The 72,089-nt window shown below is 45.0% G+C and overlaps 1 protein-coding gene and 5 long non-coding RNA genes across 6 annotated transcripts; 5 read left to right on the forward strand and 1 right to left on the reverse strand.

The window, feature by feature from the left end:
• Nucleotides 1-14,405: 14,405 nt before the first annotated feature.
• Nucleotides 14,406-17,572, forward strand: LOC149361896 (uncharacterized). Its single transcript, XR_016288457.1, has 3 exons — nucleotides 14,406-14,565; nucleotides 15,958-16,006; nucleotides 17,356-17,572. It is a non-coding gene; the product is annotated as an uncharacterized LOC149361896 (long non-coding RNA).
• Nucleotides 17,573-20,021: 2,449 nt separating this feature from the next.
• LOC149361897 (uncharacterized) lies at nucleotides 20,022-20,699 on the forward strand. The gene is made up of 2 exons (XR_016288458.1): nucleotides 20,022-20,459; nucleotides 20,567-20,699. It is a non-coding gene; the product is annotated as an uncharacterized LOC149361897 (long non-coding RNA).
• A 552-nt stretch (nucleotides 20,700-21,251) lies between these two features.
• Nucleotides 21,252-22,332, forward strand: LOC149361898 (uncharacterized). The gene is made up of 2 exons (XR_016288459.1): nucleotides 21,252-21,276; nucleotides 21,495-22,332. It is a non-coding gene; the product is annotated as an uncharacterized LOC149361898 (long non-coding RNA).
• A 23,625-nt stretch (nucleotides 22,333-45,957) lies between these two features.
• On the forward strand, nucleotides 45,958-49,119 carry LOC149361899 (uncharacterized). The gene is made up of 3 exons (XR_016288460.1): nucleotides 45,958-46,113; nucleotides 47,498-47,546; nucleotides 48,903-49,119. It is a non-coding gene; the product is annotated as an uncharacterized LOC149361899 (long non-coding RNA).
• A 6,012-nt stretch (nucleotides 49,120-55,131) lies between these two features.
• Nucleotides 55,132-59,363, reverse strand: LOC149361900 (uncharacterized). The gene is made up of 3 exons (XR_016288461.1): nucleotides 59,220-59,363; nucleotides 56,486-56,534; nucleotides 55,132-55,351 (listed from the first exon to the last, which is right to left on the reverse strand). It is a non-coding gene; the product is annotated as an uncharacterized LOC149361900 (long non-coding RNA).
• A 5,997-nt stretch (nucleotides 59,364-65,360) lies between these two features.
• Nucleotides 65,361-65,933, forward strand: LOC149361901 (uncharacterized). The gene has a single exon (XM_089568176.1). The coding sequence runs from the start codon at nucleotides 65,361-65,363 to the stop codon at nucleotides 65,931-65,933; it is 573 nt and encodes a 190-aa protein (XP_089424302.1).
• Nucleotides 65,934-72,089: the final 6,156 nt, after the last annotated feature.

The following is a 72,089-nucleotide window of genomic DNA, read 5'->3' on the forward strand; positions in this document are numbered from 1 at the left end:
AATACTTTGAAGGAGATTGAAGGTCTGTGCTTAAAATGTGAACAAATAAGTTCAAACGAAAATAAGTCCGGTTTCTTTTGGGTACCCCCTCGTAATCAGTGCAATCTGTGGCTAATGAAACTAAATTTTAACAAATGGAAGGTCGTGCGTGTATCCCGTTCTGCCAATCTGTCTTCCGTATTCTATTCGAATGACATTCCAGTTCGAAGCGTCCATTCTAATAAATACCTAGGCATTCACATTACATCTAACCTATCTTGGAGGCTTCACATAGATTACATATCCAATAACGCTAACAAAAGTTTAGGTTATCTGCGACGTAATCTTTCTCGCGCACCTTCTTTGAAATCAGTTCTTCATAAAACATTAATACGTCCGAAGCTAGAATATTAAACAGCAGTCTTGGATCCTAGCGATGACTACTTAATTACTTTCACTTGAACGTGTTAAAAATAATCCGCGCGCTTCATTCTTTCTAACTATAACCGAGGAGCTAGTATAAGGAAAATGAAAGCTAACCTTAGTCTTCAGTCATTGGCTTCGCGACTAAAATTTGTCGGCTAACCTATTTCACATGTTATATTGACACATGCCTTCCTTAGAAGATGAGGAAGAACGCAACGGGGCATTGGAGAAAGACGAAGTGACTCTGCTCCGTCTCGTGCTGACCTGACTGGCTGCCGGTGTTCCTCGGCGCAGGAGACTTCTTTGTAACGTTACGTTACAAATCTGGTGGAGGCAGTGCCGGGTACGCTTCCAGCGCATAATCTACCTCTCACTACGGAGCTTACTCCGGTACACCAGCGCCTCGGCCGCCGCCTACGTGGAGAGCCCCCGGAATTTGGACCCCTTCCGGCCGCTACCAGGTCGACGCAGCCTCGGGCCCCTGTAACACCTGCGGCAATGACATCTGAGAGTAGGCTTCCCGCAAACATCCTCTGCCATCAGCCTCGAACACCACCGTCTTTTCATGGGGACGTGTTCGAGGACGCCGAGGACTGGCTTGAGGCCTTCGAGCGTGTGGCACGTTATAACGGGTGGACCGATGAGCGTAAGCTCCACAACGTCTACTTTGCTCTTGAAGAGTCGGCGCGGACATGGTTTGAAAACCATGAGGCTTCCTTTCCATCCTGGGAAGCCTTCTGTCGTGACTTGAAGACCACTTTTCCAAGCGCCGACCGCCGGGAGCGAGCAGAAGCTGCGCTGCACTCGCGGAACCAGCGCCAAAACGAGAGCGTGCGCATGTTTTACGAAGACATGACGCGTCTTTTCAAGCGCGCAGACCCACAGATGCCAGAAGACAAGAAGCTGCGCCACCTGATGCGAGGCGTGAAGCAAGAACTTTTCGCAGGACTAGTGCGCAGCCCACCGCGCACTGTTGCGGAGTTCCTCAGTGAGGCTACCACCATGGAGACGACGCTGCAACACCGGGCTCGTCAATACAATCGCGACGTGAACATCATTGGGTCCGACGCACTACCTATGCAGGGCGGAAGCGATATGGATGCACTACGCAACCTCGTCCGTGCTGTCGTGCGAGAAGAACTGCAAGCACTCCGGATGCCTTGCAACACGCCGCCCTTTCCATCACTAGCTGAAGTCGTCCGGGACGAGGTGCGTATGGCAGCTGAGCGAGTTCCTGACGTTTCCTACCAGCTCGACGCGAGACCCACCTACGCGTCCGTCCTACGTAGGGCTCCCACGCAAGACAACAGTATCAATACCGCAGCTCCAGCAATGGAGCCGCAGGGTCCTCCTCGCTACACCCCTGCGCCAACCTATCAGCGACCCCGTAAGAGTCAAGTATGGCGGGCCCGCGACCGTCGGCCCCACTGCTTCCATTGCGGTGAAGCAGGTCACCTCTACCGGGCGTGCCCGTACCGCCGCGTCGGCTTGCGCGGTTTCGCACCGGACGACCCCTGCCCTCAAAATGGCGAGCGGCCTACTGAAATCGAAAGCCACCTTGCTGCGCAACAGCATCCTGTTACGTCCGGCTACCAAGAACGTCGGTCTACGTCCCCAACAAGTTACCGTTCCTCAAGTCCGAGCTATCCCCGACGCCGACGCTCTCCCAGCCCTCGCCGGGAAAACTAATGTCAGCGGCCTTCGGAGGCAGGGTCGCTGATGTCGCGAAATGTGAAGATCCTCCGTCCTCGTCACGCCGGCTCGACGAGATTTCGCTGGGGTCAGGTAGCAACAGCATCCGACGGGCTACCTTCGACCGATACGACGACATTCCGCTTGGGACAGGTGGCGACAGCATCCGACACACTACCTCCGATTTGCGCGTAAAGATTGATGGAGCCGATGTAACGGCGTTACTAGACACCGGTGCAGATTACTCGGTAATGAGCCACGGCCTCGCCCGCGAATTGAAGAAAGTTTCGACGCACTGGTCCGGCCCGAAAATTCGCACGGCGGGAAGTCACTTGATTACCCCTGTAGGCAAGTGCACAGCGCGTGTCGGCATCCGGGGTTTTGTGTATGTCGGAGAATTCGTCGTACTTCGCGAGTGTTCCAAAGACTTAATCCTTGGCCTAGACTTCCTGCAGACTAACGGCGCTGTCATTGACCTGAAAGAAGCGCGTGTGACGTTCTCGACGAAACGGGCCGTGGAGCGCATTGAAATCGAGGATCCGGAACTCAACGTTCTGCGTATTGTCGACGATGATGTGAGGGTGCCAGCACGGTCTAGTGTGCTTGTTCTTGTGCGTCATGACTTGTTTCACGACTACGAGGGCATCGCGGATGGGCACCTCCCGCTACTTCTCGAGAAGGAGATAGCCGTTGCTCGAGGACTCGTTCAACTCCATAACGGTTGTGCTACTGTCCTCCTGACGAATTTTGCTAAGGAGATGCGGCACCTCGCCAAGGAAACGGCTGTTGCCTTCCTTCACGACGTTACTGCCTCGCCTCGTTTATGCACCGCCGGGGCCAACCCTCAAGAGGAGGCTACGTCTTGCAGTCTCCTTCAAACCGTTAAAATTAGCCCGGACTTGACGCCCGATCAAAGGAATCTTCTTTCGGCTCTTCTGACTGATTTCGCAGACTGCTTCGCCACTGGCTCCAAGGTCGGTCGTACTCCTGTCGCCAAGCACCGCATCATAACCGATGAGGCCACGTTACCGGTATGCCAACGCCCGTACCGGGTTTCTCCTAAGGAACGTGAAGCCATTCAAACGCAAGTGAATGAGATGCTTGCGGACGACGTAATCCAGCCTTCGACGAGCCCATGGGCGTCGCCTGTAGTCCTCGTCAAGAAGAAAGATGGCACCCTGAGATTCTGTGTCGATTACCGGAAACTAAACAACGTGACCAAAAAGGACGTCTATCCGCTCCCCAGGATTGATGATGCCCTCGACCGTCTACGCGATGCCAGGTACTTCTCCTCATTAGACCTCAAAAGCGGATACTGGCAAATCGAGGTGGATCAGAGAGACCGAGAGAAGACTGCATTTGTGACGCCCGACGGCCTATACGAGTTTAAGGTGCTTCCGTTTGGTCTTTGCTCTGCGCCGGCCACGTTCCAACGTATGATGGACACGGTTTTATCAGGTCTGAAGTGGCAGTCGTGCTTAGTGTACTTAGATGATGTCGTCGTTTTCTCGCCTACTTTCGAGCAACACCTGGACCGGTTGCGCATTGTGCTTCAAGCACTCAAAGGCGCACAACTAACGATCAAGCCGGAGAAATGCCATTTCGCTTTCAAAGAACTTCGCTTTCTCGGCCATGTTGTCAGTGCACAGGGCGTTCTCCCTGATCCCGACAAGACTACCGCAGTGTCAAGTTTTCCACGTCCCCGCGATAAAAAGGCACTTCGGCGATTTCTGGGCCTTTGCTCTTACTACCGACGCTTCGTCCAAGATTTCTCCAAGATAGCTGAACCATTGACAGCACTAACCAGAGAAGACATACCCTTCCTGTGGGGAGGCGATCAAGAACAAGCTTTCCAGGAGCTCCGAAGCCGCCTCCACAGGCCCCCCATACTCGCCCATTTCGATGAAAACGCAGCAACTGACGTCCACACTGATGCCAGCAACGTTGGCCTTGGGGCTGTACTTATCCAGTGGCAAGATGGCGTAGAACGAGTTATAGCTTACGCGAGTCGAACACTATCCCGATCGGAGGCGAACTATTCAACGACCGAGAAGGAATATCTTGCGGTCATCTGGGCCATAAGCAAGTTTCGACCATACCTGTATGGACGACCCTTCCGTATTGTCAGCGACCATCATTCGCTGTGCTGGCTGGCCAGCCTCAGAGACCCGTCTGGACGCTTGGCTCGATGGAGCCTTCGTCTTCAAGAGTATGATGTTACCGTTGTTTATAAGTCGGGACTTAAACACCAAGACGCAGATTGCTTATCACGCGCGCCCTTAGACTCCGCTGCAGTGGAAAACGCCGACGATTTTCCCTTCATTGGGGCCATTACTCAATCCCATATGGCTGACCTTCAACGCAAGGACCAGGAGCTGGCGCCGCTCATCGAGTATCTAGAAGGCCGCGGTGGTCGGGTACCGCCTGTTTTTCGTCGTGGCTTGCAGTCATACACTTTACGAAGTGGGGTTCTCTACAAGCGCAATTTTGAAAGAGCACAAGAGACATTTCTGCTCGTAGTACCTATGGACCTACGGCCTGACATCTTGAGCGCTTGTCACGACGAACCATCCGCCGGCCACTTGGGAGTTAGTCGCACGTTTGCCAGAATTCTGGCGAAGTATTATTGGCCGAAATTATTACCTTCAGTACGATCCTATGTTAAAACCTGCCGTGACTGTCAACGTCGAAAATCTCCCCCCATGAAACCAGCCGGATTTCTTCAACCTATTGCTCCACCGAAAACTCCTTTCCAACAAGTGGGAATGGATCTTCTTGGCCCTTTTCCAAAGTCAACTAATGGAAAGCGTTGGATTGTTTTCGCGACGGATTACCTGACCCGGTATTCTGAGACCGCGTCGCTCACAAATGGAACTGCCACCGAAGTCGCCGCATTCTTTGTTCACGACGTCGTATTGCGCCATGGCGCCCCGGCTATTATTATTACCGACCGTGGGGCAGCTTTTACGGCCCGCCTGACTAAGGCAGTGCTGAATCTTACACACACTAGCCATAGACGGGCCACGGCGTACCACCCGCAGACTAACGGCCTGGTGGAACGGCTAAACAGAACTCTGGCCGACATGCTGTCCATGTACGTGGATATAGAGCATAAGACCTGGGATCAAATTCTCCCATACGCCACGTTCGCATACAATACGGCACTTCAAGAGACGACGCGGATTACTCCCTTCGAGCTTGTCTTCGGCCGCCGAGTGACCACTCCCCTGGATACGATGTTGCCCGTATACCCCGACTGCGAAAGTGAACTTGATGTGGACGTCGCTAGTTTTGCTCAGCGTGCAGAAGAAGCGCGGCAGCTGGCACGGCAGCGCATATACCTACAACAGCAACTAGACGCTGATCGCTACAACCAGGGACGGCGCTTCGTTTCCTACGAGCCTGGAGACTATGTATGGATTTGGACACCCGTTCGCCATCGCGGACTGTCTGAAAAATTACTGCGCCGGTACTTCGGGCCATACCGTGTCCTCCGCCGCATCAGTGACGTTACTTACGAAGTAGAATCTGCCACCCGAGACCCCTCAAGCCGCAGACGACGCACGCTCACTGACGTTGTACACGTCGTCCGAATGAAACCCTACCACAGCCGCCCTGCTGACCGAGCTGGAGACTGATAGTGCCCCGTTTTGTGTTGTGCTCCTCCTGTACCAACCTAGCCCACTATCTGTCAGCCCGTAGCTCACCAGTATGCTCCTAGTCGGCCGCATCGAGGCGATGCTGCAAACAAGGGGGGCAATGACACATGCCTTCCTTAGAAGATGAGGAAGAACGCAACGGGCCATTGGAGAAAGACGAAGTGACTCTGCTCCGTCTCGTGCTGACCTGACTGGCTGCCGGTGTTCCTCGGCGCAGGAGACTTCTTTGTAACGTTACGTTACAATATTATCACTCCAGCCTACAATAATTTCTTTCATAGACCCTATTACTTATCACGCCGCATTGATCATCCCCACAAAGTTGCCATCCGCTTATGCAAAAGAGTTTCTTTCCTAAGCTCATTTGTTCCCCGTACTTGTAAAGAATGGAACGATCTTCCTGATAAAATTGTAACTAGCACTGACGTAACTAACTTTCTCAAAGCTTTGGCTGGTGTTGTATAAACTGTGACAATATTGTTCAGCATTAATGTATGTTTTGTCTTAGCTAACATTGCATACAAAGGATTGATCTTTTGTGTATCCGTTTCTTTTTCCTCCATTGTTTGGCCTATATTTTTTGCCCCGTCCCCTGTCCAATGCCTGCAAGACCCTGAGGGTAAAATAAATAAATAAATAAATAAATAAATAAATAAATAAATAAATAAATAAATAAACTTACGATAATTCTTATGCCTGCCCGTATTTAGGCTTCCTTGAGCGTCGAAATACGGTAACAGGATCGACGCTTGTACTAATAGAGTTTCATGCTGAAATTGAGTTTTTATTATTTCAAGTTATACAAACCATCAAAACAGTTATATGTTATTAATTAAGTTATAAGTTATGACAGTTTATACAGACATTTACACAAACTGCAACTGCACTTGGATAAACGTGTACAGGTACATAGTTAAGGGGAGTCCCCCCAGGTGGAGTAGATTTGTAATAAGGATGTGCATCCTTATTACATGGATGTATTATTGTATGGCTGAGCATGGGCATCCACCCATGCTCAGCCACACGGCGACAATTAAGGGAAAGCTGTTCAGCTTCCACACGAAATGTGTACTTGAACAAAAATTCTCACTTGGCCGGGGGAGGGTGGGGGGTAAGGCGAGAGCGAATCGATCGATAACTCGAAGTAGGAACAGATCTTCAAACAGTCGACGAGCACCATTCCCACTAAGAAAACGGCCTACCATATTGTCACCTAGAAGAGGTAAAGCGTTTAAGAGCTTTAGTGGACACACAAGCACTAGCAGGGCAGGCAGAGCTCAGGTAACTCGCCTACGTGCGTGCGGCAAAACGAGGATTACAGGCGCGCCCGAGTGAGCCTAGTCCGACCCCATTGGGGCGCTAGTAAGCGACCAACACTATGGCATTGCCTCTCCCCCCTTTAAAAGGTATCGACCGATAGCGCAGAGTGAGGAAAGGAGAGGCGTATTCACGGTGGGCTTGAACAGAGTCCCTGGCGGCCTTCTTGGCAAAAGAAATGCAGCCGAGCGTCATAACCACTAAGGCACCACACCGGGTTTTCTTTATTATGATCAGATTTTATAGGTATATGCAAAGGCCACATGGTGATCACTGATGCCTACAATAACATGCACAGCATTAACTCCATCCGGAGAGTAGTAAAAGAAAAGATGTAAAACGATTGTAGCCCTAGTTGGTTCCCGAACGTACTGTAATAAGCCGGAAGTATCTACAATGCTCTTCATTTTTGTGTTGATGCCACTACCTGCACTGGTTACACACATGCCATCACACCAATGAAAATCCGGCAAATTGAAATCACCCGCGAACACTCAGGCTTGTTGGGAACTTCTTAAATAATTTCTTAAAACAATTGCAACGTGCTCAGATCTGAACTGGGTTGGCGATAAAATGACCCGATAGCATATGAGCCTTTTTCGTCTAGCTTGAGTGTGCACCATATTCGTTGAACATAGTTGCAGTCGAATCCTAGTAGCGATGATCTTAAAAAAGAATGCAACAGCAGAACAACACCCCCGCCAAAGCGGGATCTGCCTTGGGATAAACAGTGAATTCTTTCGGGAACACTTTGCTATTACGAACTTATGCATGCAACCACGATTCTGTACTGAAGGTTATGTCTGTCTTTACGGACCCCAGAAGACTGGCAAGGCATCACCCTTATTTAGAATGCTTCTGCAATTGACCACTAGGAGAACTCAGTCTCGTCGGAGAGCCGAATTAAGGTTGCCTTGAAAGAGAACGAGGTGTCAATTTCATTGGATAATACAAATTCGTACGACAGCCTTGAGCACAGAATTTTGCTCCATAAACTAGCTGACCTCCAACCTTCTTCATACCTTTTAGAGTGGATAATAAAGTTCTCAAACTACAGGTATTTCTTTTGGACCGGTGATAATTACAATTCCAGCACATACATGTACGCCCAGTCGACAGATATGCCTCTAGGTTTGGTGCTCTTGCAGTTACTGTTTAATATAACCATGCGCAATATTCCTGTTCACCGGGATATCAAAGTCTATCTGTGCGCGGAGGACATAGCATTATTCGCTTCTGCTAAGGATGTTAAAACTGTGCTCGCCTGCACGCAATGAAAGTTTGGGTGGAGAGTCTAAGGTTCGTTTTTAATTTAAATAAGAGATCAACTACTTTTCCAACCGGCATCCCCTCTTTACATCTCCTTGCTTTTTCGCTCCACCTCAGTCCCACAGGTTGATTAGGTGAAATACCTCGTATTGTCTACGGTCCGCAGTTAGGCTGGCAACTGCAAATTAAAATCAACGTTCTTAGAGGTGAGCGCGCTCTTGGCAGGTTGGTGCGAACCAGTCACAAAAGATTCGACATGCGCCCTGACACTTTGCTCTTACTTTATAAATCTCATCGAAGTCTGCTACTCAAATTCGGTTGTATTCTCTTCTCTGGAGGGTCAAGATACATTCTACGACCTTTGTGCCTTAAAAAACAGTGGAAAATCAAGTGTTCCTCTTCGGGACACAGTATTGATTTAAAATTCTCGGTTTCAACTTAGAAACCGTTTCAAACGTTTAAACCGTTTCAACCGTTTTAAACTCGAAACACGTAGAAATGTAAATCACACGCGTAAACTTGCTGAACTACATACCCGAGATGCAAGCTACACAACAAGGTATGCGGAGGCATTGATAGTACCGACCCCACGATTAAATTCAGGTAGAGAACGCCTGCACATCACTCTTCCTTCCCTGCTAAATGCGTATGTATATAATAATTTTGACCTTTTCAGATCGTCAAACAGGTCTTTTCGTGCTCTGTATGCAAGCATGTAGGATTTTAGTTTTGTGTTGTTTTTCCTTTGCTGCCAGTACCTATGTTTACCCAATGTGAATATTGTGTCACTATAGTATAAAGTTGTTTCGTTTTCTCTTGTACCGGCTCATTACTGTATTCCTGCTATCACACTGCGCAACTGCCTTTTGCCTTAAAAGTCTTGCTGCCAAGCTGCTGCCAAGCAAGAGGGGGCTGCGACATAGTCAAGCTGTCTCTCACAACTTTTTCTGCGCCTCCGCTGTCCGTATCTTTACAAGGCAGAAATAAAGAATTTGAGCTTAAAACTAATCGAATGTATTATAGAGCTTTGGAACCTACTCCTGGATCAGCTAGCCATATATTAACGATGAACCAAACTCTGTTTTTTAGTATTCATTGGCCTAGGTATAAAGTCGTACAGATATTGAACGGCAGTTGCCTCCTGTCGAAAACTTGAGAAGCAATCAGCTATTCAGAACAGATTAACAATCTACGGACTGATGCTGTGGTGTTCTCTGACTACGCCACCCCAAGGAATGCTCAGACTTTGCCATCTGTTGTGTTAAAAGGGCTAGTACAGGAGTATCTGAATTCTCCTACTCGCACTGATGTTTTCAAAGATGCTTTTCTGTAAAATGAGGAGGCAGCTATTGGCACATATTCAAGGGCTCTTCATTTTAATTATTCTTTCGCGCCTCTTATCATACGTCCAGTTTTGTTGACGGATTTCGACGCGTTGAGTTGGCCTTAGAAAAGATCCCTTGCATTTTTTTAGCTTTTGGCCTTCCCTTGGAGTCTCCGCTCAGGGCAATGCGAAGTGTCCATAAGGCTCTTGCGCTGTAGAATACCACAATTAAATATTTATTTGTGTCGATCTTGGTTCTCTCTTTTGAACCATTGTGACTGATGTGGTGAAATTGAGTTACTTCATTGTTTCTCCTATCCTGTCGACGACTTGCTTCTCTGCAAAGAACTTATTCTGAGATCCCTTTCGCTCGTTTTGGGTTTCCTCTTTGTCTTCTAGTTTTCCACTGCTTGGGGTAAGCGCCACGGGATGTGTCCAAAAACAGTGAGCGATTCTCTTCATGACTACAACATAGCCTCGGAGACATTTCTTTGTTAGCTACAATGTTTTAAATTATTTAGAATTAAGTCTAGATTTCACTAATCATTATAACTTGATTACGTCAATGTGCTTTTTTATTCGTTCAATTTCCAACGCACCCTGGTCAAGTCCCCACTGTGAAACTGTGCCACTACACCAGATGCCAACAATAACAAATGAATATTGTAACTCGCCAGAACTTCACATCAATATTCATGGGGGCTAGCCGAGGCCAACTGAAATCGACTATGCTAGCCATTTAAAGGCAAATTTAAATTTTCCAAAACATATAGTCACCTACGGTGCTTAATCGACCCTAACAAAATTAAGAGGGGAGGCACAGTGAGAATTTAACTAGGGCCAATAGAGAGGAAAGAAGAATTTTGGATGTCGCTGCAGGACAAATATTCGGCTCTAACTGAGGGAGACGTTCTTAACGTCGTGAGAATTGATGGTGATGTCACAGCTATTATTACGGAGTGTGCAGCAGAAGTAGGCGATAGGATGGTTCGAGAGAATACCTGCAATTTATCTGAGGAGACGAGAAATATGATTAAGAAACACCACATCATGAAAACGTATAACCCTACGGACAGAATAGAACTGGCAGAGCTATCAAAGTTAATAAACAAGCGCATAGTAGACGACATAAGAAAGTTTAACATGGATAAAGTTACGCATGCTCTAAAGAAAGGAGGGAGCCAGAAAGCATTGGAGAGAAAACAAGGCACAGGTAAAAACCAGATGTGTGCACTGGGAGACAAAGAGAACAATGTCATTTGCAATAAGGGTAAGATAGTTAAAGTAGCCGAATTGTGCTATACGCCAGGGCCATGTTACCACCGGCCGACCTCTCCACCTTTCCCTCATTAAAATTCCTTTCTCTTTCTCTCTATACAGTAGCCCGTTATTGAGAGAGGCACTAGAGCATAGCAATGGGACATCTCGCCAGTAACGAAAGAGTAAGTAAAGGGCACCTTAGGAGCAATGGAAAAGGAGAAAGCAGGTGGTGAGGATCAAGGTAACCGCAGATCTCTTGAAGGATGGAGCGTAGATTGTGCTATAAAAATCAGATACCCTGTATACGTATTGCTTTATGACCGTACCAGAAGCTTGGCAGAACGCTAACATTATCTGAATTGGTAAAAAAGGAGACGTGAAAGAGTTGAAAAATTACAGACCGATCAGTTTACTGTCCGTTTCCTACAAGTCATGTAGGCACTGCGGAACCGGGGTGTAGGGAAGTCCCATGTGAAAATGGAAGATATCTATAACGACTGCACAGCTGCCATAGTCCTCCAGAAGTTCAGCAATCAAATTCTAATAAGAAAGGGTGCCAGGCCGGGAGGCATGATCTCGCCAATGTTATTCACCGACTATTTACAGGAGGTGGTCCTAAGCCTGGATTGGGAAAAGTTGGTGCTATGAGCTAATTGAGAATACCTAAGTAATCTGCGATGGACTGATGACATTGTCTTCGGTAGATGAACTGTAAAGCTTGAGCAATGAGTTAAGCGCGCCGAGCAAAAATGTTGGTCTAAAAAGTTAACACGCAGAAAACCAAAGTAATCGTCAACAGTCTCGAAAGGGAACTGGAGTTCACAACTGGTAGTCAGGGGCTGGAAGTCGTAAAGAAATACTCGCACTTAGGGCACGTAGTAGCTGGTGATCCCGATCATGAGAGGGAGGTAACTAGAAGAATAAGAATGGGGTGGAGCGCATATGAAAGGCACTCTCAGATCATGAATGGCCTTTTAAAAATATCCCCCAAGAGGAAAGTATATAACAGCTGTATCTTACCGGTACTCATTGACGGAGCAGTAACGTGGAGGCTAACTAAAAGGGTCCAGCTTAAGTTAAGCACAACGCAGCGAGCTACGGAACGAAAAATTATAGGTGTAACGTTAAGCGACCGCAAGTAGGGAGAATGAATGAGGGAATAAACTGAGATTAATAACATCCTCGTCGAAATCAAGAGGAAAAAATTCAGGGGGCACTTTGACTGTCTAAAGTGCGTAGAGGCGAAAGCGTTTTCCGCACCACTTTAAGTGCTTCTGTGGCACTGGTGGCGTCACATGTAATTGAGTACTAATTACTAAGTGATGACAAATCACTAATTAATGGTTAATTACTGATTAATGCCTGAATACTAATTAACTGCTAATTAAGCTTAAGCTTAAGCTTCGCCTTTAGGAGTGGAACGCGACAGCGTGTTGTAGCGCTGCCAGGGAGTCCACGGAACGCCACCACCCGTTCGGCGCGATGACTTGCCGTTTCAACGCAACGGTTTTTGAGGAAAGGAAATGGCGCAGTAAATCTATGTCATCTCGGTGGACACCTGAACCGCACCGTAGAGGAACGGAGGAAGTGGGAGTGAAAGAAGAAAGACGAAGATGGCCCGTAATGAAGAAAATGAAAATTGTATTTGAGGAAAGAAAATTACGCAGTAACTGTCTCACATATCTCGGTGGACACCCGTCAGAATTCAGAGGGGGAGGGGGGGGGTGCACTTTTTTTCTTAAAGTGTGGTCACTGATGTGTGGTTAAGATGTTAAGCTTCGCCTCTAAGAGTGGAACGCGAGAGCGTCTTGCAACGCTGCCAGGGAGTCCATAGAACGCCATCGCCCATTCGGTTCTACGCCTCGCTCGTCGGTAAATTGGTTTTTGAGGAAAAAAAAATGTATTTCTCTCTCATATCTCGGTAGACACCTAAACCTCGCCGGAAGGGAAGGGAGGAGGATGGCAGTGAGCGAAGACACCGTATTCACTAGACGTGCCTTTGTTCATTCCAAACCATCGAGCTGGCATGGCGGAGTGGATAGCATGCTCGTCTCGCACTCCGAAGACCGGGGTTCGATTCCTGAGCTCGACCAATTTCTTACTAGGTTTTATTTATTTATATGCCCTGACTACAGAAGTAAATTAGGCTAATTGGGTAATTAAGCAATTAACTAAGCTCAGCCCCACTTACTTGGAGCATCACTATATGGTCCCTTCAATCGGTTGCATGGTTACTAGCCAAAGTACAATTGGCCCCGTTTGATATTGGCGCACTGTGACGTCACGACCGTTTCGACCAACTGAAAAGCGTGACATTCTCTGTCGACAACTGCTGCTTACAACGATGAGGCATTAAAGGCTTTCGCCTTAATAAATGGGCTTGGGCAGAGCATGTAATGCGAAGACAAGACAACAGTGGACTGGTCCTTAAGTGTAAAGGAGTGGATTCCAAGAGAACGCAAGCGTAGCAGTGGCGTCGGAAAGCTAGTTGGGCGGATAATACTATTTGAGGGATACTGTGGCTGCAGCTGGCAAAGGACAAGGTGGATGGATAGACTTGGGAGAAGCCGTTGCCCTGCAGTGGCCGTAGTCAGGCTGATGATGATAATGATGAATAGTGCTTTATGCATTAAAAGGGCAGCACACTAGAACTTGAGAATGTCATACGCATTAGTCACACGATATTTAATTTAACCACGCTGGGGCTTCCAAGAAACCGCCACTCCATATTGGGCATCAAGGATATCCGCGATACATTACAATATGGACGAACAGTGGCACAGGCAGGCCTAGCAATACAACCGCCACTGCTGCAAGCTGCAAAACACAGTAAAAGCGTATCCAGATCTATACGGGCTATAACCTCACTGAAAAAATCAGAACTCAAATTTATGGAAACGTAGGCATCTGTCTGTTTTCTTTGTTGACAAGTCTTTCAGACGGCGTACATGTTTCGATTCCTTAAAGCTGTGTATCTTGTATTTGCGAACAGCTTGCAAACTGCAGGTCTTGTTTACGTCTTTAAGCGTCTGTTCTTGGTATATTTAGGCTTCTCACTTGGCGCGGAAATTTTCGTTCATATGTGCAGTTTTTATTCTTTTTCAACTCCCGAGCCTTTTTGCCTATGCACAATTAGTTGCTAAAGGATGTTGCTACTGCTTAAATAGACGTGCCCAAAATATGACTCTGCTCTCTTTTCCGAATGGGAATAACAGGAAGGCCCGCGCCGTATGCAGCGTGTGTAGTCAAGTGCGTCGAACTAATTGGCGTTTTTCTGCGCTGCAGCTGATAGTGGCACGGATTGTTAGCGCCAAGCAGAAACGCGTAATAGACGATGCTTGACCCGGAGGCAGGATTTCCGATCATGCAATATCACCTCAACATCTTTTCGCTTTGTTTCCCTCCGAAGCCGCCGCGCCCGGAGGTCGAAGCTCGCCGGATATTGTTAAAATGTTCTAGCACGTCGCTAGTTTCGTGTTTCCTCCGCTGCAGTTTCGTATATAAAGACGCCAGCTTTGCCAGCCTAGACACTGAGCCTCCTGTCTAGAAGCCTGTCTGAAAGCACTCCGCCACTTATAAAGCAAGCATGAGGACTCTGCTGCTTGTTTTGCTTCTGGGCGTGGCGGTGACTTTTGCTGAGTGAGTATACTACTCTGTACATCGCACTGTACGGTGACTTTGGCTTTTACGTATTCTGCTGCATTTTTGAGTAATTTGTGAGTGCGTGTCTGTGTGAAAAGTTTATTGTAGTCGCAGTTAAAAGCTCTCTTATCGACCAAGAGAGTGAAAAGGTGTTTCTGCCACTACGTGTAGAGCAATACTTGTGCACAAAATCTCTTTTCTCTCGAGTGCACTGCGAAATAGCAGCGGAGAATCTTAGAGCTAACGAAATAGATCGGCACTGTGTACTCAATCGCTTATATTGAATATGTTGCAACAAAATATGAAATGTGAATTTCCTCGTGAATGCTTTTGCCGAAAACGGATTTATTGTATGACTGCCTTAACCTTCGCATTAGATAAAATAATTCAGAGCACGTGTCACTGAGAAAAAACGTTAAAGTGGAAGAGAAGTTATTGTCAGGGGAACAGGTTTTTGGCTGTCCAGGTAAAGTTTTCTTCAAATACTTCAAATGGAAAGAAAATTTCACGGAAGTGTGTAGCACCCTACATGCACACTAGAAATCAAAATATTCTTTACCGGTCCAGTGATAGGGGCAATATGAAAGCATAAAGAACACCAAAACTAATCTTTCACTGAGCATTGGTATCGCTGCGAGCCAGACAAAAATTTTTTATGAATGGGGTGTATTTCCAAAAGATGAAACAGGGATGTGAACCTTTAGTGACAGGTGAGGCTTCCTTTTTCGTAGGGTAGCGGCGTAGTTATCAGTTACCTCTTTCAGCCATCAAAATCGCAAAAAGCCACAAGCTAGCAATATAAGGTAGTAGAGTTCAAACACGAAAAGACAATACGGGACCGTCGTAAATAACTTTCGACAGTGTACATAATGCAAGGTATCATTTTTCTGGAACCAAAGAAAAAATTACTTTCTTTGGAGACAGTAAAATGTTTGAGGGCCGGCCCTCAAACCATTCTTAAGAAGAGGGAAGATATTTATGCTATCAAGCGTGACTCATTTTGGAATATAGTACTTTCAGCATCTTATAACATACACTATTAAGAAAGTTACTTATTGTTCGGATAGACAACCTGAACATTTTAGCTGGTGGAAAACAGCGTTTTTAAATTTATTGGTGGGCACATGGGTGTAAGGGTCAGCTGGAATAGGCGAAAAAAGATATAGAGAAAATTCATTCACATCTCTTGAATAAAGACACAGAATACCGTCGAAGGATACTAAGCAGATGGCTTCTTCTAAACAGTAATGAATAGATGATATGCAGTTTTCTGTGAGGAAGCACAACGTTACACAAAATGTCTTTTAAAGCGGGCGCGGTACTCCGTGGAAGACAAGCCGCAGTTGTACGCATTCAATAGTGTAAATTCGAAAATCTCTTTATTTACAGCCAAATCTGGAGTGCGGACTACAACGAACACGCCCAATGCGTTGCCACTGTGAGTATTTTATCACTGGAGCAGAGGACTTCACGGAAGGTTTTTCGGTGATACTGTAATTATAAAATGAAATTGTTTGCATTTATAAATCTGTCCCTGTGACCAAAGTTGGCGTGGGGTTTACGTCAGGCTACATTTGTGAGATTGACTCTGCTGTAGCGGTTCCAGCATGGACGCAGTACGACGTAGGGCAGCTTAAATCGGGCTGCCGCCATGTCAGCCCAAATAAGCACTATGTTATCGCTACCCCGAGATTTAGAATATCATTTTTTGTCCAGCATTCAAATGTCTACTCAAATACCGAGCATACCACAACGAAAGAACTGTGCAGTTTTTGTGTATTGTCTTTAATATTCACCGCTGTTGTTCTCACCTTAGAGCAATAGGCCAGCAGATGCAGTACCAGCACAAATGAATCCCTTTTTATGCTAATTTTGAAAGCCTGTGAACATAATGATATTGAAAGCGCAGAGTTATTTTGCACGATAAGGAGAGCAGCATATCTCGATCGTCGCAATACGTTTCGCGATATGACTCCAGTATTGTATAAGGGCTTGTATATCATTGAGTGGGTGAGAATAAACAGTATTCCGCTAATAGCGCGTAAAGTATTCGTGGGCAGGGGCAAAACAAAGGTATCGACATCCAGTAAAATGAGAAGTTGGAAATCTTGCAAAAGTAGAAACACCGAAGTGACGTTCCCTCATTCACAAAACAATCATGAGCCCAAAATGGGAAGATGCCCTGTCATAATAACCATTCTCTTAACGTGGGATTCCCTGTATTTTTAACCTTACAATGCCAACCTGCCATTCCTTATTATGTGCGGCAACAAGTGCTGTCATGGGGGTAGCAATATTTTCGGTTAATATTATAAGCTAATCCAGAGTAATCGCCTGTAAAAGCCCCAAGGAAAAAACCTTCACATTCAAGGAGTGAAGACATTAACCCGTGAGATAGATTCCAGTCATGAAACTATGAAGTTTTTTGTGATATTTTATTTGTTTTGTTTCGAATGAATAAATACTTCAAGGAACAAAATTTAGCTTAAAAAATGCAGTCGAACGCGCTGTATTGGTTTCACTTGAAGAGTTTTTTCCTTTGCACCAAGTCACCGTCGTCAGAATGTGAACAATATAATATGCAAAATCAGCAGCGCGAAAATTCCACTGTTCTTCATAAATATGGTGCTCTTGCGATTGATAACATAGTTTAGTTTCAATAAACAAGCCTTGATATCAGTTTTCTGTTAGCGTCTGCGAATTTAAAAGGCGCTTAGGTTGCAACTTGCAAGCGCAGCGTCCCGATGCATTTCCGTACCTAATGACCTAGAGGAAATTGTCTTTCAGTGCCGACCCGATGAATGCCCAAGTGGGTGCAAAAGTGGCTGTGCCTGCTATCGAAGATTCGACCACCCGGACAACCATGGGTATTGTCTGGATCCAACCAAACCAGTACCGGACAGCTTCCGGCGATTGGGATTAAACAACTAATCGGCTTCGCTGCTGCCGGTGCAGTCATCCCTGACGAATAAAAGTGCTTCTATGGAGGTTGAAATCCCCATAACCTTCTTTGCTTCATCGCTCTAATGATTTGATGTTGGCGGGCACGACTGTTGTGCCGTTTTTCTTTAGCTAATGCAGCCGCTGGTATTGCGATACACATGCTTCTGTTTTCCACTTTAACCTTTTAATGGATGATGGGACACATAGGTCCCTCTTTACTCTTTACGCGCTGGCTTTGTTTTTACATTGAACGCGAAAGCAATATCCAATTCGGCGTTGAGTGGTGTGGCTCCCTCTATGAGGCTTTAAAGAAAACATTCAGTGCAGTTTTCAGCGCTTACCAACAGGTAGAGCCACAAAATGCTTTGGTTCAGTTTGTTTGTTTTCTTGCCCTATTGAAAAATCCGGTATCGCGGCAAACCGGATTTTACCGGAACATATCGGTTTCATACCGGTCCGGTATCACTCTCATACCGGCGAGACCCGTCCGGTTTGATGGCTATACCGGTTCATACCGGTCCGGTATCGATCCCAAACCGGACAGACCGCTCCGGTACGGAGCTCATACCGGACAGTCCATTCTCGGTTCGAAGCTCAAACTGGACAGACCAGTCCGGTACGGAGCTCAAACCGGACAGACTAGTCCGGTACGGAGCTCAAACCGGACATACCAGCCTGTATTCAGAGCGATATGTGCCGCGGTTTTGGTGCTTGGTCTGCAGATTGACTGTTGTACGCCAGCAGATATTTTTTAGGGGAAAGGTGGGGGCAGCGCGCGCATAAGTGCGATAATCAACACATACGCGGTTTTGTTGAAAGGGCTAGGAAAAGAAAAGGGCTAAGCGTGAGCTTCGCAGTGTCAAAACATGCAGTTTGTGCATGATTTGGTGATTTGAGGGCAACCGCCCTATTGGCTTCCCGTGCAGCACCCTGACAAAGTCAAGGCGGCTGTGTGCGGGCACACGGCTAGTATATATCCGCCAGCAGCCTTCGTAAGTCCTGCGCAGATTACTCTGGATTTCACAGTGCAGAACTTCACGACTGGCTGATAAACATGGCGAGCCTCCGGTGACTGCGCCAGAGGCTCCAAAAGGTTTGTTACTGTCGCGTTCATTGCAGCAGCTGTTCGCTAGCGGCAGTCTGTAGCGACGCATCGATGAAGAAAGAAAATTCTTGGTTTTCGTGCAGGAATTCTTTGCACTTCTTCTTCGTCAAGTGATTGCCCATTGATAACGCAACTTGTCCAAGTGCCATCCCGAGCGGCCCCACCCTTCACTTTATCAGGAAGGCATACTAATCACAAATCGCCCAGAACATTTCTATCGACGAACAAGATATCAACGGAGCCGGCAGCTTGCGGTGTTCCCTTAAGGGCGACGCTTCGTGCTAGCTAGAAGATACAGCGCTCGAGAGAACAAAATAAAAACAACAACCACCTGTAGAAACCTTACGCGAGTAACCCGTCTTTACGCAAATTTTTTAAAGCTTTTTTTTTTCTCTCATCACCGCCTTCTCTGCTTTTCCTGGGTCCGTCACAACAAAAAAACCTGCGCATTCCTTGTCTTTCTATCGGGCTTTGTTCCTTCCCCTTGGGCTCCTCTGTGTCTGTCAACCCACGACCGAACATTTTAAGCCGCCCTCCCGACCACGCTTCCCGCGACTTCCATGAAGTGGCGAGGAGGTTCCGATTCTACTTGTTCACTGTCCCCGGCCGCTTCGCGGTGACTTTTTGCAAAAGTGCCCCCCCCCCCCCCCCGCCTTTCCTGCGTTTGTTTGGAACAGGTTTTTACTTCTCTCCTGCGGCTGGGTTGAGTGTCAAGCGATGAAGGTAGCTGGGAAAACACTCTGGCACTCGCTCGTTTGCGTTGCATTTGTGTTATACAATTTTTTGCGACTTTCTTCGTTTTGCCTTGATCAATCCATGATCAAAGATGACATCGCCTTTCATGCGTACGTCCAGTGCAAATATGGTGGAACCCTATCATCCTTGTCTCAGTGATGAATGACTTCGCTCCGAAAGACGTGAGTGGTGAACATTTGACCGGTGGAGGCCGGTGGTGAACATTTGACCGGTGGAAGGCGGATTTTATGACGGCGACTTCGTGCTGCTAGGACGTAAGTACGCATTTTAAATCACTCTGTTCTTTAAGTACTGCCTCCGTCTCGGTTATATGCTCGGCGTCAACAGAAACGTTCTAACTGTTCAGTGTCTTTTTAACTAAAACTTTGTAGACTGCACAGCGTAGAGGGACGAAATAGCGCAAAATTTTCTTTCAGTTACATACCGAAATTGCTTGTCCTTCATGATAGCACGGCTAAAATTAGTTTTATAGTTTGTATTATTTCTTTACAGAGGCACATGGTGTATACGTGCGAGAGCAATCATTGATAAGCGTCCTGAGGGGGAGCGGCTCAAGACCTTGAACAAACATCACGCATCGCATCAATGCTGCGGTATGTGCCGTAAATAATGGAGGATGACCACGCAAGCATCGCAATCATCTGAGCAACCTGTTTACACACCAACAATGTTACGACGCAGATTTGCAATACATTATTGATTCAAATATGGAAGGCGGTAGGTGCATTCACGATACTGAGCATTGCCAATGCTCAGGGCCTGGCGTCTTGAGACGCCTGGCTTGTCTGTGGCTTGTCTGGGCCCACGGGGGCCCGCAATTCAGAGCCCCGTTTGTGCTACTGGGGTATGCATTTGTTATTGCATACAGGTCCACCTCGGGAATGGAATTTTTATTCCTTCGGCAACGTGCGCAGCAGTTATGGTGGCACCCAAAGATTCGCGTTTCTGTAAAGACGCAGCCTTTGGACGACTCCACAACTCCTGGAAAGGGGCGTTACAGGGCAAGCTTGCCATCGGAACCTGAAGTCAGAAGCCTCCACAGTGGGCAGAAAGCCAATGACCCCTGAAAAGCTACAAGCCATTGGCCGTAAGTTGCATGTCACAGTGCTCAATGCATTATGTTGTGTGTCAGTGCGCAATTAAATGATAAGCTGGGGGCATTATGTACTACCAATCATATTTTCTTTTCTGCAGGTGCTTTTGACTACTTCATTGGCCAGCACCCTGTAGAGACCCCAGCGCCGGTAGATCGTCGCAAAGAGTTAAATTATTACCTTAGTGAGCTGGTTCAAGACATGCGGAAAAAATAAACATCTTTTGGAGTTTTTGATGCATTATAATATTCACCAAGCTACCAATACTTTGGTAAAAGGTGGGAGCAAATAACACAATGGCACATCGACTGCAATGCGAGTTGCTGATAATCGCAGATTACCAGTTTCTGAGGCTCTGTATATTTCAGCATTTGGCATGTACACTTATGACCCCAGTTTTTGGGCAGATTTAGTCCAAGTGGGATATATTTGAAGCATTTTATTCTGCCTTTGTCCTGTGATACAGGGCCCTCCTGTATAATACGGGCCTAGCCTGTTTAATACAGGACTGTCCTGTATTCCGGTATGAATTTTAAACCGGAACCGCATACCGGGTTATTGTACAGGATTTGCGATACTGTAGTATCCTGCACAAAACAGGAGAGTCCTGTGTTATACAGGACTGTCCTGTTTTATACAGGACTGTCCTGTTTTATACAGGATATTCCAGTAATCCGGTATCGCAAATCCTGTACAATAACCCGGTATGCGGTTCCGGTTTAAAATTCATACCGGATTTTTCAGTAGGGTGGTCTAACTTTGTCTTTTTTGCGTGTTTAGGAAGCAGCCTGAATTGCATTGATATGCCTGGTAAGTGAATTTACCTTTTTCTTGCACTACAGCAACGTTCAGAGAAAAAGCAGAGTGTATAAGTTGATGTTTTCTGACAAAAATAACTTCGTATGAAGGAATCATGCGGCAGTTGCGCGTTTTGACGCCTATAGTGTTAGGGATAGCGAGCCTAGTGCGTGCGCAAACTTGACGCTGGAGCTGAACACTGCGATTTATTTGTTTTTTTGTGTGTGTAGGAGAACGAAAATACCTGAGCCCTGAGGAAGCGTTGGAGCTGTATTTTAGTTTACCGGACAAATCGAACGACAGCGCCGATGAGTACTGCGATAGTTCGGACGAGGAGGACTTAGTGCTTGGAAGCGATGAGAGCAGCGAAGAGGACGAGGTTTTGCCACCACTAGCTGTTCCCTCTACAAGCAAGCGTAAAGGAGTTGCGCGCAAGCCGTACTCAGGAAAAAGGAAAACACATAAAAAGACCAAGAAGCCTCCTGAAGTGTTAGATGACGATATTACAGCCAGCCATTGAGACATGTCAAAATTCATTGCGACAATGCCGACAAATCACAATGCGTTTGGATCCCAAAAGATCTTGGAAGGAAGCACTGCCCTTGAAGCATTCATGCTGTATTTCGATGACGACGTGATCAAACATATCCTGGATCAAACAAACTTGTATGCAGCACAAACCAGCCGCAAAGGATGGACGACACTCACGTGCTTGGAGTTTCGTGCTTACCTTGGTGTCCTGTTTTTGATGAGTGTGAATCGCATGCACCACCTGCAAATGTACTGGTGCTCAGACAGCTTATTTCATGTGAAAGAAATCGCACAAGTCATGACGTACAAACGGTTTCAAATGATAACAAACTGTCTCCATCTCAATGACAATGAAAAAATGCCGGATTACGGCTCAAAAGAATTTGACCGCTCTTACAAAGTTCGGCCATTGATAGACATGATGAACGAGAGATTTCAGGCTCACTACTCGCCATCCAGTCACCTCGCTGTCGATGAAAGCATGATTCTCTTCAAAGGCCGTTCAAGCATGAAACAGTACATGCGAATGAAACCAAAAATCAAGAGAGGTTACAAAGTATGGTCTCTAGCGGATTCGGAGACTGGCTATCTCCTCAAGTTCCAGCTGTATGAAGGTAAGAGTGCGCAGAAGCCAGAAGACAGAACATTGGGCGAACACGTTGTCCTGACTCTGGCCGATGGAACCGTCCCTGCTGGCTCGCAGTTATTTTTTGACAATTTCTTCAGCTCTGCCAAGCTGCTTCAAGAGCTGCGAGAGAAAGATATTCTTGCTTGTGGCACATTTCGTGTGAACAAGAGGGATCTACCCCCCGAAGTCAAAGTTGACAACAAGCTGGAGCGAGGCTCCTACATTTGGAGAAAGAAGGCTGATGTGGTAGCCTACCAATGGCGAGACTCTAAAAATATGCACATCATGTCTAATTATCATGACCCAGAAAGTGTTGTGGCAGTCCAGCGAACCCTTCAAAACGGGAAGAAAAAGGCAGTGGAATGTCCATGTGTTGTGAACGAATACAACACATGGATGGGTGGGGTGGATAAATTCGACCAGAAAAGGAATGCCTATCCAGCAGACCGCCGTTCAAAGCGCTGGTGGAGCCGTATTTTTTACTTCATCTTGGACGCAGCAGCTGTCAATGCTTTCATTCAAATTTGCTCCATGAGTCCTGTCACCTATTTGGAGTTCCACCTGATGCTTGGGCGTCAACTGATAGCCCAAAACACCTTTCGAAAATCAAGAAACACTCTGAAAGCGCACTACAACAAAAAAGGCAAGAAGAATGGACGCGCAATGAGTGGTGTTCCTGATGAGCTCCGATTTGCCGGAAATGGGCATCACCCCGTCCTCACTGGGAAACGACTGCGGTGCCGGTGGTGCTGTACAAAGCAGAAGGAAGTGCGCACCAAATACCTTTGCAAAATGTGCAACGTACCACTTTGCGTCACTTGCTTTGGCCCGTTTCACTGCCGCTGACAACTTGCCTGGGGTGGATGGTGAGACATACCCTGTCCCTTGTGATGAATACACCCTAGTGGTTGGTGGGACATACGCTGTCCCACTTTTTTCTCTTTTGTGAAGAGACAGTTTCCACTCATTTTTTTTGTTAATAATAAACCTGTCCCAGAAAGTTTCTGGTGATGAAAAAAAGTATCTAAGTAAGTTTTTCTCCTTGCATCTCCCAGAATAAACAGTATACCGCTAATAGCGCGTAAAGCTCCCAGAATAAACAGTATTTCGCTAATAGCGCGTAAAGTATTCGTGGGCAGGGGCAAAACAAAGGTATCGACATCCAGTAAAATGAGAAGTTAGAAATCTTGGCTAAGTAGAAACACCGAAGTGACGTTCCCTCATTCACAAAACAATCATGAGCCCAAAATGGGAAGATGCCCTGTAATAATAACAATTCTCTTAACGTGGGATTCCCTGTATTTTTAACCTTACAATGCCAACCTGCCATTCCTTATTATGTGCGGCAACAAGTGCTGTCATGGGGGTAGCAATATTTTCGGTTAATATTATAAGCTAATGCAGAGTAATCGCCTGTAAAAGCCCCAAGGAAAAAACCTTCACATTCAAGGAGTGACGACATTAACCCGTGAGAAAGATTCCAGTCATGAAACCATGAAGTTTTTTGTCATATTTTATTTGTTTTGTTTCGAATGAATAAATACTTCAAGGAACAAAATTTAGCTTAAAAAAATGCAGTCGAACGCGCTGTATTGGTTTCACTTGAGTTTTTTCCTTTGCACCAAGTCACCGTCGTCAGAATGTGAACAATATAATATGCAAAATCAGCAGCGCGAAAATTCCCCTGTTCTTCATAAATATGGTGCTCTTGCGACCGATAACATAGTTTAGTCTATGTTACAAGCCTTGATATCAGTTTTCTGTTAGCGTCTGCGAATTTAAAAGGCGCTTAGGTTGCAACTTGCAAGCGCAGTGTTCTGATGCCTTTCCGTACCTAATGACCTAGAGGAAATTGTCTTTCAGTGCCGACCCGATGAATGCCCAAATGGGTGCAAAAGTGGCTGTGCCTGCTATCGAATATTCGACCACCCGGACAACCATGGGTATTGTCTGGATCCAACCAAACCAGTACCGGACAGCTTCCGGCGATTGGGATTAAACAACTAATCGGCTTCGCTGCTGCCGGTGCAGTCGTCCCTGACGAATAAAAGTGCTTCTCTGCAAGTTGAAATCCGCATAACCTTCTTTGCTTCATCGCTCTAATGATTTGATATTGGCGGGCACGAATGTTGTGCCGTTTTTCTTTAGCTAATGCAGCCGCTGGTAATGCGATACACATGCTTTCGTTTTCCACTTTAAAACGGTCTTTTTGCATACTAAATCCGTCATGCGTTTATCTTCAAAAAGAGAGAGAGAGAGAGAGAAAAGGACTGAAAGGCAGGGAGGTTAACCAGGTAATGCCCAGTTGGCTACCCTACACTTGGGGAGGGGAACAAAGGGGAAAAAAGGAAAAAGAGCAGCAATGAAATGAGTCTTGTAAGTGTCCAGCGACCACCATGTCACAGGGACAGAGGGCGCGCACTGAAAACTTAAAGATTATAGGCGGGAATGCAACCCCGAGTCCCTTAGGAAATTCAGGAGCGCTTTCACCGCTTTCCGTTGTCTGGAAGGTTGTGTCCAAGGGCCCAGAACGTTAGACTCTGTTAAAGGACGCGAGTCCAAGCGGAGCAGAGAAGCAACTAGGCAACCGCGCTCTCGCTCAAAACGAGGGCAGTCACAGAGGAGGTGGCTGATCGTCTCGTCACAACCACACTGGCCACACGCAGGAGAGTCAGCCATTGAGATGAGATGGGAATAGGCGTTTGTGAACGCCACTCCCGGCCACAGGCGGCACAACAGCTTAGTATCACTGCGGGGGAGGCCGAAGGGTATATGATGTTGGAGCAAGAGGTTGAAGTGATGCGAGCGGGGTTTCCAACCTCCAGGGGCAGACCACGACGTTACAGTCAGGTTTCGGGCGAGCAGTTGAAGGTGCCTTGCTGCGTCAGCTCTTGTCAGTGGTATGCGGACAGTGTTGGTTGTCTCGTGAGCCGATCGAGCAGCATCGTCAGCTAAGGCGTTACCAACAATGCCGCTATGGCCTGGTACCCACTGGAAGATGATTTCATGGTCTTGTTCGATTGACCGGTGATGCAGATATCGTATCTCCGCTATAAGTTGCTCATGGTCGCTATGTCTCAAGGCAGATTGAAGACATTGTAGGGCAGCTTTTGAATCACATAAAACAGCCCATTTTTGAGGTGATTGTTGTGAGATATACTGTACCGCCGCAAGAAGTGCGGCCAACTCTGCTCCAGTAGAGGTAGAACGATGCGAAATTTGTTGGTGAATTTGAGTCTGTCGCGCAGGAACGACCACAGCGCAAGCAGACCTAGTAGAGGTTACTGATCCATCCGTATAGACGTGAGTACGGTCCCAATATTCGAAGTGGAGCATTGACAGTGTCAGTTGAAAAGCGCTGATGCACAAACAAGTGTTGCCGTCAGCGTGTAGCGCGGCCTTAACAGAATGCGGCACGCATTTGCACGAACCACTGAAGCACATATTTTAATGTGAAAATATTACTAATACCGATACATGAAGCACCCGCGACGTTGTGTTGGTGTGCGTGCTTGGACATGGTCAAAACAAATCTCACGGATTGCAAGTGCTGACGTCATCAAGCTGCCGCTGGACGCACACAGCAAAAAGAGCACCTCCATTTGAGACAATCATACCCAGATGTAATATAGTTACTGCGCATTTCCTTTTCAAATCAATCTGCGTTTAAAAACATACAGGAAGCCTAAGCTTCGCCTTCAAGAGGAGAACGTGACAGCCTGTTGCAGCGCTGCCAGGGAGTCCACGGAACGCCATCGCCCGCTCGGCGCGATGCCTTAGCCGTTAGACAAATCGCTCGAAGTCTCTATACGGCCTCTCAAAACAACCCATCCGCCGCCCAAAGAGATCACAAACAGGCGGCAGTGATGCTGCTCCGTAAATTGGCCGTTGGGCATATTCGTTGTGGTCTTCATTTTAGAGGAAAGGAAAGGTGCAGTGGCTGTCTCACACATAAGAAGACATCTCAACTACGCCGTGCGGGATGCGACGAACCTTGGAGTGAAAGAGAAAGGACAAAAAGAGAGGCCGTATTTAATGTCTGCGTCTCCGTTGGCATCCAAATCTTTGACAACACCACACAGGCGCGTACATCACCGGCGCTCCGGGGGTACATTTTTCATGACACCGCAATAGTTGACACTCGCACAAAACATTACGCACAAAGGTATGCTCGCCGCTGCCTGCCCCTCTGAAGCCCGAAGAGGTCACGAAGGGTTGCACGCGCGTTGCCTCCCGCAGGGGCAAAACCATAGTTTTATCACCGGGCTCCGCGTTCAAACGAGCTGTTTTCGAATGCTTCGTCTGTCGATCCTCCAAAATCAAATCCACAACCGCTGTGCGGTATCAGTGCGCGGTAAAGAACACCAGGTCACCTAAGTTACCGAAGCCCTCCACTATGGCGTCCCTCATGGCCTAAGTCGTTTGGTGCATAGAACTCCGTAAGTCCAAACTCTAATAGAACACGCTCATAACACCAAATATCTTACCTCAGCGCCAACTATTCGCAGTTACTTTCACCTGTACAACATAAATATCGCTGCTATGCCACAGCAGGTGGCACTCAAATGAAAGGCTGCAAGAGCAGAACCGGTTTTTATCGGGCCCCGTTTCAAGACTCTGTTACTCATATTTACTGATCTACGCATCAATATACAAAGACACTTCATGAAATCAAAGACCACGGCGCGTTCACTATGTCCACTTTTATTCAGTTCGAACCAACGAGCGTGTCGCAGACACTATATTCGGGTTCCGCCCGCACATGTCTGCACAGGATGTCCTACTCCAACTACACGGGGACATAATACGACCCACAGCCATGCAACAAAACGACAACGCCATTCTCGCCCTCGATATTAAGGGGGCGTTTGACAATGTTAAACATTGTACCATACTCTCTAGCTTGAACACCACTAACTGCGGGGCGAAGGTCTTCGCCTATGTGCGAGGCTTCTTCTCTGCGCGTCAGGCACTCTTCCGGATCGAGGACGAGGAATACGGCCCGTACTCTATGGATACATGAGGTACACCACAGGGGGCGGTTTTATCACCGCTCCTTTTCAACATCGCCATGACGCACCTACTCGGCCGACTGGCTAAGGTGGAGGGCATAAAGCACGCACTCTACGCACACGATATTACAATCTGGACCACCGAGGGGAGCCTTCGGGACATGGAGGACCGACTTCAGCAGGCCGCCTCCATAGTCGATGCATATGCTGCCGACTGTGGTCTCCAATGTGCTCCCGCCAAATCAGAGCTTCTACACGTCAGGACAAACCACAAGGACAACCCGTCCCTACACATACCTCTGTCTGGCGGTCCCATCAGAGAAGTGGCAGAGCTCCGGATCCTGGGTCTGTTCATCAATAACAATCTCAAGCGATAGCTGAACAGGTAGGGCGCATGATCCACCCTGTTTCCAACAAGCGGGGTGGTCTGCGGGGCAAGGACGCGCTACGGCTCGCCCATGCCTTCATGACCAGCCGAATCCTCTATGCCGTGCCGTACCTACGCACCAGCAAACAACAAGACAAGCGCATTGACGCCATCATCAGGAAGGCAACAAAGCCAGCACTGGACCTCCCGGTGGCTACCTCCAACGCCAAACTGAAGGCGTTGGGAGTGGTAAACTCCTATCAGGAGTTGCGGGAGACCCACTTCGTGAACCAATATACGCGGCTATCGCAGACGGTTCCTGGGCGCCGCCTGCTAAGCCGCTTAGACATCGGACACACATGCATACCAGAGGGGACAGAGAACATCCCGGTGCTGTGGCGCCACATGCTCTGGGTCGCTCCGCTCCCACGTAACATGGACATGGCTTCACATGAAGGCAGACGATCAGCGCGGGTTCGCACGCTTGAGGGGCAATATGGATATAAAGAGGGCGTCTACTACGTAGACATCACAGGGCCGTCGCCCGTGGGATTCTTTACGGCAGCAGTAGTCCACCGGGGAATGAATGTCGATGGGCTATCTTTTCGGGCCCCAAATTCAACACGAGCGGAGGAAGTCGCAATAGCTCTAGCTGCCGCCGATCCAAAATCGAGAACGGTTATCACGGACTCTCGCCGAGCCTGTGAACATTATCTTGGAGGCGAAATGTCACCCCTTGCCTCCGAAATTCTAAGACGCACTCCCGCCGATCCAACTCACACAAAAGTGATCTGGGCTCCTGGCCACCAGGTCTACGAGGCAATGGGGCCGCTGATGCGGCTGCCCGAGCGCTCACACACCGGGCTCTTCATCTTAGCTCTCCTGGCTCAGAAGCTCATAAACCGCTTCTGCGGTTCCGCCGAAATCCTAATTCATTATTGCGACAGCCACCGTCTCTACCCGGCACCTGCCAAGGGGCTGAGTAAGGCGTAGGAGCGAACTCTGCGGCGCCTGCAGACAGGCACTCTTCTCTGTCCTGCCATAGCCAAACACTTCGATCCGAACACAGATGGGCGCTGCCCACACTGTAGAGAGATCTGCAATATCTTTCACATGGTGTGGGCATGTACTCAGAATCTTCACCTTCCCCCACCCCCACCCGAGAGGCATGGGAGACTGCCCTCCTCAACTGCTCCACACTGGAGTCCCAAAGGGCTCTAGTAAAGCGGGTGCGAGACGGGGCCTCGTCGTGCGGTGTCCCGAACTAAGGATACCGACCATGCAGCAGAGTTTTCTGACCCTCAAACTCTCCTTGAGAATTAAAGTTTTTCACCACCACCACCTCGCAGTCTGAATGATCTGTGTTCAATTCCCCGCACCTCCACAAGATTTTTCATTTGGAGGTTGTCGTGTTAAAGCGCCAATGCCGACAGCGGCCTTTCTGCGACACGAGCTTTTTAAAGCTATCGCGTTAAAGTTGTGACGCAACTGTTCGTCGTACATGTACGTGGACGCGGCTAAACAAGGCCCTGGCAGGTACACGGTCTGGCCGATTATTGTGCGAACACAGTCTGTGCGAAAATTATCAGCGTGGCGGCAATGCTTGCCCCCTGCTTTAAAGACGCACAGGAGCCAGCCATAGCACTAGCCATTAGGGGTCACCGCACTGAGACGGCCATTGCTGACTCAAAATACGCGATAACCGGCTATCAGAGGGGAGAAGTGGTTAAACTCACCGCGTCTCTACTCAGAAATTACACACCCCCATCCGCCATAAACCTTGTATGGGTGCGGGCCCACTCCGGCTGCTGATGAAACGAGAAGGCCGACAAATATGCCAGAAGGCTAACCAACCGGGCCCTGTGCACAAATGAACCGCCGGAGCAGCAGTTCGAATATATATATATATATATATATATATATATATATATATATATATATATATATATATATATATATATATATATATATATATACTGATAGAAAGAGAGAAAACAGACGACTTTAGCTATGCCCCCACCCATAGCTTACCAGGGAACAAGCCACTGCTCTTAGAAGAGCGCAGACAAAATGTCCTATGAGCCCGTATCGCTTGGCCATAATTACAAAATGTGAATTGAATTCTATTTGCCAAATTTGTGGCAAGAACTTTAATGGAGGTGATGACTATATTCTCTGGGCATGCTAGGGAAATGGTCCTCCCAGAAAGCTTCTTCTATATCCCTCAGCTGACAGCTTAGAATAGATTAGACGCAATGAAAACAAAGAAATACAAGCGAAGACTAAGGTTGCGTCCTCGACGTCGCCACTTCATGCAGGCCACCTGGGGCGACAGTAGTCCAATGATGAGATAAAATTTGTTCCTCCTCCTGCTCTGCGGTTGGTGGCATACGATATCTCTTGGCGTATAGCATACGTCTCTTATTCAGATTAGAGAATAGCTCGCGACAGGTATTCGAACCTAGTATTTCATTCAGACCTTTCGGGATTCAGCTTTTGTGGAATCAGCGTTCGGGTGCGCGTCTTTGTTTCATTTCTAGTGCACAACCTGCATCGAGGTCGAGCGCTCAAGCTGACACAAAGCTTTCGCCTTCACAGCACGTCAGCAATCTTGAGTGCCCTCTGAAATTTTTTTATCAGTTGGGAATCAGACTCCTCCTGAGGAACGCTATAAAGTATGCATAGCAGCTTTAGCGCCGTTGTTCGTTTGTCTGTAGTCAGAGCTGTGATTAATACAAACCTGAAGTTGTGCATCGACCACCGATTACAATCGACTTTATTGCAGGTGGAATTATCCTTGCTTATTCTGCCGGCAATCGCTCCACCGTAGGGTCACTTATGTGTTAATAATCTCTCAAAACCGGTCAGATCTGCCCCTCTATGCTCACAGTCGCGTATAATAAATATAGGCCACTCCCGCAGACGCCATCTATGCACATTCACTCGCAGCATAACATTATCTACTCCAGAAGTCCCTATCTATACACATATTCAGTCACAGTAGAACATAGTTTATTGCAGAGCCCCATCCATGCAAAAATTCACTCACAGAATAACATAGATTACGCCAGAAGGCACCATCTACGCACAGATTAAATCACAGAAGAGCATATAGCGTCCCGGCTGTCACCATTCTGAGTGAAGATCAGTGGCCTGCAGGAACGTTAAAAGAAGGCGTGAAGCCTCTCTTCTGCATGTCTGGTTTCCACTCGGGTACAGAATGTCCTGAACTGTACTGTGAAGGGCTCCTGTCCTGTTGAAGGAAGCGAACATCACTTACCTTTCCGCGTTGTAGTCCTTGCAGTACATAATAAATTTATTTATTTATTTATTTATTTATTTATTTCATATACCCTCAGGGCCATTGGCATTAGAGAGGGGAGTGGTTACCAGGAAAAAACTTAACAATACAATAAACGAAACGGGTTCGATCCCGGCCGCGGCGGCTGGAATTTCTTTGGAGGAGAAATTCTAGAGGCCCGTGTACTGTGCGATGTCAGTGCACGTTAAAGAACCCCAGGTGGTCGAAATTTCCGGAGCCCTTCACTACGGCGTCTCTCATAGCCTCAGTCGCTTTGGGACGTTAAACCCCATAAATCAACCATAAATCAATCAACCAAACGAAATGGGGCTATTATCAAAAAAGTTACAGATGTGTCTAATCATACAATGTTAGCTAAGGCGTTCTTGAAAAGCTGTTAATCTTTGATGGTTGCTGTTGGCACGGGAAGGTGATTCCACTCTGCTGCTGTTCGAGGTAAAAACCACTGAAAGAAAGCGTTAGTTCTGCAAAATGAGACACCGACTTTGTAGGCATGATCTAATCTTGATGATAGGTGATGCGGGGGAGAGATTAATTCACTGCGCAGGTGTGGATGATGAAAGATCTTATGGACTAGGTAGATACGAAACATTTTGCGACGTGAAGCTAAGGATGGCAGATTAAGGCTTGATTTCATTGAAGATATGCTAGCGGTCTTATTATAGTTGGAGAGAATGAAGAGGGCTGCGTTATGTTGGACCATTTCTAGTGAATGAATGAGGTTTTCATGATGAGGGTCCCAGATTGATGCGGCATATCCTAGTTTTGGACGGATTAATGTCTTGTACAATAGCAGTTTGAGGGATGAAGGAGCTCTGGCGAAGGTGCGGCGGATGTAACCCAGCATACGATTGGCGTTGTTAACTATGTATGTGATACGTAGAGACCAAGTGAGAGTGGAAGTAATGTGCACACCAAGGCACTTGTATGAGCGTACTGATTCTAAGGGAATACAGGGTCTGTTCTGAAAGTAGTAGGACTGGTTTTTTCCTGGGCGAACGGGCGGACGAGAGGCTGTCTGCGCGTGCAGGATCGTTGAAGGGGGATATTGGGAATGCTGGGGAAAATCGGCAGTAGGCTCTCGGCCGTTGAAGAGAGGAGGTCGCTTGTACTGTGAACCCCTGTCGAAACGTCTCGTCACGCAGAATCGTCGAGCGTTTACTGGATCAGCGATACGCGATCAAACTTTGAGTAAATCTTGGTAAAACGGGCAAAGAGACTAACAACATGATTAAGGAGGCCTACGATGACGCTTCCATGGGTAGATCAGCTGTTTCTTGAGTGGCACAATCTTTTCCGAGAAGGTAAGGAAAGAGTGGAGGAAGACGACCGCTCCAGAAGCCCTTCGACCAGCAAGACCAATGAAAGCGTGTAGCGAGTGAAACATTTACTTAACAGTGATCGTAGAATGAGTATCAGAATGATTGCTGATGACTTGAGCATTCCTCAAACCGAAGTTTTTGAGATCGTGACAGAAAGCTTATCCATGAGGAAAGTGTGCGCGACGTTGGTGCCGGGAGTGTTGTCAGAGGAGGAAAAGGCCAACCAGTAGGATCTTCTTCATCATGTGAATGAGGACCCCAATTTTTTGCCCAGCACAAGGTGGCAACGCTGCCTCAGCACCCCTACAGCCTCGACCTGGCCCCGCCAGACTTTTTTCTATTCCCGAGAATAAAATCGACGCTCGAGGGGAAACATCACGGATCGGTAGAGGTGGTTTAACAGGCCGTGGGAGCTAAACAGCATTCCGGTCCAGGCGTTCCTGGAGGCGTACGGAAACTGTAGAACTCATTGGCAGCAGCGTGTAGGTGCGGAAGGGTGCTACCTTGAAAAATTGTAATCGTTTGTACTATTCTCTTGAACAACTTTTGTTTAAAAAAATGAGTCCTACTACTTCAGAACAGACCATGTATGATTCAGGAAATAAATGGGGATACTTCTGTCAGTCCTGGATACGCGAAGAGATTTACACTTATTGATGTTAAGTTCCATTAGCCATGTTTTACACTACGAAGAAACAGCGTTTAGGTCTGATTGAAGGGTAGTTATGTCATCGCTGCATGTTATTTGCCGGAAGATTACACAGCCGCCAGAAAATAAATGAATATGTGAGGAAACAGAAGGAGGCAAGTCGTTAATGTAAGTTAGAAAAAGAAGAGGACCAAGGACGGAGCCTTGCGGGATGCCGGACTGAGCGGGATTTGGCTGAGTGTTCTGATTATTGTCTGAAACGTACTGCGAACGGTTAGTGAGAAAATATTGAATCCAAGCAAGAAGTTAGAGGTCTATGTTCATTAGCTGCAATTTGTAACGTAACAGTTTATGACACGCTTTGTCGAAAGCCTTAGAATAGTCAAGAAAAAAACAATCTGCCATTGAACGATTATCAAGAATAAGGTTTAGCTTGTGTGTGAAAGAAGCGAGTTGAGTTCCGCAAGACTACGTTTTACGAAAGCCATGCTATGAGCTCGAGAAAAATGAGTTAGATTCAAGAAAGTTTCCAATACATGAATATAGGATATGTTCTAATATTTTGCACGGGATACTAGCTAGAGTATAGGTCGTTAATTAAGAGGACAATGCTTGTCGCCTGATTTATAGAATGGAATCACCTTACTGACTTGAATTGCTGAAAATTTTTGCTAATACAATGGATGAATAAGCAACGGCGCTGTGCCAAAATTTCACGGTAATTAGGCCACGACCGGAAGCAGAGGAGAGACGCAAAGATGTAATCACAGTTTCGACGCAACACGGTTCAGTTGTAAGCGGAAAGATATCATGGTAGTCGTAACAAGGTGCAGTGGGTAGCGGGACATTGCGGGTTACAGAAAAGTTTTGGGCGAATGTTTCATTAAGAACGGACGCGATCTTATTATGAGGTATAACGTTCCCAGAGTTATCAACGAAGGTTATAGTGTCATCATCTTTTTGGTTTATAACGCGCCAGAATTTCTTTGTATAATGTGTTAAAATTGACGGCAGTGTGTGGCACAGACAGTTATTCCTTTAGCGCTGATAGGTATTCGCTGGAAACTAACTTATAGGCACTCCAACGAGCTTCGTTCGAAGAAAGCTTGGCTGACCTGTACAACCGCTTCTTTTTGTTTGATAGTCGTCTTATGTGACCGTTATACCAAGGAGCGTCCGGTTTGTTAATTATTGTGCGAATAGGAATGCACTTGTCTATCAGGTACGCAACTTTTTCTGGACATTGCCGAGTTAGCTTTTACTGTACGTCGGTCAAAGTCCTGAAGAAAAATGTCAAGAAATGACATTATAATTGGTTATCAATCGCGTCAAAGTCTGCAATATTGTAATTACGAATAGTTACTGGTCTTTTGACATGCATAGGTTGTGCGAGGTATAACCCAAAAGAAAGTAAGCATCACTCACGTTCCTCACGTTCCTGGAACGTGAGTGATGCTGGAAAAAGTTTGGGATGTGAAGTGAGAACAAGGTCAAGTGTATTAGCAACAGAGTTCGTTGTTCTTGTCGGTTCAGTGACCAGCTATTCCAGAGAAAAAACCGAGCCCATATCTAAAATTTCTTTAGCTAGCGTGGAAGGTGGATGCATTGTAGGGGCACTGGTAGAGCAGGCTATGTTTGGCATATTAAAATCTCCGAGCAGAAGTAAAGGGCAGCTTAGGCAACGAGAAGAAACGATGTTAGTTACATCATGTAATTTGTTAACGAAGTTATTTATATAGGTAGGGGGCCGGTAACAGACCCCAATAATAACTTCCTTATGATTCAAAGTGACACGTGCCCAAACAATTTCTAAAAGAGTGTTAACGTGAATGCACTGCGAATTGAAACGTTTTGTGATAGCGAGCAGAACGCCTCCTCCTTGTCGTTCAATGCGATCACAGCGATAGATAGAAAAATTGTTTGCGATCAGAAAGAGTTCGTGGTCTCGAATTTCAGAACGCAACCAGGTGTCTGTTAGTACTAAAATATCAGCGCTGCAGGTGTCGATGGCGGAATTAAGACAGTCACGTTTGCTTACAATACAGCGGATGTTAGCAAAAAGAACGGATATCTCTGAAGAACGCCCACATCCCCTCGCGCGTCCCTACGAACTGCCGTGTGGCGAGCTGACAGGGTTCTCGTCGACTGAAGGCGGTTGCTGCGCTTGCTCTTTAGCTGAATTAGTGGGATGGTTATCACTTGAAGGCAGCTGCTGCGCATGCTCTTTAACAGAGTTAGATTCAGGATCATACAGGTAATATTTCTTATTAATTAGTAGTTTGTTGTGTCGCAGCTGAAATGGAGTGCCGCCGGATTCCTTTTTGGCATACGCGGTTACTTTCTTCCAAGCATGACGTGTGACAGGTGAATAATCTTCATTTACTGTGACGTCGTTCTCCTTTAGGTCTTTGCGGGCGGAAAGGACGATTTCTTTGAATTCGAAATTTGAAAATTTAAGAATGATTGGGCGCTGTTTCTCTGGTGAGTACTGACCTAGACGATGAGCGCGTTCGAAAGCTCAGTCTAGAAGAGTATCAAACACGTCATCCAAAACTGCTTTTACCTTTTTTCCTGACTCTGCCTACGATTCCCGACAATCATCTATTCCATAAAAAAATAAGATTGCAATCTCTTGATTGATCCTCAAGTTCGGTCAGCCGTGATTGCAGTGAGGCGGAATCGATAGATAAAGATTTTACTGAGGTTTGTACAGTGGCCAAATCATCATCAATTTGGTCTTCATCATCAATTGTTCTATATCCCCGCACACCCACATTTAGAACATAGCGGAGACAATGCCATGCTCGTCTTATGCATTCAGGCAGGATTACGAGCAGAGACCGTTCGAATTCGATGTAGTAGAGACCCAAGTATACTGCCCTGAGGGACGCCGGACACATATCTTTCTGTTATGAGGTTGCATTATTTAAAAGCACAAACTGACGCCTTTTGTCTAGGTAGGACTTAATTAATTGCAAAGGTAGACCTCCAATGCCGCAGGTTTCAAGCTTCTCGAGTAGAATTCGGTGGTTAACATGGTCGAAGGCCTGACTGAAATCCACAAATATACCTACAGTAAGTAATTTGTCTTCGAAACTTCGGAGGATATATTCTTTTTGGTCTAAAAGGGCGAGTTCTGTGGATTTGTGTTTTTGAAAACCGCACTGTGATTTGTCCTGTGATGTTTTTAACAAGCATAACCTTCAATCTTCCAAAAGTAGAAGCGCTTAACTGACAACAGGAAAATGTTAGCCATTTTAATTTCAAGTGGTAAACTATTCCATAGTTTCGCCCCACAATATTCAATTAGGCGCTGACCATAGACGTTTCGGGTTACAGAGTAATTAAAATTAACTTTGCTTGCATTTCTAGTACTCCTATTAGGCAACACAAAAATATTAATTAAAAGCGGGTAATTATTTAGTGTAATGTTATTTACTACCATTGCGATTCTCATTTGATACAACAAACGAAACTGCGAAATCGGTAACCAGTTGAACAAAGGAGCACTATACTGATACCTGTTCCAGTATGTTATTATTCACAGTGCTCTTTTTTTGCAATGAGATGACTTGGTGAATGTAAGATCTGTATGTACTAGACCATGACTCGCAGCAGTACGTCAAATGAAAATGAAAAAGAGAAAAATAGATGATCTTCAGCATAGATATGTCCAGCAACCCCCGTGCTCGATATAAAATGTATCAAGCTGAAGTAAGCTCGGAGCACAGGGTATCAATATGTTTGTGCCAATTAAGGTTCTTATCTAAGGATACGCCGAGGTATTTAATGGTGTCAACGTTCCTAATTAACCCGTTATCCAGGCAAATATGTAATCGTATATCTGTGATATGTTTGTGCCTTGACCAAAACAGGATGTACTTTGTTTTCACGGCATTTAATGTCAATTTATTAGCCCTAAACCATGCAGAGAGGTTGCTTAGCACGCGTGTCTAAGCCTCAATTTCAGTTAAAGTTTTGCCTGTAAAAACTATTGCAGTGTCATCAGCGTACATCACCGTTTTTGCATTCTGCAAACAGAGAGGAAAATGGTTTACATAAATAGAGAATAGCACAGGGCCTAGGAATGACCCCTGGGGCACTCCAGCACACACAGGTAGTAGAGATGATTTTAAGTGTTTTAGGTGGACAAATTGTTTTCTGTTAGTAAGGTAGCTTGTAAAGAAATCAAGAGTGGAATCCCTAAAATCATAGTGCCCTAGCTTCTGAATTAAAATGTTATGATTAAAAGTATCCAATGCTTTCTTTAAGTCTAGGAATAAGGCTACGGATATTTCATTCTTATGCAAAGATGAACATAACTCTTGAGACAATGCAATTACTGCTGTAGATGTAAACCTGTCATTCCTGAAGCCATTTTGACCGTGAGATATGATTCCAGTTCTTTCTAAGTAGTCATTCAGTTGCTTGGCGATAAGTTTTTCGAACACAGTGTTAATGATAATCAAAACCGAGATTGGACGGTAACTGCGTGGATCATTACTATCCCCTTGTTTGTCAACTGGTATAACTCTAGCGAAGTAAAATATTTGGATAAATACCTTCGTAAATTGCGTGATTCATTATTGCTGCCAGGAGTGGTGCAAGGTGGTGAATGTTTTCTTTTAACGCTCTCACAGTAATCCCGTCATGTCCTGTTGCCATGCTTGCAGCGAGAGTTTTCACGATTGCTGTGATTTCACAATCGGCAATGGCTTGCAGTAAGAAGGTGCCATGAACACGTGGGTCACTTGCAGAGCACGGTAGATTAGGGATATTAGCTCAGAGCTAATGTTTGTAAAGTAATTATTAAACATATCAACTGTGTTTTCATCATTGTGTTAGGAACTGCGTGCTGTTTTAATAATCTACCGATTACGTTATTGACCACGTCCCACATTTTCCGTCTGTTTCCTTGTGCTTTCTGTTTTAGCATAGAGTTGTATTATTTTTTTCTAAACTGTACTAATGCTACTGCATGGTTTCTGGAGGATCTGAACTTTTGTGAGTAATAAATGTTTTCTTTCTGACGTTTCCACTTATGATACCATTTATCTTTCTCTTTTATAGCCTCAAGTACGTTCTGATTCATCCACGTACACAAAGGTTGCTCGTACCTACGGGTAGTGCATGATGTGCATTTTGGTATAGCAGACTCAAGAGCCTGAACAAAATTTTCAAATTGAATTTTCAATTTTCATTTGCATGATACACGTTGTTGAAATCTAAATTTTTTATTTTATCCTGCAAGAGTTGATAATTAATTCGCGCAATTGGTGCAGAACTCATTCCAGTGGTAGTGCTCATATTCATGCGCAGCAGACAGAAAATTGCCGAGTGATCTGTTATAGTGGTATTGTGCACCCCCGCTAAGACATTGTCATGACGATTGCATATTAAGGGATCAATTACAATTGCTGAAGTAGCGGTGATTCTTGTCGGATCAGAAATGAAATTCTCTAAGTTATATGTTTCAGAAAAAATGCGGTCACTGTATAGGCTAGAAGATGCATCGATATTTATGTCACCCGTGATTAAAACACAGCCCATTGGTTTATTCGCTACATCGCTCGGTATACTCTCCATGGAATCTAAAACCTGGGTCATATTAGAGTTTGAGGGTCTATATATGACACCAACTGATATTCCACAAGAGAATGTGATGAAGAGTGAATCAACATTTATGTTCCTGATCCCACAATCAGGTATAATGTTAAACAGTAGGCTAGATTTAACTAACAGTACCACCCCTCCACCACGTCGGTCATCTTCTCTAAGGCTCGATACAAAGTTCTATTCAGGAATAGAAAGTTCATCACCCCTTCTCAGCCAGGTTTGTAATAGAGCTATGACATAAAATTTAAACTCATGTTCAGATACAAATGCTAGAAATAAGTCACGGTTTTTTTTAACAATACGGACGTTAGAATGAAGTAAGGAAAAGCTAGCGCCATTTGTAAATTCATTGTTTACTTGTTCAACCGTGGAAGCCATGGAAGTTAGGTGAAGTTATAAAATAAAATTGGTAAACCGCGTTCAGACAACTACAGCTAAGTCCTCTTCGCAATCTACGTGAAAAACATAGGAGTTTTCACTTTTCCGCCTTGTGACAGCCAGGCAAACTTCCAGCCATTTTCTTTTTTCTGTTGTATTGCTTTCCCAAGGAGAATCGTACTCTGGGCATAGGTGCTCATTCAGGAAGAGTGTATTCCCCTCCTGGAATCCCAAGACTCAAGTAGAGAGCCTTTGTCTTCTTGCCTTCTGTACCAGCTAGTCGCGAACCGTTCCAGAGAAAAACTTCACGACCATGTTTGATTGGTATTTCTTTTTGGTAGGAACGCGATGAACGACATCGATTTCCTGAGCTTTAAGGTCAGCGTTTAAGGGATTCGCTATCTGAAGCATCATGACAGGTAGTGATTCCTCAGCGGACTGCGGCACAGCTTTGATTTCAATGTTGTTCTGCGAGAATACTGTTTGAATTCGACTACCTCCCGCTTCGTCTCACTTAGTTCTTTACGCAGTCGCAAAGCCTCATTCCGTTGCTCTGCCTACTCATTCTTGACAGCTGTCAGATCCTGCACAACATTCTGTACGTCTACACGCAAGCCTTCAAAAACTGAGCTCATATGTGTCATAGAATCCTTAAGTTCTTGTAGTTCACTGAGCGCTACTTTGTTATCAGCGGCAATAGCTCTGATGTCGGCTCTAATGAAAGTAGTTGCAGACTCAAGTTTCTGCACAAGGTCGACAAGAGTCTTCGCAAGCTCTTTTACTGTGCCAGGGGGCTTCTCGTTCAGCCCCTCACTAGGCGATAAGAGGGGATTCAATTCTTCATTCATGGTAAACTACACTGTATTGAATACTACCCAGTTACAATTTATACTCGTTCACACTATACCACCGCAAACAAAGTTAAATGAAAGTCTAGTAGTGGAAGGCCTTACGAACGACGCCAAACTTCGGCTGAGTTCGATCGTTCCATGGTTATAGGCAGCATGCCATATCTTAATGATAGGTGCAACACAACAGCTCCAGAGCAACAATATGCGAGACAAAAAGAAACTTTTCTCGGAGCAACGGCAACGTGAGCAACCTACCTCGGTGTCATAAATGTTAAAAAACAGCACCAACCTGTAAAATCCAGAGCAGGATTATTTGGTGTCCGTATCCCGTTGCCGTTGCTGCCAAAATGTGCCGCACTCAAAGTGCATCCGCCCACATGGTGTAGACAATAGATAACCGTTGATGTAGTTGTAGCCCGTGCAGACAGATGGCGATGAATACGAAAGAAGGGGGCCGCCGGTCAGCGCTCGACAGTTGCGTGGTCTAGGAAAACGCGTCTTCGCTCCAGGTTTGTCCAGGAAGTACACGTTGAAATGCGAGTGATGCCGCTTGAAGTCCAGGACACGCTGCCGCCTCAGAAATGAACTAGCTGACCTCCAAACTTTTTCATGCTTCTTAGTGTGGATAATAAAGTTCTCAAACGACAGGTGTTTTTTTTTTGGACTGTTTATGATTACAATTCCGACACATACATGTATGCACAGTTGACAGATATGCCTCCAGGTTCAGTGCTCTTGCCGTTACGGTTTAATATAACCATGCTAAATATTCCTGTTCTCCGGGATATCAAAGTCTCTGCGTACGCAGACGACAGAGCATTATTCGCTTCTGCTAAGGATGTCCATACTCTTCGTGTTTTGCACGCAGTGAAAGTCTGGCTGGAGAGACTAAGGTTGGTTTTTAATTTAATTAAGAGATCAACTAGTTTTCCAACCGGCATCCCCTCTTTAGATCTCCTTGCTTTCTCCCTCCACCTCAATCCCACAGGTTGATTAAGTGAAATACCTCGTATTGTCTACGATCCGCAGTTAGGCTCGCAACTACAAATTAAAATCAATGTGCTTAGAGGGGAGCGCGCTCTTCGCAGGTTGGTGCGAACCAGTCACAAAAGATTTCACATGCGCCATGACACTGTGCGCTTACTTTATAAATCTCATCGAAGGCTGCTACTCGAATTTGGTTGTATTTTCTTTTTTCAATGCCGGAGGTATATTTTTCGACCTTTGTGTCTATTCGAAAGACCCTCCAGGCAAAAATACAGTAGCAAATCCTGTGCCCCTTTTGGGGACGCTGTACTTAATTTAAAATTCTCGGTTTCAACCTAGACACTAATGTAATGTATCTTAGAGCTTTTGAACCTACTCCTGGAACAGCTACCCCTATATTAACGGCGAACCTAAATCTGTTTTTCAGTATTCATTGGCCTAGGTATAAGCTCGTGGAGATTTTGTTCGCAAATTGCCTCCTCTCGAATACTTCAGACCGAATCAGCTATTCAGAACAGGTTAACAATCTACGGACTGATGTTGCGGTGTTCTCTGACTACCCCACCCCAAGGAATGCACAGACTTTGCCTTCGATTGTGTTTGAAAGGCTAGTACAGGAGTATATTGATAATTCTCCCACCCACACTGCATTTTTCACAGATGCTTTTCTAGAAGATGGGTCAGCTATTGACACATATTCAACGGCTTTTGATTTTAATTATTCATTCGGGCCTCTTATCATACGCCCATATTTGTTGCCGGATTTCGACGTATTGAGTTGGCCTTAGAAAAGTTCCCTTGCACATTTTTAGCTTTTGGCCTTCCCTTGGAGCCTGCGCATCTGCAGCTCACAGCAATGCTAAGTGTCCATGAGGCTCTTGCGCTCTAGAATACCAAAATTACATATTTATTTGGGGCGATCATGGTTTTCTCTTTTAAACCTTTATGACAGATGATGTAAAACTGAGCAGCTTCATCCTTTCTCCTCTCCTCTCGACGAATTGCTTCTCTGCTAAGAACCTATTTTGAGATGCGTCTCGCTAGATTGGGGCTTCCTCTTTCTCTTCTATTTATCCACTGCTTGGGGTAAGCGCCAAGGGATGTGTCCAAAACCAGTGAGCGATTCTCTTCATGACTACAACATAGCCTCGGAGACATTTCTTTGTTAGCTACAATGTTTTAAATTATTTAGAATTAAGTCTAGATTTCACTAATCATTATAACTTGATTACGTCAATGTGCTTTTTTATTCGTTCAATTTCCAACGCACCCTGGTCAAGTCCCCACTGTAAAACTGTGCCACTACACCAGATGCCAACAATAACAAATGAATATTCTAACTCGCCAAAACTTCGCATCAATATTCATGGGGGCTAGCCGAGGCCAACTGGCATCGACTATGGTAGCCATTTAAAGGCAAATTTAATTTTTCCAAAACCTATAGTCACCTACGGTGCTTAATCGACCCTAACAAAATCAAGAGGGGAGGCACAGTGAGAATGTAACTGGGGCCAATAGAGAGGAAAGCAGAAGAATTTTGGATGTCGCTGCAGGACAAATATTGGGCTCTAACTGAGGGAGACGTTCTAAATGTCGTGAGAATTGATGGTGATGTCACAGCTATTATTACGGAGTGTGCAGGAGAAGCAGGCGATAGGATGGTTCGAGAGAATACCGGCAAGCTATCTGAGGACACGAAAAATATGATTCAGAAACGCCACAGCATGAAAGCGCATAACCCTACGGAGAGAAGAGAACTGGCAGAGCTATCAAAGTTAATAAACAAGCGTAAAGTAGCCGACATAAGGAAGTATAACATGGAAAAAATTACGCAAGCTCCAAACAACTGAGGCAGCCTAAAAGCATTCCAGAGGAAACAAGGCATAGGTAAAAACCAGATGTGTGCGCTGGGAGACAAAGAGAGCAATGTGATTAGCAATAAGGATAAGATAGTTAAAGTAGCCGAATTGTTCTACACAGATATATACAGTAGCCCGTTAATGAGAGAAGCACTAGAGCACAGCAATGTGAAGTCCCACAAGTAATGAAAGAGTAAGTAAAGGGCACCTTAGGAGCAATGAAAAAGGGGAAAGCAGGTGGTGAGGATCAAGGTAACGGCAGATCTCTTCAAGGATGAAGCGAAGCTTGTGCTATAAAAACCAGCCACCCCGTATGCGTATTGCCTTATGACCGTACCAGAAGCTTGAAAGGACGCTAACATTATCTGAATTGATAAGAATGGAGACGTGAAAGACTTCAATAATTATAGACCGATCAGCTTACTGACCGCTTCCGACAAGGTATCTACAAAGCTAATCGCTAATAGAATCAGGACAATCTTAGACTTCAATCAACCAAATGATCATGCAAGCTTTCGTAAAAGCTGCTTCACAATAGACCATATCCGTACTGTCAGTCAGGTGACAGAGAAATGCGCAAAATATGACCAACCTCTACTGTAAGCTTCGTGGATTACAAGAAAGAATTTTACTGAGGAGGAACCTCAGCAGTCATATAGTATCTGCGGAATCGGGGTGTAAAGGAGTCCCATGTGAGAATAGAAGATATCTATCAGGACTGCTAAGCTCCCATAGTCCTCCAGAAGTTTAGCAAAAAAATTCCAATAAGGAAGGGTGCCAGGTAGGGAGACACAATCTCGCCAATGCTATTCACCGCTTCTTTACAGGAGGCGTTCCTTGGTCTGGATTGGGACAGTTGGTGCTATGAGTTAATCGAGAATAGCTAAGTAATCAAGTAAGAATAGCTGATTTAATCGAGAATAGCAGGTAGTGACCGCAGATCCGGATCATGAGAGGGAAATAACTAGAAGAATAAGAATGGGGTGGAGCGCATATGGCAGGTTCTCTCAGATCATGAATGGTAGCTTACCAATATCCCTGAAGAGAAAAGTATACAACAGCTGTATCCTACCGGTACTCACCTATGGGGCAGAAACGTGGAGGCTAACAAAGAGGGTTCAGCTTAAGTTAAGAACAACGCAGCGAGCTATGGAAAGGAAAATGATAGGTGTAACGTTAAGAGATCGAAAGCGGGCGGAGTGGGTGAGGGAACAAACGCGGGTTAACGACATCTTAGTTGAAATCAAGAGGAAGAAATGGGCTTGGGCAGGGCATGTAATGCGAAGGCAAGATAACCGCTGGTCCTTAAGGGTAACGGAGTGGATCCCAAGAGAAAGCAAACGTAGCAGGGGACGGCAGAAAGTTAGGTGGGCGGATGAGATTAAGAAGTTTGCGGGGATACAGTGGCGACAACTGACAAAGGACAGGGTTAATTGGAGAGACGTGGGAGAGGCCATTGCCCTGCAGTGGGTGTAGTCAGGCTGATGATGATGATGATGAGCTAAGTAATCTGCGATTCGCTGATGACATTTTCTACGGGAGATGAACTGCAAATCATGAGCAATGAGTTAGACAGACAGAGCAAAACTGTGGTTCTAAAGAGTAACGCACGCAAAAGCAAAGTAATCTTCAAAAGTCTCGCAAGGGAACTGCAGTTCACAACTGGTAGCCAGGTGCTGGAAGTCGTAAAGGAATGCTTGTACTTAGGGCAGGTAGTGACTGCTCATCCCGATCATGAGAGGGAAATAACTAGAAGAATAACAATGGGGTAGAGCGCATATGGCAGGTTCTCTGAGATCATGAATGGCATTTTACCTCTATCGCTCAAATGAAGAGTATATAACACCTGTACCTTACCGGTACCCAATTACGGGGCAGAAACGTGGAGGCTAACAAAGAGGGTTCAGCTTAAGTTAAACACAGCGCAGCGAGCTACGGAACGAAATATGACAGGTGTAACGTTAAGCGACCGCAAGCGGGCAGAATGTATGAGGGAACAAATTGAGATTAATAACATCCTAGTCGAAATCAAGAGGAAGAAATGGGCTTGGGCAGAGCATGCAATGCGAAGGCAAGACAACCGCTGGTCTTTAAGGGTAAAGGAGTGGATTCCAAGAGAAGGCAAGCGTAGGAGGAGGCGCCAGAAAGCTAGGTGGGCGGATAAGATTAAATTTTGTGGGTATACTATGGGTGCAGCTGGCAAAGGACAGGGTTTATGTAGCGACATGGGAGAAGCCTTTGCCCTGCAGTGGGCGTAGTCAGGTTGATAATGATAATGATGAATAGTGCTTCATGGCTTAAAGGGCCGCGGACTGGAACTTGAGAATTTCCCACGCATTATCCACATGCTATTTAACTTAGCCACGCTGGGACTTCCAAGAAACCGCTGCACCGTATCGGACTTCAAGCATGCCCTCAAAACGTTACAATATGGACGAACAGTGGCACAGGCTGGTCTAGCAATACAACGCCCACTGTTGGAAGCTGCAAAACAGAGTACAAGCGCATCCAGAACTATTCGGGCTAAAACCCCCGTGAACAAATCTCAACTCATAAAAACAGGGAAACGGAGGCATCTGTCTCATGCCTCCGTGACAAGTGTTTCAGGCGGGCTACATGTTTGGATTACTCAAAGCTGTGTACGTTGTATTTGGAAAGAGCTTGCAAACTGCAGGTCTTGCTTACGTCTTTTAAGCGTCTGTTCTTTGTATTCTTAGCGTTCTCACCTGGCGCAGAAATTTCCATTGTTTAGTGCAGTTTTTATTCTTTTTCAACTCTCGGGCCTTTTTGCCTATCTAGCAAAAGTAACACCCATGTACAATTAGTTGCTAAAGGATGTTGTTACTGCTTGAACACATGTGCACAAAAAATGACTCTGCTCTCTTTTCCAAATGGGAATAACAGGACGACCCGCGCCGTATGCAGCGTGCATAGTCAAGTGCGTGGAACTAATTGACGTTTTTCTCCGCTGCAGCTGATAGTGGCATGGATTGTTAGCGCCCATCAGAAACGAGTAACAGACGATGCTTGATCCGGAGAAAGGATTTCCGATCATGCAATATCACCTCGCCATCTTTTCGCTTTGTTTCTATCCGAAGCTACCCCGCCCGGAGGTCGAAGCTCGCCGGATGTTGTTAAAATGTTCTAGTACTTGGCTAGTTTCGTGTTTCTTTCGCTGCGGTTTCGTATATAAAGACGTCAGCTTGCCAACCTAGACACTGAGCCTGTTGTCTAGAAGTCTGTCTGAAAGCACACCGTCACTTATAAAGCAAACATGAGGACTCTGCTGCTTGTTTTGCTTCTGGGCGTGGCGGTGACTTTTGCTGAGTGAGTTATCTGCTCTGTACATCTCACTGTACGGTTACTTTTGGCTTTTACGTATTCTGCTGCATTTTTGTGTAATTTTTGAGTGCGTCTCTGCGTGGAAAGTTTATTGTAGTCGGAGTTTAAGTTCTCTTATCGGCCAAGAGAGTGAAAAGGTAGGGCTACTTGAGCGCAAAATATCTTTTCTCTCGTGTGCACTGCGAAACAGCAGTGGAGTATCTTAGAGCTCACGGAATAGTTCTGCACTGTGTACTCAATCGCTCACATTCATTATGTTGTAAGAAAATAAGAAATGCGAAATTCCTCGTGAACGCTTCTGCCACAAACAAATTTATATGACTCAAATAACCTTCGCATTAGAAAAAATAATCCAGAACACGTGTCACTGAGAAAAAACATCAACAAGTGGAAGAGAATTTATTTTTAAGGGAACAGCTTTTTCGCCGTCCAGGTAACGTTTTCTTCAAAACAAAATTTCACTGAAGTGTGTAGCAGGCTACATATACGCTAGAAATGAAAATATTCTGTACCGGTGCAGTGATAGGGGCAATATGAATGCATAAAGAACATCAAACTAAACTTCCACTGAGCATTGGTATCGTTGCGAGCCACATAAAAATTTTCTGTCAACTGGGTACATTTCCAAAAGATAGAACAGAAAGGTGAGCCTTCAGAGACAGCAAAGGCTTGTTTTTTCCTAGGGTAGCGACGCAGTTATCCGTTAGCACTTTCAGACATCCGCTAAATCGCAAAAAAACACAAGCTAACAATTCAAGCTACAACCTAGCAATTCAAAACAATACGGCACCGTTTTAAATAACTTTCGGCAGTGTAACGTAGTGCAAGGTATGATTTTTCTGGAACCAAAGGAAAAAATACTTCCTTGGGAAACAGTAAAATGATTGAGGGCCTCCATCAAACAATGCTTAAGAAGAGGGAAGACATTTATGCTATGAACAGTGACTCATTTTGGAATATAGAAGTTTCAGCATCTGGGAACATATACTAGTGAGAAAATTAGTTACTATTCGGATAGACGACCTGAAAATTCTAGCTAGCGGAAATCAGCGTTTTTAAATTTATTGATGGGCTCTTGGGTGTAAGGATGGGTTGGAATAGGCGAAAAAAACACATAGAGAGAATTCGTTCACATCTCTTTAATAAAGACACAGAATACCATCGAATGAAACTTTGGGAGATGGCTTCTTCTAAACACCAATGAATAGGTGATATGCAGTTTTCTGTCAGAAGAGAAAAGTCAGCTTTATCTATGAGCAAGCACAACGTTACACTCAAATATCTTCTAAAGCGGCACGGTAATCTGTGGAAGACAAGCCGTAGTTCTACGCATTCAAAAGTGTAAATTCGAAAATCTCTTTATTTACAGCCAAATCTGGAGCGCGGACTACAACGAACACGCCCAGTGCGTTGACACAGTGAGTATTTGATCATCGGAGCAGATGACTTCACGGGAGGTTTTTCGGTTATACAGTAATTATAAAAAGAAATTGTTTATGTTCATAAATCTGTGCGTGTGACCAAAGTAGGCGCGGGGTTAATGTCAGGCTACATTTGTGAGATTGATTCTGCTTTAGTGGTTCCAGTACGACGTAGGGCAGCTTCAATGGGGCTGGAGCCATGTCAACCCAAATAAGCACTATGTTATCGCGAGCCCGAAATTTCGAATAACATTTTTGTCCAGCATTCAAACGTCTACTCAAATACCGAACATACCATAACGAAACAACTGTGCAGTTTTTGTCTCTTGTCTTTAATATTCACCGCTGTTGTTCTCACCTTAGAGCAATAGCCAAGCAGACGCACTACGAGCACAATTGAATCCCTTTTTATGCTAATGTTGAAAGCATGTGCACATAATATTTTGAAAGCGCCGAGTTATTTTGCAAGACAAGGAGAGAAGCATATCTCGATCGTTTCAATACATTTCGCGATATCACTCCTGTAGTGTATAACGGCTTGTATATCATTGAGTGGGTGAGAATAACCAGTATTCCGCTAATAGCGCGTAAATGTATTCGTGTGCAGGAGCAAAACAAAGGAATCGACATCCAGTAAAATGAGAAGTTAGAAGTTATGACAAAGTAGAAACACCGAAGCGACGTTCCCTCATTCACGAAACAATGATCAGCACAAAATGGGAAAATGCCCTGTCATAATAACAATTATCTTAACGTGTGATTCCCCCTGTTTTTAACCTTATGCTGCCAACTTACCGTTCCTTATTATGTGCGGCAGCAAGTGCTGTCATGGAAGTCACAATATTTTCGGTTCATATTATCAGCTAGTGCAGAGTAATCGCCTGTAAAAGCCCGCAAGGAAAAAAACCTTCACATTCAGGAAGGGAAGACATTATTCCGTGAAGAACATTCCAGTCAAGAAACCGTGAAGTTTTTTCTGATATTTAGTTTTTTTCGTTTCGAATAAATAAACACTTTAGGGAACAAAATTTTGCTTAAACAAATGCATCAGTCCTAAAATGCAGTCGAACACGCTGCATTGGTTTCGCTTTGAGATTTTTTTCCTTTGCGCCAACGCACCACCGTCAGGATGTGAACAATATATTATGGAAAATCAGCAGCGCCAAAATTCTACTGTTCTTCATAAATATGGTGCTGTTGCGACCGGTAACATGCATTAGTTTCAATAGACAAGCCTTGATATCAGTTTTCTGCTAGCGTCTGCGAATTTCAAAGGCGCTTAGGTTGCAACTTGCAAGCGCGGCGTCCCGGCGCATTTGCATACCTGATAACCTATAGGAAATTGTATTTCAGTGCCGACCCGATGAATGCCCAAGTGGGTGCAAAAGTGGCTGTGCCTGCTATCGAAGATTCGACCACCCGAACAACAATGGGTATTGCCTGGATCCAACCAAACCTGTACCGGAGAGCTTCCGGACATTGGGATTAAACAACTAATCGGCTTCACTGCGGCCGGTGTAGTCATTCCTGACGAATAAAAGTGCTTCTCGGGAAGTTGAAACCCCCATAACCTTCGTTGTTTCAGTGATCGCATGATTTGATGTTGGGGGGCACGAATGTTGTGTCTTTTTTCTTTAGCTAATGCAGCCGCATGTATCGCGATACAAATGCTTCAGCTTTCGACTTCTAAACGGCGTTTTTTCATACTAAATCCGTCATGCGTTAATTTTCGAACAGCACTGATGCACAAACGAGTGTTGTCGTCAACGTGTAGTGGGACGTTAATAGAATACGGCACGCATTTGCACGATCCACAGAGGCATATATTTTAATGCGAAAATATTGCTCGTACCAATACATGGAACGCCCGCGACGTGTGTTGGTGTGCGTGCTTGCACATGGTCGAAAAAAAAAACAAACCTCAGGGATCGCAAGAGGTGATGTCTTCAAGCGGCCTTTAGAAACACACAGCGAGACCAGTACCGCCATTTCAGACAATCATACCGAGATGTCATATAGTTACTGCGCATTTTCTTTGCAAACCAAATTGGGTTAAAAAAAATTACAGGAAGCCTAAGCTTCGCATTCACAGGGGAATGTGACAGCCGGTTGCAGCACTGCCAGGGAGTCAACGGAACGCCATCGCCCACCCGGCGCGATGCCCTAGCCGTTGGACAAATCGCTCGAAGTCTCTACACGGCCGGGCACTTCCCGGCACTTCCCGGGCTGGGAGAGCACGAGAGGTCGCTGGGGACGTCTGCCGCTTCTTCTAATCTCGCTCTGCACTGCCGTGACTGCAGTAAGGAAAATGACAGCGTGTGTACCCCTGACTTGGGGCATGCTGACGCTGTCTTCAGGCACAGGAATCAGAAGTGCCGGGAAATAGTAGAGGCGTATCTGATCGCCACATCGCGCATTCCATGCGTTGCAAAACCTTCGGTGGCGTTACACCAGGTAGAACTGGAATATCTTGATAGTACTGCTGCAGTGCAGTGAGGCTAATGCACACGTGTGGTTTGGTTTGCTGTTTATGTTGTTTTGGTTTTTCATGCTTTGTGCGCCTGCGCGTGCTGGGTTGAAGCCTTTATAACCACGAGTTTTTCCTAATAAAAATTTCAGTTGATAGTCAGCGCTTATTTGTTTGCGTGTTTCTTCCTCTGTCTTAGTTTTTCGCGCTGTACATAATGTTGAACGTTCACCAACTCTCCCAGTTTTCGGTTCTGCTAAAATAATCTTAGTAGTGCGGAGCGATATGATCACAAGAGAAGAAAACGCCGTTCGGAAAAAACGCCGGAACAGAAAGAAGAACGGCCTGCTAAAAGAAGATTGCAGTATACAACCAAGAAGAAAGCAGAGCATTGCTGTGATTCGAGACGGTGACAGCGTGGCTCAGCGACGTCAAGAACAAGAGATAAGAGTTGGCGAGTTCGAGCCTGCTAGGCGTGAATTCGAGAAACGAAACTACCGGCAGAACCAAGCGCAGCCAGGTGTTACTGCTTTCGAAATCAGCCAGGCTTAACCAAGTAAGCCTTCAGCCAATTTTTTCTCAATTCCGGAATCTTCCTCTTGAATCTTCCTTGAAATGAGCTGTGTTTGGTGCGAGAGGCTTTTAGAGTCTAGTCTCTAATTTTGCCGAAGTAGGACTTCCCATTGGGGCGCAGTTGTGACGTGAAGGAATGTAAATTTTCCTACCATCGGTGACCGCAAAAAGCCTTCTCAGTATTTTCTACATCAGAGAGCTGAGCCATGTTGGCACTCTTCTGTTTAACCATGTTAGAGTTAACATCTATAGCCATAGATGGTAAATGGTCTCACAGAGTCTAGTGCCGTTCAAGTGATCATACGTCTATGTAAGTCTTTCTGCGTGCGGTTTTCTACAGAATTAATCGCGCGTTAACAGCAACGAGAGCGGCCCAAATATCAATTATGTGGCAAAGATTTCTGGAATTATAATGTGCCTTCAGGCATGGTGATACTTAACACGGATGAGGCACACCATGTGTATTATTCCTTCTGGAAGCTGGAATTCCTAGAAAGCTTCACGAGAGCTATATGACCGCATTTAACAATGAAAGTGGTAATTACATTATGCAAAATGAAAAATAGAAAAATTGCACATTTTTAACTTACATTTACTCACAAAATAATCATCAAAATACGGTGCCAACGCATTCCGACACTGCTTTCCAGTCTCATTGTAGCTTTGACTGAAAGCAAAACAACCTGCATAAAGTGAGATTATTTGATAGAAGTTAATTGGCCCTTCGGGCCTTCAAGCTTCTTCCTGATTCTTCGAATGACGTTCATGATAGTGACATATTCCGAGCATCCTTTCAGTTCAGACAATTAACGCTGATTGATCATAGAATAAACGGATATAGGTGTATTGAAAAGTGTGTCGCTCCTATTGTTCTGATTACTCAATAACCAAGGAGATGCGCATGCCAAAAATTCGCAATGACAGCTCCGCTGTCATTGCGAATATTTCCCCATCTGGGTGCCGAAACTTCAAACATCTTTACCACAGGTCGGCATATCTGTCGCTGTTTCAAACGTTGCTTACGCATGCCAACTTGGCCAAGGTGGCACCTCTGCATTTATCACCGATCTGAATACTCTGATCAAACCCTGAAATATCCCTCTCCCGCATTGTCCGTAACGATAATCAGGGCTGAGGTTACACCTCAAAGCAAATAAGTGAGGGCTAGACTCCGGCATATTTGAACCTGCCACCTGCCACTGGCAGCTGCAGCGAAGATTTACGTCATGTGAGGCACATCCTGAATGCTTCTGTTATCCTTTAAAAAATCTTTGAAAATACTTTCTCAGAAGAGTGCATAAACTCGATCAACCCCTTCATTCTCTTACCATGAAAACCTGAGCCATGTGGCGCACTTCCACACTCAGCAGAGAGCCCACAATCACGAGCGAAAGTTGGCGAGTCCTTTCCAGCTGCTTTTCGATGCTTGCGCTCACCTACGCTTCACGCTAATGCGGAATTGTTTTTAGATATGGCTATCAGCAGATTCTTGTAGGCGTCACGTAGCTAGCATGGCAGCGGCCAGTCAGCAGCATCACTCTGGCAGGTAACGACGCTCCCTTCTCATGGAATGAACGCGAGTAACGACGCTCCCTTCTCATGGAATGAACGCGAGCGTCGACTATGGCGCAGACGGTGGAACGCCAACCTTTGAACGTGCAAAGGTTGATAACATTAGAAGCAAAGGCGCGACCACACTGAAATTCTAATTTTTACTAAACGTAACTCCACTTCTACAAAACGGATGAAAGAAAATTGTAACTGGAGAATATTCGTGAATAGGCATTCTTTAACACCTCGGGAATACCACACCTTTCCAGTGCACGTTAAAGAACCCCAGGTGGTCTAAATTTCCGGAGCCCTTCACTACAGCGTCCCTCATAGCCTGAGTTGCTTTGGGACGTTAAACCCACTAAACCAAACCAAATACCACACCTTTCAGATCCCCTTTAAAAAACCTACCCCCCCCCCCTCCCGCCCCGAAAAAAAAAAGTGGAATCGCAACTACTGCATGGCTCCGAGGATCGACAAATCGAAGATAATAATTTTATCTTATGCTCGCGCACTTTTTTTACACAATTTCTTTGTATTTTTCAGAGGGATGGACATGCATTGCCGATGAGTCTTACCCCAAAAGAAAATATCTCGCCTCAAAGTTTCAAATTACACCAATAAAATTATAGAGCTTGTTTCTGGAAAGAGTATGAAATCCGAGAGCGAGTTTCTGAAAGCATGGCATCGGGTATCATGCTCATGGACTTTAATGTGACAATTTTAAGACTATCGGATAAATCCACGCTGCACCTCAAATACGCCCTCTTCCGGAGCGCGTATTTGTTGCGCCGTGGTATATTTCGCTGTCTTGCAAACACAACGAGATCCTTCCGTACACACGTATTTATGCACTTCTTTCCTTGCGCATGCGTTCAGGGACAATGCGTGGAAGGCGACAAATTCTATAAACGTCAACTTCTAGCGAAGCAGTACACACAAGCAATGCTTGCTCCGCGGCAGAGCGGTCGAGCACGTTGTGAAGAATCGGCGGCACTAAATGCTGGATAGGCACTCTAAGATTTTCTTCCCTTCCGAGTAGTCACCTGCGGGTGGAGCTTACAATTCTGCTGTCACCTCACCATGCCAGAAGCTCTAGCCAGTTGTTGTCTCGTCCAGCCCGCCATTCCGCGGGGTAAAATTTCCTGACAACCTCATTCAGCCTTTCCATGTTACTTTTTTTTTGTCGCGCCATGATTCTTTTATTGCAGTTCATCAGAATTACTTCTTCTGGCACCTTTTTAAGTTTGTGTGCGCTGCTGATTTGCTATAAACCAGTTGCTGCTGAACGCTCAGCTTGGGCCACCGATATCTGGAGGTAGAAATAGAACCTAGGATCATGCACAGCTGATAGCCGAGTTGTGTTATCAACCACAAAAGCTTACGGTTCTGCGCCCGAAGGCCATGCGTTCAAACCTCGGTGTGACCTAAAGTTCTTTCGGGTTTATCTTTTTGTGGAAGCGTCCTCTGAGTGTGCTTGGCAATGATGGGTTTATTAGCTGATTATAGTTGCAGACTACACTTAAAGTGCGTTCTCTTATGAAGCAGAGTGCCGAAAATGAGGGATCAAAATTTGACTTTTTTCTTCATTTGTTCATTCTGGAAATGCTGAATACATCGACTTTTATATTGGCAATACTGAATGCACGAACGTTTTCTAAAAACTGGCCGGCAACCGTTTACCAAGGCTGAAAGTCCACTCCGACTGGCCTCAACACGAGCGCTTTACATTAATCGCCCTCCATGACCTCACCTGATTATCGAATCCAGTGGAAATGAGTAAGTTCTACACTAAGATCCGTGGCACTGTTGCCTGCCCACTGTTGTTTGAAGTTCGCAGCATGAAATAGAAAGTGTTTACTGAAACATTGGAGAACTGACACCACAGACAAATAAAAAATATATAGCACTTTTGTTGTTATAATGCCGCTCATTCATATCGTGGGGCTTCCTAAACCGTATTTACTTGCTCATGCCTAACTAAATGCTCAGCTGCTGGCATCTGACGAGCAGGAATGTTTTCTCCGGTTGTGTTACGGCTTCCGTTCTTCAGAAAATCCAGCGTCGTCGTCGTCGGCGTTGTGAGCGAAAAATGCCTCGTTGGGCCACCTGGCTCACCTGACCTTGTGAAGTCATCACAACCTGCCCATGAGATTGTGAGCAAACTGAGCATCGTGCTAGGTGGCAATAAATTAACTGACTGGTTGCGAGAGGCTGCCCGGTAAGGCCGCCCCACCAAAGGCAGCACGTGTCATCGCAGGGCAGTGGTGCACCGCTTAACCGCTGCACTACGGGGCCAGGAGTGGTATCAGGAAGCCCAGAGATCTATTAAAGCATAGAATAGTCAATTGTGCATAGATGATTATTAATTGATTAACACTATCATGTCATACCCTTATGGCGGAGCCTAAGTAACCCCTCCAACTTTTGCCTCTGCTGATGTCAGGATTCAGAAAGTGTCGGTGCAGCATTGGGAACATTATTTGCATTGCGAACGGCGTACAATACAGCAAAGCAGAGCATTCAATAACCATTGATGCGTTCCTCGATGTCGATGCGAAATCATTTTTCACGAGCCCACTTGTTTAGGGGTAAAGTTAATTGCTATTGGTGGCCATGTCCCCGAATGTCTGTTTAGATTCAAGATAGCTTTTTCTACACGTAGCGAAACAAGGGCGACAAAACAACACTGCCGACCTTTCAGAGTTCTTCATCGTCCAATTGATATTACTTAAGCCGCATTGGCTGCTTACAAATGCATGCCGCCTTCTGAGTAGGTCCCCCTACACGCTGATGAGAGCGCCAGATCGTGCATCTGGGCGTTAGGAGGCGAACGCCAGTCACACAGCGGTAGGGTGTAGAGAAAGCGTAATACAGGTCAAAACCTGAAGCACTTGTATTGTCCTACCTGCGGTCACATCCGTAGACGACAAAAGAGGCAACATTTGTCCACTTCTTCATGACGCCATGCTAAAAGTTAAGCTACAAGGGTTGCAGGAATCGGGATTCCACGCGAAGCACTTTTATTTCTCATGAATGATTCGAAGTGGCACGGCAACAGTGCTGCGGATTAGTTGCTTGCGCCCAAGTTTCTGAAGTGATCCGGTATTGCTTTACTTGGGTCAAGGCAATAACCCTCGTTCGGGAAGTCGAATCTGCGATAGCAGACACAGCTGCCTCCGCACTCACTTGGGCAGTTGTCCGGCCGGCACTGCAAAAAAGTAGCAGTAGGTTATGCGTTCGTAAGAGGTGCATAGTTATAAGTATGAGCGGATAAGTAAAGGGAACCGCTTTCTTATAATGTGGTGACAATAGCGCAGCATGTTTTCATTTTCACCTGCAGTTATCTTTAAGAATAAAATAACGTCTATTCGCAGTTGATATTCTGCGACAAACTGTATTCCTGATTTTGAGATGAGCTGGAATCACTAATTTTCAACTCGGAAGTTTAAATTTATAGATGAAGCATTATTTATCCTAAAGTAAATAAAAAGTACTATCTTACTATCTTGAAAGCCTTCAGATTTCTTGAACGAATTATTCCACACCGACATCATTAGTATCTTCAGTTCTATCTTATGTTTATAGTGCATTTACGGCAGTTTATAGCGCATTAGCATATAATATGAGTCTGAAGCTTTGCCACATCTTTAGTGCGTCACGAAACACACTTCGTAAGAGGTGCATAGTTATAAGTATGAGCGGCTATGTAGAGGGAACCCCTCTCTTAAAATGTGGTGACAATAGTGCAGCATGTTTCCATTTTCAGCTGCAGATAGCTTTAAGAATAAAATAACGTCTATTCGCTGTTGATATTTTGCGAGAAACTGCATTCCTTATTTTGACGTGAGCTGGATTCACTATTTTTCTCATGCGTATTAATCATTCTGTTGGAACCCGTTCTTATAGAAATTATAAGTAATCATACGCCTGCCAGAATATGGAGGCGCATGACTAATAGAGACGTCGTATGTTGAAGCATCCCGAAAGTTTCGAGGTACATTGAACAACTAGTTTTGTGTGGTAATCTGAACAATTAATAATATGATGTGTACATGCCCTCAACTACAACCTATAAGAAAAGACCCTTTTGTGCTCGTACTTCGAGTGTTTGGCTTTGCCAGCAGTGCCGAACATTTACGCGTTGCAACCATGTTGAAGCCGCTAAAACTCAGTCATTTAAAAAAAGTGGCTCAACGTAGACTCAACGCACCTGGAAAAGCTCGCCAGCTGCTACTTAGCAAAACGTTGGTCCCACGCCGAGAATGTTAAAAGGATATCATTTTTTATAGTAGTCTGCAATCAAGAAGTTTAACACGATGTTAACTTCTCTTATAATACTCACACTCGCAACGCACTGGATATGTTCCCGGTACTCCGGGCTCCAGGTTCGGCTGTAAATAAAGACAATTGCAAAATTCAAAAGTGATGAATATGCTTTAGTGAGACTTCTCCTGAAACCAGCACTTCTTTTTACTTAAAATGAATTTTGCCTCCACCGTTCCACTGGTTCGTATATAGCTCTTTTTTTTTATCCTGCGAGGGAACTAAATGTATTGCATTCATAAGTTTTTTGAAGAAGCTCTCTGCTAATCACTAATCTGCTATATCACCATTCATGACAAAAAAAAATTTCTTGCCTTTACTTAAGCATAGTTTGAAGGCAGCCCAAAGCGTTATCATCCGCCTTATTTCGCTTCCTATGAATGTAATTTCTTCATCATCATCATCAGCCTGACTACGCCCACTGCAGGGCAAAGGCCTCTCCCATGTCTCTCTAAATAACCCTGTCCTTCGCCAGCCGCGACCACCATATTCCCGCCAATTTCTTAATCTCATCCGCCCACCTAATTGTCTGCCGCCCCCTCCTACGTTTGCCTTCTCTTGGAATCCACTCCGTTACCCTTAAGGACCAGCGGTTATCTAGCCTTCGCATTACATGCCCTGCTGAAGCCCACTTCTTCCTCTTGATTTCAACTAGGATATCATTAACGCGCGTTTGTTCTATCACCCACTCCGCCCGCTTTCGATCTCTTAACGTTACACCTATCATTTTTGTTTCCATAGCTAGCTGCGTTGTCCTTAACTTAAGCTGAACCCACTTCGTTAGCCTCCACGTTTCGGCCCCATAGGTGAGTACCGGTAGGATACACCTGTTGTATACTTTTCTCTTTAGGGATATTGCTAAACTGCCATTCATGATCTCAGATAACCTGCCATATGCGCTCCACCCCATTCTTATTCTTTGAGTTATTTCCCTCTCATGATCTGGATCAGCTGTCACTACCTGCCCTAAATAGACATATTCTCTTACTACTTCCAGCACCTGGCTACCAACTGCGCACTGCTGTTCCCTTGCTAGGCTGTTGAACATTACTTTGGTTTTCTGCATCTTAATTTTTAGCCCCACCGTTCTGCTCTGCCTGTCTAATTCATTGATCATGCTTTGCAGTTCATGTCCTCAGTGACTTAGCAAGGCAATGTCATCAGCGAATCGAAAATTACTTAGGTAGTCTCCATTAACTTTTACCCCCAACTGTTCCCATTTCAGGCCCCGGAATACCTCCTGTAAACACGCAGTGAATAGCATAGGCGAGATCGTGTCTCCCTGACTGACACCTTTTCTTATTGGAATTTTATTGCTGACTTTATGGAGAACTATGGTAGCTGTGCTATCGTTATAAATATCTTCCAATATTTTCACATAAAACTCCTCTACACCCTGATTCCGCAATGCCTGCATGACTGCCGAGGTTTCTACTGAGTCGAATGCTTTCTCCTAATCAATTAACGCTATATATAGGGGCTGGTTGTATTCTGCGCCTTTCTTTATCACCTGGTTGATTGCGTGAATATGGTCCATTGTCGAGTATCCTTTAAGAAAGCCTGCCTGGTCATTTGGTTGATTGAAGTCTAAGGTTGTCCTGAACCTATTAGCGATTACCTTGGTAAATACCTTGTAGGCAACAGACAGCAAGCTGATCGGTCTGTAATTCTTCAAGTCCTTGTCGTCTCCTTTCTTATGAATTAAGATAATGCTACCGTTTTTCCAAGCTCTAGGTATGCTCGAGGTCACAAGGCATTGCGTATACAGGGTGGCTAGTTTTTCGAGCACTCATTTTCACTCATTTTGAAATACTCTTCGGATCCCACATACAAGTATTCCGCAATTCATTTCAAGGCACTGTATTTCCTTTCCCATATTTTGACTCCCCTACCTTGGCTTGGCAAATTGTTGCGGTTTCTTGCGATTTTGCAGGCGTGTCCAATGACTAAGTGATTAGTGCATTGGTCTTTCTTTTTTAAACGATACCCTTTCCTATGTACAGAGGCTTTCCCCTTTCCAGCAGTTTTCGCTTGTGCCTTCAAGAGACATATTTTAAAGCTGTTCATGATATGGGGAAGCCCTGAGTGAGTTTAGTGTCACATTGCTCTTTATGTATTTATTTTTCGACCTGGCACTGCACCGCTAGACAATGTTTTCTGTGTCCAGCGCCCATTTTGCAGGCAATGTACCTCTGCGAAATTAGATGTATTTAAAAGCTATTCCTTTGCTACGGTTTGACGCTTCATGAATTTTGAGGTATTTCTTCTAAAAATAACTTCTCTATGTTGAATGTTCTTTTCGATTATGCTGTTATGGGGTGTTTTGCTGTTGCGAAATATCTTCGAGTCTTATACAACGAATGCATCTTTCCGCAAGAGCTGTCGAGACAACTTTGCCGCTCAATATTTTTTTACCTTATATGTATTGTAAGCTCCTGAGTATTCAGCAAAAACTTCTCGAGTTCTCAGATTCTGCATTACTGTTACGTAATGTACGTAACGGCCATGTTATCTCCTAAACAAATTCAGTACCTTTACTGTCAGATACGTCTCCCTCGCTCTACTGAGCATTAAAAGAATCTTCGACTCCACAAACAGCACACGCACACATCTGACAGTAAATGCAACAGCAAAATGCGAAAAAAAAATTTTCTGATAGCTATTACAGACGGCTTCATTACATTGGTGACTGCTCTCCTTTTAACAAAATAAATGGTGATTGTATACTGCGATATATAAAGGAAAATACTCACCATTCAAAAGCCACCACCAGGCCGAGAAGCAAAAGAAGCCGCAGAGTACCCATATTCGCCTTTAGCATCAAGGAGTGTTTTAAGTCTGATCGAGAATGCTTGTAGTCGGTCGGTGCGGCACCTGCCTGTTTTTGTAATGGAAAAGCGCGTGTGAGACAAAGCGAAGTTTGCCAATTAATGGCCTATCAGTAGCACCCTCAGTTTTTAACAATATCCGGCGAGCGGAGACCGCCGGAAGCGGCGGCGCAGGACGAAAGAAAAGCAAGCAGAGGACTAGGAGTACGTGCAGCGGCGGAAATCCTGCTGCTGGAATCAGCTTCGCCTGCTAGGCAGCTCGGCTTTGTGCTAACAACCCCTGACGTTTATCGGCTACCAGGCAGCAGACCACCATGAAGTTAAGGCCGCTTTTTTTAGCATTCTGTATATGATGCTGGTCTTTCTGTTATTCTAATTTTCAAATGAGACTGGACTCATCATTTGGGCAAAGATTATAGAGCGGCAACAACACCCTTTGTCAATTAATTGTAGATGTGCATGACTTTTTCCAGACCGGTTGAAATGCACGTTACTAGAAAATGAATTCAAACTTCGTATAGAAATGCAAATGGGCTGGCAATATCAGCCACTTCTAAGCATAAAGAAGAGCTGCGTAAAGAACGGCTGTTCTTTAACCAATGTACGCGGCAGTGATATTGGCCCAGTTTTTGACATTCTTCTGCGTGCTCGCCGGGGTGTGTATGGACGGACAGAGAAATATCTGGGGGCAAAGGAAGGTGAAAATATTACAGCAGCAGCAATACCCTTTTGCAACTAGTTGTGGATATGCGTGGATTTTGCCAAACATGTCGGAAGGGAACTGCAACTTCGTATATAAATGCAATCGCGCGTGCTATGTAAGCAACTTCTGAATATAAAGAACAGATGCGAAAAGCACGTGCGTCTTCAACAAAATCATGCGACACTAGGGGTGTCCCATTGCGAGACATTAATTTCTACGTGAAAAAAAATTTATCTATCTTTGCCACTGCTTAAAATGGACTTCATCGAGAGCTTGCGTGGTGTTTATATTGCACGATACGTTGAGGAAGAAAATATGATTGCCACTTTATGCCTCTACACATATAAAGGGCACTTTTCAATTCTCCACACTTACTCGGCAGACTGTTGTGTGGGCGGACATTGCGGGGTTGCCACACTCGGAGCGGTTACTGGATAGACCGCCGCTCCTGAGCGGCCGGTGCCACCAGCGTTGACCCTTTCCTTGGGCTATGCGTTTCACAACAGCCGCCGTAGATGAACTGCGTTGAATTCGTGCGCTCTCTCCACAATGTGGCTCCTCCTTACAGGGTAGCAATCTTTAAAGCGACAGCTTAAGGCTCCTGTTCAACGAAAACTCTGGCGTCGGAGTTGTGAGTGATACGAACGGATTGGTCGAAAAGGCGGATACATCAGAAGTGAAGCGATGAATTTGAAAAGTCAATAAATAATTCGGAAAGTGATAATTAGAAAGTCTCAATGTGACAAACTTTATTCGAACATGTGACTGTAAAAAGGAAATGAAGAGCCCTGAGAAGGAAATTTGCTGCAAACCAAACCATGAGCTTCTGATGGATAGCCAGGCACGCTACCACTAGGCCACGCAGGCGTTTCTTGAACGCGATGTTTATTACACTGGCATTATATTCTATTTACATGAGCTATTTACAAAGATTTAGGAAAACGCGACGAAAGAGATCGCCACGTCGTGTCATCGCATGGGCGGATGACACTAGATTATTCACTCAGGACAGCAATTTCACACGCCTAATAAACAAATTCAACATGGACTTACAGAATATTGTTTTATGGTGTGAAAATAACTTGCTACAACTTAATCGTACAAAGACCACTTTCATGACATTCCGCTCTCATAAAAAGCATGTCATCCCGAGTCCACACATTTATCTGGGACATCATATTATCACTGCCTCCGAATCCGTTACATTTCTCGGCATCATGCTCGACTATGATCTAAAATTTCATCTACATACCAAATCTATCAGTAAAAAGTTTCGTTTGGAATAAGCGTGTTATTAAAAACTGCACATTCCTTGCAACGCTGTGTTCTCTTATTCCTGTACTATGCTTTCATTAACAGTCACCTTAATTATTGCCTATTGTCACGTAGCAGTTGGTACGGGTAGCGCCGCGTCTAGACGGCAGAGGAACGCCAACACCGAGAAGATGCGACAGCACACCGAGACGGCCAGGATGGTACGGCCAGTTTCGTCTTCTTCAGCAGCGACCAGCATGGCGCACGAGCTGTGTGCCGAACAGCCGCCGTGCGGCTATTGTTATAGACGCGGCACTATCATCATGGGGTAATACCTATTTATGCTTTTTGTCATGTATTTGTCATTTTCAAAATCAAGCGCTTCGCATTTTTTTCTTTCAGCCCATACGCGGCCTCTGCTTCACCTCTTTACTCTGACCTAAACATTCTGCCGTTAAAACGCCTCCTTAATCTTAGTCCATGGTAGAGAGAGGGTGTGGTAGATGGTCCTTGGCGATCACAAAATGATCAAGAAAGGGGAAAACCTCAGGTTGCTTGAGCCAACGTTTCGACAAGGGGACTTGTCTTCGTCTGGGCAAAGCGTTCATCATTGGCAGGGATTAAATAGGGCCTTCGCTCCGAGGAGGAAAGCCCCGGGGGTGGGGAAGGAAAAGTGGTGTGAGAGGGGATGCGTGTCAGGAAGGGGAGGGAGGTGAATCTTGATTCGTTAAGCTGCAAAAGTGGAAAAACTTATATCCTGGGGGTGTGCAATGAGCAAAGGCTTTGAAGGGGCTCCGACGGGGGGAGGCGCTGGGTGAACCTGTAAAACTCAGATAAGAGGATTAGTCAGCGTGATACAGGGAAATGAGAGCAAGGCAATCAAAATAGGCTGGCACTGGAAGGAGAAAGAAAGGAGGGGGGGGGGGGGCATTTCCAAGGAAGGACAAGGCAGGGGGGGGGGGGGGGGGGGAATGGCTCGAGTTCAGAGAAGGCCAAAAGGTGGGGGCGGAGAGGCTAACAGGAATGTCAAGGTTTCCGAGAACTGATAGTAGGAGATTAGGAGAAAAAAGAAAGAAAAAAAAGGTGAACAAAGGGAGAGGGTGAGAAGGCCGGAAATGTGGTGGAAGATATGACGTAGGAAGGGTGCAAAGAGCGATAATATACTTATGCGAGGTCCTAGGAAATGGTCTGACCACGTTCAAGACATATGTTAATTTAAAATTATGCTAACCCTGGAATGTACCTGAGAGATCCCAGGTTTCCTCTGGACATGTTATTCCCTGTTGGTTGCAGTGTTTTAAATTTGTGGATTAGGAATGCTTCTCTGTATTTTCTGTCCCTAGTCGATTTGAAGCCTGACTGAAGAATAAACAATTTGAGTTCGTCGAATTTGTGATGGCGTTGATTAAAATGGGTCGACACTGCCTTCTGTTCATTCCGTGTTGTGTCAGCCCGGTGCCCGTTTAATGTGGCGCTCATTGTTTGCCCGGTTTCTCCGATATATTGTTTCTGGCAGAAGGAGCACTGGAGCATGTAGATAATATTGGACGATGTGCAGCTAAAACTGGTCTTTATATCGAAACTGAAATCGCTTGCCGTACTTTTAACCGTAGTGTCCCTTTGTAAATGTTTGCATGTCTTGCATCTAGGTCGAGAGCATGAAGTTACTGTCGGTGGTGGTTTCTTACCGAGTCTAGCATGCACCAGGATGTCCTTGAGGTTTGTGTTGCGTCTGTATGTTACCCTTGGTGCGCCGGGAAATATTTTCTTGAGACGGTCGTTACCAGTTAAAATGGGGTGGTATTTGGGATATTGTTTATGTTTGGAAGCGCGTTTGAGTATTTCGTTATAAGTGCAGGAGGTCGTTGACTGTTAGCTTTTGTTCGTTTTTTAAGAACTACATCTCGTTTGAAAGTGGTTGCTCGTTGGAACGCATTATTAAGGGTTGTATGTGGATGCTTTCTGCTGATTAGTGTGTTTTTTAGCGAGTGGAGGTGTTTCAGGAAGTCGTCGTCGTCGCTACATATTCTTCTTAGTCTCGTTGCCTGCCCTACGAATATACCTTGTTTGCAGTGTCTTGGATGATGGCTAGTGAAATCTAAGTATTGTTGTCGGTCAGTAGGCTTCCTGTGAAGTGTGGTTTTGAGCTTGCTATTTTCTAAATTGACAGTGGTGTCAAGGAAATTGACTTGCGTTTTCGAGGAGTTGAAGTGAATTTAATGCTGGAGTGGCATGAATTGAAATGTGTGACGAATGTCTTCAGGGTCTCAGCCCCATGCTCCCATATCATGAAAATGTCGTCTATGTAACGCAGGTATATAAGTGGTTTTTTTAGAAATGAATTTAGAAGTTTAGATTCTAGTAGCCCCATAAAAATGTTCGCGTAGGTGGGTGCGAAGGGAGTGCCCATGCTTGTTCCAAATACTTGAAGGTAGTAAGAAGAATCGAATTCAAAGTAGTTGAGTGTTAGTACCAATTCAAGTAGCGTGAGGTACACTTTAGTTTCGTGCGGGTTAGGACTTTGAGTTAGAATTTTGGAGAGTGCGTCGATACCTTCATTTATGGGAATATTTATGTACAAAGCGGCGACGTCAAATGTGACAAGTATGCTATCTGCTGGGATAATGGAAGCGTCATTCAGAGACTGTATTATGCGGAGAAAGTGCGGTGTATCCTCGACAAAGGAAGGGAGGTGGGTGGTAATATCTGCAAGATAGTTGTTCGGGAAAATTGATAAGTTCTCTGTGGGAGTGTTAATGTTTGAAACGATAGGTCTGCCGGGAATATCTGCTGTAAACAACTCTTCTGCGGAAACCTTATGGATTTTGGGAAGTAGGTAAAAGCGTCCTACCTGTTTGTTTAGCGGATTTAAGAAGTGGTAGTCGGACTGCGTGATTAGTTCCGTTGATAATAAGTTTGCCAGTTTGTTCAGAATCAATTTGCAGAACTCTGAAGTGGGATCTGAATCTAATTTCCTATAATGACAAGAGTTTTTGAGTTGCCTCTTCTTTTTTGTATTTTTCTGCCGGCAGGATAACTATGCTACCTCCTTTGTCTGCAGGCTTAATGACTATATCGGTTCTAGAAGCTAAGTGGTTCAGAGTAGCCTGTTCCGTTGGGGTAACGTTTCTGCGTTTTCGAGCTTGCTTTGTTTTGTCTATAATTTCTTTCGAGACAGATTTAATGTACAAGTCTAATTCGGGACTCTGCTGCGCTTCCGGTGTCAACGTGCTTTCGGCTTTGAGAGGGATGGGATTAAGGCTGGTTACTTCAGTAGGGTGAGCACGTGTTGGCCACGTGTTACAGGAAAGAGCTAGGTTAGTAATCGGGGTGTTCGTTCTTTCGGCAAAGAATTCCTTAATTCGCAATCTTCGCGCAAATTCTGTGAGTTCTCTGTGAAGTTCATACTCGTTAAAATTATTGTTAGTTGGACAAAATGTAAGGCCATGCTTCAGAATCCGTTTGTCACGATCACTTAGGGATTTCGAAATATCGACCTTAATATCGACTTTCTGGCAGCATTTGCGGTTTCTGCAAGCTTCGCTAAATCTTTGAACTGCTTTGCAGGTTTGCTGGTATCGACTGACTTGCTTCGCTGTGTGCCCTGAATAATCTGCTTCCAATATCAAGCTGTTTTCTGGAATTGACTGCCCCTCATCTACGCCTGCGCAACCATATCCTCAAGTGCCTCATCGCATCGATGAATACGCCCCCTGTCCCAACAGAAAGCCCAGCTATATAAGGATCCGTCTCCGGCTTTTCATCACTTTCTGGCAGCATTTGCGGTTTCTGCAAGCTTTGCTAAATCTTTGAACTGCTTTGCAGGTTAGTTGAATTCAATTTTCTCTGTCCTTCGCCTCCCTCTTCTTGCCGCAAGTACTGCCAGCTGCGGTTGTACTTTTTGTTGCTTGTCAAACCCGTTTGCAATGCCGTCAAATGTCGAACTCGCAAAAAGAGTTGAAGAACTAGAATTGTTACTTAAGGGAAAACTTGAGGTAGTGGTGACCGAGATCACTGCAAAAGTTCTTTCGAAACTGCAAGCTCCTGATGGAGACGACAATGCTTCTTTGCTTAACAGTGTTGAATTTATCAATCAGGAATTTGAGGCAATGAAAGCAAAGGAGTCCGAGCTTATTGCTGCCAGCAAGCTGTTGGCAGATGAAAATGAAAACCTGCACAAGAGGGTTGCAGAACTCGAACAGTACTCAAGGATCAACAATGTTGAAATAAAGAGAGTTCCTGTGACTAAAGGCGAAGATGTTAAAAAAGTGTTGGAGAGCATTGGAGATGCCATTGAGTGTCCTGTCGACTCTGCTGACTTTGACATAGTCCATCGTGTAGCCACCAAAAACAAAAATGAAAAAACAATCATTGCTCGGTTTGTGTGTCGGGAAAAGAAAAATGAATTCGTGAGCAAGGCACGTAAAGCTCGCACCACAACGGACCAAATTGGCTTCCCTGTGACTTCATCTGCCCCAGTATTTGTGAATGAGCACCTTACATTTGACAACAAGAAACTATTTGCTAGGGCTAAGCTGCTCAAGAAGGTAATGGATTGGAAGCATCTCTGGACTAACAACTGTCGCATTCCTGCGCGCAAGACTGACGAAAGCACGGTCTTTCGCATCAGTTCGGAAGCAGACCTCCAGGTCTTCCGCAGCAGTTCGGAAACAAACCCTTAGGTTCCGACCTAGTTTTGCCACTGTATGGCTTCTATCTCAGTTGAATCCCCCTTTAGCATTCCATTATCTCCTGATAAGCTCCAACATATCTTTGCGAACAGTACTCACTCTCTTATCTATTTCAACGCACGCAGCCTCAGGAAAAACCATGAATCTATCGATAACTTTATCACTTCACTTCGACACTAATTTTCTTTCATCTGCATTTCTGAAACTTGGCTCTCCAATTCTGACGGCAACCTGTTTGGTTTCCATACGATTTCAGCAGCGCGAACACGGTTAGGAAAAAACAGACAGAAAGGGGGACAGGACAGAGCGCTGATCCCCTTTCTGTCTGTTTTTTTCCTAACCGTGTTCGCGCTGCTGAAATCGTATGGATTCCCACCAACTAGCCCGGCAGATTGTGTTATTCTGGTTGGTTTTACATCTTATACACCAGAATACTGCAATCGCCTATCCAGCAGCTATGGGGGTGCTGCAATTTTTGTTTCCCTAGAAATTTCATACCACCGCAGATCAGATCTCGCTCTGAATGCAACGCATTGCGAATCAGTTTGGATGGAAGCCAATGATTCACTCTTTTCCGCTGACTGCCGTAAGCTGGTACTCGGCTGCATCTATCGTTCCACGTCCTCATCAATCCCTGAGTTCCTGTTAGCGCTAGATGCCACATTAAATAAACTATCTTTCGAAAACAAGAATGTTATAATTCTTAGAGACATTAATATTAACCTTCTAGATACGGAAAACTCTTATGTTGTTTCCTATATTGACTGTTTAAGTGGTTTCGGGTATGAATGTCTCATAAATGCTGCAACCAGATGTACCTCCAGTGGATCTTCCTCGTTAATAGACCATGTTCTTACCAATATTTCGCCCTCACCCTACTCAGGGGTCATCGAACTCGACATTACAGATCATTTTCCTATTTTCATTACGCACGGCGAAGTTTTCCGTCCTTCGCGTTCAGTCTTCTACACTTCCAGGTTCAATAGCGAAGAATTTATTAGGGCTATCAGTGATACTGACTGGTCTCCGTGCTTTTCATCGAACGATTCGGAGCGAGCAATGGAATGTTTTTGCCGTCTTTTTTCCATCTGCGTATCTCAGAGTACAAAATCAGTAAAGTGTCGAAATAATTACAAATTTCCCCACAATCCATGGCTGACAGACAGTTTACTAAGCTGTATGCGACGCAAAGAAATTTTATACAAAAAAACCAAGCAGCAGCCTTTTAATGTTTCTTTAGCTGCACGCTACAAAAACTACGCTACTGTGCTAAATAATTTATTGAAACATGCGAGAAAATCTTATTATTAGCATGAAATGCATAAAAATGAAAACAACACTAAAAAGCAATGGAAACTTTTGAATGACTTCGTCAAATTACCAAGCGCAAACAGCCCCCTTACTGAAATTAATTTCAATGGTACAGTTTACACTGATCCATTCGACATTGCAAATGCCTTTAGTGACTTCCTTTCTGCGCCTCATAATAGTCGTCCACTTAGTTCAGAGATAAACATCATCATCATCATCATCATCAGCCTGACTACACCCACTGCAGGGCAAAGGCCTCTCCCATGTCTCTCCAATTAACCCTGTCCTTTGTCAGTTGCCGCCACTATCCCCGCAAACTTCTTAATCTCATCCGCCCACCTAACTTTCTGCCGTCCTCTGCTACGTTTGCTTTCTCTTGGAATCCACTCCGTTACCCTTAAGGACCAGCGGTTATCTTGCCTTCGCATTACATGCCCTGCCCAAGCCCATTTCTTCCTCTTGATTTCAACTAAGATGTCATTAACCCGCGTTTGTTCCCTCACCCACTCCGCCCGCTTTCGATCTCTTAACGTTACACCTATCATTTTCCTTTCCATAGCTCTCTGCGTTGTTCTTAACTTAAGCTGAACCCTCTTTGTTAGCCTACACGTTTCTGCCCCATAGGTGAGTACCGGTAGGATACAGCTGTTGTATACTTTTCTCTTCAGGGATATTGGTAAGCTACCATTCATGATCTGAGAAAACCTGCCATATGCGCTCCACCCCATTCTTATTCTTCTAGTTATTTCCCTCTCATGACCTGGATCTGCGGTCACTACCTGCCCTAAGTAGACATATTCTCTTACTACTTCCAGTACCTCGCTACCAATGGCGAACTGCTGTTCCCTTGCTAGGCTGTTGAACATTAGTTTGGTTTTCTGCATGTTAATTCTTAGCCCCACCGTTCTGCTCTGCCTGTCTAACTGATTGAGATAAACATAAAGCGCTCAAAACAATCTTTTTTTCTTTTTCCTGTTTCCCCTCGTGAAATCGAACTGCTGATTACTGGCCTCAAAGACACTAGCCCTGGATTAGATAAGATATCCTCTCGGCACCTTAAACTTGTAGCCAATCTGATCTCTGAACCACTTTGTCATGTTATTAATCTCATCCTAAAGACAGGTGGTCTTCCTGCTTGCCTCAAAACAGCTAAGGTAATCCCAGTGTTCAAGAAAGGAGACAGACGATTAATTTCTAACTATGGGCCTATATCTATTTTATCTTCTCTCAGTAAGATCATCGAGAAATTGATAGTTGAACGCTTAAACAATTACCTAGATAAATTTAAGATAATTTCCCCCCATCAGTTTGGTTTTCGGTCTGGCAGCTCGACTAACTTAGCACTGATCTCTTTGACTGATTTTATCAAGCAAGGTATTGATAATGGCGAGTTTGTTGGTTCTGTCTTTTTAGATTTCACAAAAGCTTTTGATATGATTAATCACTCCATATTGCTTCAAAAACTCGAATTTTATGGTATTACAGGTCCCGTTTCGCGACTGCTGAACAGCTATTTACAAAATCGTCAACAAATAATCAATATTGGTGGAAGCTTTTCCCAAGCTAAAACAATTAACCAAGGTGTTCCTCAGGGCTCTATTTTAGGACCCTTACTATTCTTACTGTATATTAATGACCTCTCTAATTCTATTAGTCCAACTCACTGTGTCTTATATGCTGATGACACTACCGTGTCATTATCTAATACATCCATTGATGATCTAACTCTTGAATTGAATGCCGTTCTAAGTATTGTAGCCAAATGGTGCACTGATAATCAGTTGTTGATTAATCCCTCTAAAACGAAATTCATAGTGTTTAAAAGTGGCCAGAAAATTATTTCGTCTCCTCCTACGTTAAACCTTTGTTCTTGTAATATTCCGGCTTCTGATAACACCAACTTCCTCGGCGTTATTCTTGATTCAACTCTTAAATTTTCCGTCCATAACGCTCATAAAAAAAAAAGATCTATGTTTGGCATCAGAGCTCTAATTAAGGCTCGTACATATTCTCCATGCAACCTACTCCTATCTTTGTATTATGCCTTCATACATAGTCACATCACTTATGGGATTACTGCATGGGGAAATACTTATCATTGCCATTTATCGTCTCTGCAACACTTACAAAACCAGGCCATCCGCATTATTACCCGTAGCCCTTTCTCATCTAATGCTCGTTCTTTATTACAGGAGCGCAGTATTTTACCAGTCCACCATCTTTTCCGGTATCACCTTGCAATCATGTTCTTTAGATTACTACATGGCACCCTACATTTTCAGTTTGTAGACCCCAATCAGCTCATCAATCACAACCCTACCAGATTTGCAGCAAGAAACAATTTTCTACTCCCCAAAGTTCATACCAATTATGGTAAATCGACGTCGTCTTTTCAAGCCATTTCAATTTGGAACACATTGCCACCCAATCTAAAAACATCAATTTCCTTGCCTGAATTCAAAAACAAACAAAGTATTTTTATTGGAATGCTGATGTGTTATTCTCTTTTTGCTGATGTGTTATATTACCTCCGTTATTGTGATTTTTGACCTTGTTTTTGTGAAGTATTGATTTTATATTTTCTATATTTTGTATTTATCCGCTAACTCTGCTGTAACCATTTCTTGTACTAATGATTTATCGAGGGTCCCGCTGCAGTCTTTGAATTTGGGACCCTCGTCTGTACATTTATGTTGTTTTGTATATTTTTTGGGACCAATAAAACCTAACTTTCTTAAAAAACATCTTAGGTTAGGTCTTCTAATTTCTCGCGCTCGCAATGATAATAATCAACTTCCCTGTTTTTCCGCATCTTTCCTTGCTAATAGCAATAACACTATTCTCTGAACAAAACAGTATGCTTCTACTAAAAGTGAACACAAATTATGGAAAAAAAACTGCTTTTTTCTCCGCCATAAAAACCTGGAATTCATTACCACTAGCAATCAAATCCGCACGGTCGCAGCCTGCTTTCTACACTTTACTAAAAAAACATCTCTTATCAACACATTCAGCTTCATGCCGTACATAAGGTTGCCTTAATCTCATTTTCTGTTGCCCACTGTGACAGCAAGGTACAAAGTACGGAAACCTCGGATGGCACAACTCAGCAAAATGGTGAAACATAGCGGCTCTACGTGGAGCCTGAACAGAAGTGTCGATAATGGACACCCCTGTCTAACAGACTAAAGCATGGACATGGGTTGTGAATTACAACCATTCACAAAGAGGGTGGAGGAATTTTTGTACCAAAGACGTATTTTTCGTAGATAATTTAAGCAACAGTAAAGGGTTGTAAAAGTGAGAACAGAAAATTCGGCTGCCCACGATCTAAGGCCTTCGCAAGGTCAATTTTAAGCACTGGGAGATTTTTTTCTCAGACTAGGTGCAAAACTCTACAACTGTACAGACGTTATGTACGTTAGTTTCAGTGAAACGACCCTCAAAACGCATGTTTGATGAGCTCCAATGACAATCGTAATTGCAAACTATCGCCGATTCTCCCAGACATTTAAAAAATTATCTCATAGCCACATTAGATAGCGTAATGGGCCTATAGCTCTCTACATACAGCAATTTTCCTTTGTCAGCACTCTTAGGTATCAATGCAATGTGACTCTTTGTAAGCATTTACGGCAAAATTGCAATATTCACTTATGGTGAAAATCTTAAGCAGAAAGGAACTCAAGAGGGGCTTAAAGGCCTTGTAAAATTCTCCAAAGAGGACATCAGGTCCAGGTGTCTTTATATGATGTATGGGGTTTTAGTGACCCAAAGCGACTCAGGCTATTAGGGACGCCTTAGTGAAGGGCACAGGACGTGCACAGACATCGCACAGTACCCGAGCCACTAGAATTTTGCCTCTAAATTTCGACCACCGCGGTCGGGATCGAACCCGCGTCTTCCGGCTCAGTACACGAGCGCTATAACCACTGAGCCACCGCGGCAGCCCCAGATGTCTTTTAAAGTGGCAACTGATCAATTGTATCCTCTAGTTCTGTTGAAGTTGTTCAAGGGTGACTTATTACCAAGCACACATCCTCGGAGAGGCGCTTCAAGAGAGTTACAAAGTGCGACAGAAACTAAGAATCTTAGGCATGGGAGGAAGCGGCAAGCACAGACGCGTGGTATTCCTCGAATTCCGACATTATTAACTCGGTGCTATTCAACAAGGCACCACCGCAGTAAAGTACTGATATTTTCTTGACAACCGCATCGTGGCGCTCATCAAGCTAAGCATGAGGGTTTTGTTTTACGCGGTTTAACGTTCCGATGTGGCTCAAGTTATGGCGAACGCAGTAGAGGCCTCCGGTTAATTTCGACCACCTGGGGTTCTTTAACGTGCACTGACATCGCACCGCCCACGGGCCTGTAGCATTTCGACTCCATCGAAACGTCACGGCCGGGACCGAACCCGCATCTTTCGGGCCAGCAGTTGAGCACCGTAACCATCGAGCCACCGCGGCAGCTTTCAAAGCGGGACGAGTCGGTTCCTCAGGGTGCAAGGCGCAATTAGTTCGAGACCGAATACGCGCGGGGATGTTGCGCTGTGCCTCAAACCGTTGAACCTAGCACTTCACGCCAGATCGTAAAGGATACAAAGTGTTTTCTGTAACTGCTTCTCTTCAGCTTATTTTAAGGAAACAATAGTCGAACCATTCCCAATTGCTATGCTTCGCTAATCCTGCTTAAGTAACTCCTAAGCTGCAGGTAAATGCACTTCCCTCAGAAAAACAAGACCGGAAAGGTGAATTCACGCGTGCTCTAAAATGTTCATCGGTAATGAGCGCAGCATTGAGCTTCCAAAGAGCTTATGAGGTTTCAATTTATGACGAC

The sequence above is a fragment of the Amblyomma mixtum genome, chromosome 2, assembly GCF_055824585.1.
Source record: "Amblyomma mixtum isolate Tamu chromosome 2, ASM5582458v1, whole genome shotgun sequence".
Taxonomy (NCBI): domain Eukaryota; kingdom Metazoa; phylum Arthropoda; class Arachnida; order Ixodida; family Ixodidae; genus Amblyomma; species Amblyomma mixtum.

What these genes read in the sequence shown, in the direction of transcription:
- LOC149361901 (XM_089568176.1), top strand. Translation starts at nt 65,361, where the DNA reads ATGAAAGCAAAGGAGTCCGAGCTTATTGCTGCCAGCAAGCTGTTGGCA.